The sequence below is a fragment of the Xiphias gladius genome, chromosome 18, assembly GCF_016859285.1.
Source record: "Xiphias gladius isolate SHS-SW01 ecotype Sanya breed wild chromosome 18, ASM1685928v1, whole genome shotgun sequence".
Taxonomy (NCBI): Eukaryota; Metazoa; Chordata; class Actinopteri; order Istiophoriformes; family Xiphiidae; genus Xiphias; species Xiphias gladius.
In genome coordinates this window covers 15,964,276-16,036,364 of record NC_053417.1, presented here as the reverse complement: position 1 = coordinate 16,036,364, position 72,089 = coordinate 15,964,276, and the positions used below count along the sequence as shown (strand labels likewise).

At 40.1% G+C, this 72,089-nt stretch overlaps 2 protein-coding genes and 1 long non-coding RNA gene across 4 annotated transcripts; 1 reads left to right on the top strand and 2 right to left on the bottom strand.

The window, feature by feature from the left end:
- Positions 1-24,199: 24,199 nt before the first annotated feature.
- Positions 24,200-37,132, top strand: LOC120803490 (putative helicase mov-10-B.2). Its single transcript, XM_040151988.1, has 23 exons — positions 24,200-24,569; positions 24,678-24,780; positions 28,745-28,926; positions 29,210-29,306; positions 29,423-29,564; positions 29,699-29,951; positions 30,075-30,188; positions 30,754-30,934; positions 31,566-31,708; positions 31,840-32,016; positions 32,528-32,640; positions 32,786-32,982; positions 33,171-33,268; positions 33,444-33,541; positions 33,627-33,725; positions 33,917-34,019; positions 34,126-34,243; positions 35,088-35,279; positions 35,408-35,479; positions 35,561-35,683; positions 35,763-35,851; positions 35,982-36,095; positions 36,184-37,132. The coding sequence occupies exons 1-22, from the start codon at positions 24,439-24,441 to the stop codon at positions 36,031-36,033; spliced, it is 2,877 nt and encodes a 958-aa protein (XP_040007922.1). The 5' UTR covers positions 24,200-24,438; the 3' UTR covers positions 36,034-36,095; positions 36,184-37,132.
- Positions 32,976-35,199, bottom strand: LOC120803523. The gene is made up of 3 exons (XR_005709348.1): positions 35,086-35,199; positions 33,854-34,013; positions 32,976-33,709 (listed from the first exon to the last, which is right to left on the bottom strand). It is a non-coding gene; the product is annotated as an uncharacterized LOC120803523 (long non-coding RNA).
- Positions 37,133-37,270: 138 nt separating the features above from the next.
- On the bottom strand, positions 37,271-56,411 carry LOC120803515 (rho-related GTP-binding protein RhoA-D). 2 transcript variants are annotated; one of them, XM_040152029.1, is made up of 5 exons: positions 56,279-56,411; positions 43,513-43,668; positions 41,145-41,265; positions 39,492-39,622; positions 37,271-39,374 (listed from the first exon to the last, which is right to left on the bottom strand). In XM_040152029.1, the coding sequence occupies exons 2-5, from the start codon at positions 43,666-43,668 to the stop codon at positions 39,201-39,203; spliced, it is 582 nt and encodes a 193-aa protein (XP_040007963.1). In that variant the 5' UTR covers positions 56,279-56,411; the 3' UTR covers positions 37,271-39,200. The 2 variants fall into 2 exon arrangements, with proteins under 2 accessions (XP_040007963.1, XP_040007964.1); XM_040152030.1 differs by lacking the exon at positions 43,513-43,668 and having other exon boundaries at positions 56,279-56,396.
- Positions 56,412-72,089: the final 15,678 nt, after the last annotated feature.

The following is a 72,089-nucleotide window of genomic DNA, read 5'->3' as shown; positions in this document are numbered from 1 at the left end:
AAATGATATAAGACACCTGGAACATGGGTTTCATCCTGGCTTCTCAGTAGTGATAAATGTTAAAAAAGTACATGACTTAAAGGCGTATTTGTACATGTGTGCTATCACGACAGTTACGTCTTCATTATTGGCTTGGAGCTCCATCTCTATCAAGTGTTTGAACTGGGATAGTTTAGGGGAGAGTAAACAACAGTCTAATGTGTTTATCAGACACTAGAGCACACACCAACAGCTGTTTACCTCACAGAGACCCAAGCCGCATACAACAACAGCACGAGGAACATGTAATCTGATGGAGTTACATGCTGTAAGGGAAGGTGATGTTGACGGGGGTTTGTGTCCTGGAGTGGTTGGGGGGGATCTGAGACTATGGCCACCCTACACGTAAAAGTCCGGCTGCTGCAAAGTACTCTCTAACAATTTAACAGTAAAGACTGAAGAAGTGACAGTGAGGGAAAAAGAAAGATATGAAGAAAGCTAGTTTATGCTTGGAAAGCCTCCTTCTCTTGGTAAACACATCATTAAACACGATTCCACTTCAAAACAATACACCTCACCTGAAAACTACAAACAGATATACATGAGGGAAAAGCCATAGAAACAATCTATTCTCATAAATATGCATCTAAGGATACTTTACACATAAATCACACAGACAAAAATGTCATCAACAGGACTGTCCATCACAGTCACAGCCTCCAACCGTGAAATTTGACTGTCAGTGACCATCAGTTCATTAGGCATGGCAAACCAGTCCTGCAGTCACTTTAAAAATGATAAATGTTGGTACTGTAGCTCTTTCCCGCTAAAAAAGGGAGGTTAAGGTAAGGAAAGAGACTGTTTTGTGAATTATTTTCTAAAACTACTGAAAAATATAAATGAGAGATCAATTAAAGCAGTTATTCTGAAAACAACATAAAAAAATATGTAACTGCAAATAGCTTTGCATGATGTCCTTAATAAACAGATAAATGAAATACTGCAATTTGCCCATTTGTCCTCATACAGAAACAGCGCGAAGTATCACTAATTGTGGTCTGACGCGGTTTGTATGCTACACTGGACGGCTCTAGCATTAAGTATTTAGGTTTGTCAATGTTGTTTGTGTGTCTTGACCAAATGTTTATGTGTATCAAAATTCTCTGGAATAGAACATTAATTCTTACTTCATACATCCTTGTTTCCACGTTCCTTCATTTACCAGCTCAAGATCTGAAAATAATCAAAAATAAAGGATAAAAAATACATGCTTATTTGCTTTCTTCCCAAGAATTTGATGAGAAGATCCATACCACTCTCATGTTTGTGTGGTAAATATGAAGCTACCACCAGCAGCTTGTTACCTTAGCTTAGCATAAACACTGAAAAAGGAGGAAAAACAGCTAGCCTGGGTCTATTAAAAGGTAACAAAATCTGCCTACCTGCAGTTCTAAATCTCACAAATTGATATGTTATATCTTGTTTTTTAAACCCAACAAAAACCAATGTGTAAAAATGACACAATGAGGTTTTACGGTGGGTTATGTGCCGGACTATTTCTTGGTGGGGCACACTACCTTGTTGGAGTCTCCACTGGTTGCCTGGGAAACCTCAAGGTCACAACAAGACCCCCGTTAAACCCGTGTGTCGTTTTTCGCTTCGGTTTTTGTACAGATTAAACAAACAAGATTAAATAGCATGTGATGAGTTATTTAATCTTGTTTGTTTAATCTGATGTACTACTTTTAGTGTCTGTATATAGTATATGTGTGTGTGTGTGTGTGTGTGTGTGTGTGCATAGTGGAGCTGGACAGTTGTAATATTTCAAATATCTATTTTGGTTTGGCCCATGGACAAGGACCTCACGCATTGCTGCTTGCATATATATTTAATGTTTTTTTAACCCACATGTAATTTAAAGTATATTAAACCCCTTTGAGTGATTTCTTATTTGAATTTTACGATGGTATTATTATTTTATTATTATTGGTTTGTAAATAGTATTGTATGTGTGTGCATAGTGGCATTGAGGAGCTGGACAATAGGACATGGATGACACAAACAGTATTTTGTTGGTGATCAGTGTATTCAGTGATTTAAATTAGTTAATCCATTATTTACTGAACAAATATTTTCATATTTACTGTTAATCAGTAAAAAGGCATATGATGGCATAGCAGGAAATATCTTTACTGGATACTACAGATGAACAAACAGCACGAAAAATGGAAGGTATGGACCCAATTTTCGGGGATACTATGAAAGAAAAGAACTGCAGAAAGAATTTCACAGACAAAACAACGCCCATACATCATATTATCGGAGCAACATCAAGGTAAAAGATAAGAAATTTTTTTTTTTTAAATCAGGCAACACATGATAATTAACTGACTCAAAATGACAGCTGACTTAAGCAAGACGTACCCTATTTGGTGAATAACTGTATCTGTTCCTCGTGTCCTATGTGTGACTAGCCAAGCAGCAAGGCACAAATGCCAAGTGAGGGTAAAGAAGAGGCTGCGAATGAGAACCAAGGACGTCTTCATAAAGTGTGATTTGGTATGTTGCACTTGTTCTCAACATTTTTGAACATTTCTGACTGCCAAATGGGAGAAAATTCAGATTTACCAGTCCGTGTGTAGTTACTCTACCATTTTACAACACTAATCTGATAGTGGCATTGTAGAGTAGTGGTTACCAAATGTTTATTTTTGTCTGATGTTTCCCCACAGCCCAATCAGGCGCGCTCAAGTACCTATTAATTGACACTTCCAGATGTGCACATTTCAATTGATTTTAAATAGGAAGTTATTTAACACTGTCAATAATATAAAAGTGGAAATTGTTACAATAACTCTTAATACAAGGCTACAGAAGTAATCCTGGAATTGTCAGTGTTGTAGGCTTTTTTTCAGTAGTTTTGGTCATTTTGACATTAACTCTACCACTTTAAGTGACAAAAGGTGCATGTTTCAACCGTTTATCCATTACTTTTCGATATATGCCTTTACACCCCCTCAGGTTGGTGGGGAGGTGTGTCTTGTGCAGTTGCCCTGTCGTAGCTGGTAGTTTATTGGTTAATGTGAAATTAAATATACTAAATATCAGCACCACACCAATTTCTAATCTTAATTGTGCGTGTGTTTTCCATCTAAACAAAAATATATATAAGGTTTGTTTTTGTTTTTTTTACTAAACCATAATTTATACTTTTTCATATTAACTGAGTAGATCCACCACAGTCTTTCCATGTACCCCCTAGCAACAACAGTAGTGCATCCTGGGATAGAGGTAGCCCTCGCTGGGAGTGACTGATAAAGAACATGTGCAGATGCTCTGATACACTATGCTATCTATTTTAAATGTGTATAGTCTGCAGAGATTGGTTGAAAACGTTCAGGATATATGCCTCATTCTCCTGGGGGTATCTTTACTGTCAACTTACAAGTAGCAGGATCTTTAGCAGTGGGATCAACATTTCTGCGGACATCATCACCATCACCATCAACTGTCCAGTCCTCACACACAAGATCATTACCTTGAGCATCATGCAGCACTCTGCCAACTGTAAGGAGGATTGTGTGCTTGAGGGGCTCTGAGTGTGGGACTGAACCCAGAAGAGAGAGGCCTCTCTGGTGTGAGGAGGGCAGAATGAGTGTGGCGCTCAGCCCTGTCTGGATCCAGGAGAGAGTGAGATGTGAGAAGGGATGGTAGGAGATAAGTCCACTTCAGCAAACTCAATGGGACACTTCAGTACAGGCGAAGCTCTCACCCTGAGCAATGTCTGTCTGCCTGTCATGACAGAGAGGGATGGGGAAACAGAGACTTTAAATAAAAGGAAGTTGGATGAGGATTCTTAATTTGACTACAACTAGAGCCAACTGAAAAACAACTCAGTTAAGTTACTTTTTCAGTCATTTTTGGCCTTTGTAGTACCAAACACACAGTAAGGCGGCTTCTAGAGAAGGTAACGTTGCTGCCAGTACATCAATGTACGTGTGTGTGAGCATGTACGTGTGTGTGTGTGTGTGTGTGTGTGTGCACAGCCTGCAAGCACAGTGACAGAGACAGATTGGGTGTCTGAGAGGGACAGATAGCCTTACAGCCAACCTCCACTCACTCATTGAGTGAGATAAAGAGCAACATTCACACACAGACACATAGACACACACTCCTCCACTGGCATCCAACCAATCGTGTCGAGAAATAACTCAACCCTTAACATGGACAAATAGGTGTGGATAAGCCCTGTGTTGGGTCCTGCTGAAAACTGCCGATTCATCACAAATTTCAAACAAACAGATCAGAAGAAGACTGTTGTGGTATTCAAATGGACTTATAGGATTTGTCCGTGTATACACTCAGCCGTGCTGTGTGAGATTCAGGAGGGTATGTGAGTACGAGAGTGTGTGAGGGTGCCAAAACAGTGACAGGCCATTCTTCTACAAACAGGTTTTCAACAAGCTCTTATCTCTCTTCTGCTCTCTCCCCATCCATTCCCTTGTTTCTTCCTCTCCTGGAAGAAATGCCCTTTGATTACATTTCCATCACAAATATACTTGCCACAGGCAGCCTTCTTGTCAGAAAGGCAGTGTTATAAAAGGTCAAACCCTTTAACCAGACACACAGAAAACTGGACACAGTTCCTGTGAGCTCCTGTGGCAAAGCAGTGTTATGGGTTTGTGTTTGTGTGTGTGTGCGGGAGGGGTGGTCCTGTGTTTCCGGGTGACCTCAGTGGCCCAGGCTGCCTGTCTATTAGAGCAGGGGCTATTAGACCATCAGAAAGTGGGAGCATCCCCTCTCACCATGGTGATAAGATCAAGGCATTCCGACGGCCAGAGCGGTCATTACCCTGCTCTCTAGCCCATAATGTCCTTCCATTAAACACCCTGTTGCTATGGAAATGCAGCTGTGGCCATTTAAGTCATTTCTTGGCCCTGCTGTCTCTCTGGGTCAGTGAAACACACACACACATACACACACACACGCGCGCACACACGCACACACACACACACACACACACACACACACACACACACACACACACACACACACACACACACACACACACACACACACAATGCATCGACATGTTGCCTGATAAAGAGTTACACATGCACACTGCTATCAGGGGCACTCTGTCTCTCTAACACACGCACATGCAGAAACAATCAAACTCTGTTGTCTGGGTACGATTCTGGCTCATGTGGGGTCATGGCCGCCGGAGCAGCGAGATGATCACTGAGTCCCTGTCGGCGCAGAGAGGACAGATGGTACAGTAAGAGAGTCCGGACGGCTGAGTCATCATGCGGTCTGACAGAATTCAGCTTCGAACACAAACATGGACAGGCAGACAGCTAGGAAGCTGACATAAACACACACACGAACAGACACATGCACAGCACTAACACTGATCAGGATAAACAAACACCTCTGGTTGTTCTGAAGTTTTTGCGTCAAACAAACCCGACCCCCTGTCCCTATAATCCTAGATTTGGCCACTTCCAAACTTTCTTCATAGTCATCAGTAGACACCTCCTACGCTCAGATACACACTCACAAACTGACCCTTTCTAATCCCAAAACTCAAAACCAGCATTATGACTTACCAACCCCTCTAGTGCTGCCCCTGAGAAACTACTGCGTATATCGTACAACACAACACAATTTTACTTAATTTAGTTGGTCTTTCTTTTAAATTTACCATTTGCATGTACCCACTTGCAGATATCTACACATTTAGTTTGATTGTACTTGGTGCAATGACAAGAGAAATCTTGAATCCTGAAAAACTGAAATTTGAGCTAAAAATATAAAACGTAGGGCTGCCACAAACAGTTATTGTCATTACCAGTTGATCTGTTGATTATTTTTTTGATTTATCAGTTCATCATTTAGTCTACGAAACATAAAAAATTTTGAAAAAATGCCTTTCACAACTTCGCAGGGCCGAAGATGATGTCCCCAGATGTCTTGTTTTGTTCAACCAACAGTCCAAAACCCCCAAAATATTCTATTTATATTAATATAAGACCAAGAAAAAAAATACAGCAAATTCTCACATCTGACAAGCTGGAATCAGAGAATGTTTTGCATTTTTTCACTAGTTTCACTTGAAAATTGACATAAACAAATGACTGATTGTCATAAAAGTTCCTGATTATATTCTGTCGATCAACTAACTGATTGATCAACTAATCTTTTCAGCTCTAATATAAATACATATCCAATACAAAATCATAATAACTATCATGGCAATAATTCTTCCCTCTTAAGATCCCCCCTCTAGTAAACCGTTTAATGTCACAACATAAAACACATCTAACACATCTGTTCACATGTGTTTGGAGTGATTGATTTTACTACTGACTGTACAATTATATCATCCCCAGATGATCTCTTTATAATATGGCAAAACTTGACAAATATAATAAAATAATCACACCAAAACAAATATAAATACTTACAGAAACATTATAGTGCTTCCATAAAAAATATGATCCAGTGAATCTGACCTCACAGAGAGTTGCAGACACAGTGTAAGTCCTTAAATAGAAACTACTGTGTGAATAGTAAAGAGAAGAGGCCGAATTAAATCAAATCAACCTTAATTCCTGTAGCACCTTTCAGGACTGCAAAGAAATTACCTCACAACAAAATGACGAAACAGATAGAACAGACTGCTACATACTACAATGTAGAGCTTGAAAAAATTGTAGACCAACTAACATTTATCAGAAATATGAGAGGGACGGCCAAGACAGCCATCATCGTCTACTTACACAGAGTGAGCAATAATTAGTCTGTGTTGCCCCCTTGTGGCCACAGTTCAAAGTTTGAAAGAAAAATCAAAAACATGATTCAAACGTCAGCAGTCTTCAAATAGGCTTTCTTGTGGTTTCACAGGAAATTAAGTGTAAAAGCTGCAGTTTCTCCTCCTTCTCATCCTTCTCATTTCTGTGGTCCCTGATGTGCCTGAGCCTCTCCCTGACTTTGAGGGGCAGGGGTCAAAGACCTTCAGCCAAAACTAACAGCTCAAGGACATACATGAACATAAACTTTATCAATTTCTGGCAAGATTTAATGGGCTGATTTGTGCTCAACAAACAATTTCTTTTTTCTTGTATTCCAATTCACTTTGGTGCTCAGAAAATGTAAGTTTCAGCTGTGGCAATGACAGTGCAAGATTTATACAGTATTTCATACAGCCTAAATATTTTTACCCTGTACTTGATACATTTTTAGTTTCCAGAAATTGATATACATGCACATTCAAAAACACACCCAGTAATGTGCTCAAGTGGTGGAAGACGTAGTCAGACCTTTTCTTAAATTAAGTATCAATACCTCAATGCCAAATACCCCATTACAAGTAAAAGTCCTCCATTTGAATTTTACTAAAAATAGAAGTACATACGTATTAGTAGCATTGAGTTACTTCTACTTTGCTTGACTGTTTCCATTTTATGCTACTTTACACTTGTACTGCACTGCATTAAAGAGGGAAATATTGTACTTTTTACACCACTTACATTTATTTGACAGCGTTAGTTAGTCTAGTTACTTTAGAGAATACAATTTTGAATTATAAAACATATGATACAAAAAACAACACATAGTTGTTAGTACTTTTTAGTACTTCCAAAAAAGAGACATTTCCCTTCTAAACCTCTCAGTTGGTGTCATTTGAATAATTGTTTGAGGCTTACAGACATAAAACTATCCAATATTTCAAATAAAAGCCAAGATTAGAAGTCCAAAATATGAAAACAAATTTGTGTATCAGATCTTTGTTTTTTCCTCTTTACTCTCCCATTAAACATCTCCCAACCTCTTAGATTTATCTAGGTTGGAAACCACTGGAAGGTAGTTAAAACTGGCTCCACACAGTCTTACCAATCTAAGAATGTCACATACGTTAATATAAAGGTCATTGGGGATATTTCACTGCAGAATTAATAAGTTTACTATAGAAAAATAATCAGCAACTATTTTGATAATCATATTTTTTAAGCATAAATACATATCTAAAAATTCAAGAGTTCCAGCTTCTCAAATGTGAATATTATCTGGTTTTCTTGGTCTTCTATGATAGTAAAATCACTGAATATCTGGGTTTTGGACTGTTGGTCGAACAAAACATTTGAAGAAATCACCTAGTATTCTTAAATTATATGCTGGAGATGATAATGGGCATTTTTCACTGTTTTCTAATAATTTATAGAACATATGATTAATGGAGAAAATTATTGGCTGATTAATCAATAATGAAAAATTATTAGTTTCAACCCTGAAGCAACATTTTGACTGCAGGACTTTGACTTGCAATAGAGTATTTCTACATTGTTGCACTGGTACTTTTACTTGCGTAAAACATATCTTCCACTACTGTGCCTTTGCATGAATAATAATAATTTTGGCATTGATTTTTGGGCACTGCCGTTAGCCCACTTTCCCACGCATGCGTGGGACAATTTGGCCACAACGTTAATTCATTTGCAAAAAATTCCACTTGTGTTCAAGACCATTTCCCTCACCAAACCAACTCCAACCAAACTCCTAACGACAAGCTAAGACAATTTCTAATCCCAATCAAGAATGGAAAGGCTAAGGGAAAAGCTATCTGCAGAAGAGTAAAGGGAAAAAAACTACTATACGAAATGAAAGCTGGTGAATTTTCAAAAGCTGCGTCCCAGAGAGTATGTTGACCTACTAGGACACACTCAAACCTGCAATCTGTTTATCTTCAAATCAAAACTTAACTTTAAATTCACTTTGTTGAAGTAGTTTCTCATGCTACTAACTCCCTTTTTCCATATATAAAGTAAGTTACTGTAAATGATTGCTGAATAGTACAGCATATTACTGGTATGGTTGAGATTGACGTTAGATAGGGGTGTTTCAGGGTTAGTTAGCAAGGTTAGCATGTTATCTAGCTATTTACAAATATCAACTAAATGTTACACTTATTGCGTTATTCTTACTGTCAGGTATAAGCAACCTAAAACAAATATAAACACAATAATGAGGCAGGACACAGAGTGGTGAGGTTATATACTTGCAAGGAGAACGGACAGAGAGTGCTCAGTTACAATCTCCAACCCGCTCTGAGTTTTTCAGCCGCCTGCCTCGCTCTTTTATTTCCATAGGGTGGTTCTTTGTCACATAATCACACGTCAGCATAGTTGCACAGTCTTGTCTTGAGGCAGAGTGCTTCCTGCTTATCTTGAGCAAAGCATGGGATAACAATTGTACATTTTTCTAACACTTACCACCACACTCAGTTATCTTATGTTTATGCTGTTACTTAAATTAAAGCCAGTTCCACTCTTGCTGCCTCACTTATGCAAATGAACTACAAGTTCAAATGCTGCTCCATGTAAGCTAGTTTACCACCGAAATCAATAAAATAGATATATAAATATAGGCGGTCATTATAAAAACACATCTGTAACACCAGTGAGAGGACACTTTAAATGGCAAAGCGTCAATTATAACTTTTTGCATTATAAAACATTTACGATTAGTATTTGTAAAGCTGTTCCAGAGAAAAGAGAAAAGATGATTTTATGTGCTTGATATCACTCATTGTAATGTGTATGGGACAGGTTGGATCAGGGAAAGAGACATTAAAGAGGCACTTCTTCATCGTATGTGCCGGGCGAGCAACTTTCACTGGATTGAATGGGTGTCATCTTCATCAATACAATACAGTATTGCTAAAATTATAGTTACATACTTAAGAGTTTGATGGTTTTTCAAGCACCGTAATGACCAATGCCCAATGTGGCAAAGGTACTCCCATTCACATCTGTGCTGACAGTTGGAGAAAATCCAGAATGCCCTTCAGATGGACAAAAATCTCAGGAAAGACAACCAGGAAAACGCACTGGTATGGAGATAGAAAGTGATTGTTGTGGAACATGTTTGAGAGAGATTTTGGAACTGAACTTAACAAACCTTTCATTTATGTTTTCATATGTTGGTTCAGTGGATCAGTTTCAGGGTGAAGAGTTCAATGTGATTCTGATGTCTACAGTGCGCAGCAATACAAAACTGACTGCGCTTTGTTAATAACGAGAAGGTGATAAACACTGCATGAGCACAATAACACAATAGCAATATATGATATTTTTGCAGATAGCCACAAAAAATCAGATGCTCCTTATAGAATTTTGAGCACTTGTTGCAAACATTTGCATAATAATGAGGAGAAATTTGATTCTGTGAAACAATAGCAGCATCAGTAAACCAATTCACAGACACACATTAATATATACAAACTAACTGAAACTGTCTCCTTATAGGTTCAATGTGGCAATGATCCAAGCCCGAGCTCTACTGATTGTGGTAGGATTCCCAAGAGCCTTGAAATCTGACCATGTCTGGAACAAGGAAGGCTATAAGTCCTCATCAGTCTAATACTCTTTCAATGGAGAAGAATGGATCAGACAAATACATATCTAACTCTTACATGTCTTGTATGCTGACCTGTCTTTTTAGGTTTATCCATTACTGCTCCAAAGAAGGGGCTTACAGGGGAATTACAATCTCTGATGCAGAGGAAGAGGAAGATGCACTAACTACTTTACACTCACAGGCCCCCTGGTAATAAGCACATTTACTCATACTTGCATACTTGGCACTGCATATCATTCTACTGTCTAGAAATTGTCTTTAAGACTAAGGGGTATTTTGGATGTCTTTCCTCTTCTTCTGTCCACCTTTGTACTACATCCCACAGCAAAGACGAATCAAGGAAAAGTTGGATCCCTGTTGGAGGAACCTACAGGCCCAGCACACTGATCTTGAGCTCCGGTATTTAACATCAAAAAGAGTAAGAATAAAGAACTGGAAGAAAAACTGACAACTAATTGTGCACTCACAAATCTCTTTTTCACACAGAACACAGACACAAGACAGAACTGCCTATCTAAAAGCATATTATGTATTATACCAATTGTATTTCATTTAAGTGCTACAAACATTTTAAGGATACAATTAGAATGGTAAGTGTTCTATTAGATAGACTTTTTAAGTTTCTCATATGTAACAAATCTACTAACATCATCAAATACAGTTTAATGCAGTTTTTAAAAAAAACTGGAATTAAAAATTATCTGAAAACGACGGAAGGCTTGGGGACAATTTACTTATCTAGGGCTTAAAATTAAGAATGCAAAGCACTATACAACATCAACTCTTATCACAGACAGCACAGGTAACATCTAGCCTACTAAGGCTCATTCCATTGAGTAACAAACTGAGACTGGTTTCAGATAAAATCAAAATGCGCACAAAGCTAAGCAAAGAATAAAAAAATATTGCAGGAATACCAATTTAGATGAGGTCCAATAAGACTAGAGAAGAGGCTTGGTTAGCAGTTACAAGAAAATCCTGAAGAGCAAAAGGAAAAACTGAAGAAGAGCGAGGAATAAAGTCAAACAAAGGCAGAAAAAAAGGAGTTAAAGTACCAAAAGTGTTGAAGTGCACAAAGAAAAGAGAAGACAAGGGAAAGGAAAAGGGAGTGAGTGGCAGGGCTCTTTTTATAAACCGTGTATTCTGGGAAGAGAACCACCCCTGAACTGTAACTTTCCTCCAATGGGCGTCCACTCCTTTTTTTCCAAGAGATGAAAAATAAAAAAAATCCCACACGTCGCTTACCACTATGGTCAAACAACAGTGATTCTAAACATAAATTGTATGTAACAGTGTATTAAGTGGATTACATTACATTGATAATACATATGATATTAAGGAAAGCATATGGTTTGAACAAGCAAACAGTGCAGCACATCATCGAATCATTCAGAATGGTGTACAGGTCTAGTTAACTGTCAAGATGATCTTCAATGTTGCTAATAGATGAGCAAGAGGTAAACAACAACTAATTTGATTAACAGTATCATAAAGTTCTACAGTTTAGTTTAATACTACACATTGCAAGTCACCACGGAGACATATATTGAAGATTACACAGAGGCATACCTATCCATGGTCACTGTGTGGCAGTGTGCGCACAAGGTAAACCATGCATTAAATTTTAAATTTCATAACTTGGTCATTTAATATCTATTGAACATGGGACTTGGAATAATTTCCAAAAAAAAAAAAATTTGCTGAAAAATATTTACTTGAACATTAAATGAAATTAAAACATTAACTGGGTTACTGAATAGTTGGACAGCTGTATTCCTGTTATTTGAGACATGTACTTAACCATCCTTCAGGAATGTGTTTATAATTTTATGGCAACTCCTTATCTCAGAGTGAGAGAAAATTTGCTGATGAATTACGTTTAATTCTGATGATTTTCTTTGTGAAATGTATTTTAGTCTGTTGAATGCAGCCTTTGTCTCTGTTCCATAGACATTTTTATTGTCTGTTCCTTTCCTTGGGAGTGAAATGACCCCAAAGGTGATAAATAAATTTCAGGACTGGCCATTAATTCCATTATGAAATCAAAACGTTTGCCTGTGCTGTTTGGAAAGGGATGGTTTCTTCTCCGGCCAATGGTAATTCTGACACTTTTATTGTGAGAGGTGAGAAGGGCAGTTGGAAAGTCTCTCAAAGTTTTATTAAAAACCCAACGTTTATCTCCTAATGAAGGAGGGGAGGGGTGTCCTTACTACAAATATAATATTATTTCCCAAAAATACAGTAACTAATTTGAACCTTAAAATGTTTTTGCCAGCCTACACAGTGTGTTTCAAGATCTCTGAATCACCGCCCACATCTCAGATTTTGTCAGAAATTCCATTTAACAATGAAGTGAAAACGAAATGACAATTTAGTCTGATCAGGTCTGGTTTCCCAAGACCCTCTTAAAGAAAAGAGCTGTGTCTCCATGGTAACAATCAGCGAAGAGAGGAAAACATTGTTTCACTGTATGGTTTGCTAAGAAATGTTGTCGAGCAAGAAATAAGAGGGGAAACAAATACTATTGGAACCTGTTGAGTGGTAACTATTTCCACTCCCCGTGAACGTTGATGCAGCAAGGAACACACAGAGAGAGACGACTGTAGACAGTGCACTCAGTTTTATTACGCAGTTTGCAAAGTGCGGAGATCCCTCCGTTACAGCATAGAGCATATGCATTCAAAGTGGTAACAAGAGAGATCTGACTCGTTATCTTTTAGTGGTGTCTTAAGTACTGTCTTCGCTGGATCCTCCCCCTGCCCACTTCCTGGATCTCATCACAGTCTGTTATCTACCATACTTGAGCTACCTTCTACTTGTCAGCTGTTTTCATCGTCTCTGAGACGAGTGCCCGTAAACCTCTCATGCCCGATGTATATATGTATTACGTCCTAGGATGATTATTATCGCGTGTCCTACAATCCACTATAAGCTTTTGGCACTTTACATTGGGTATCCCCACAATTCCCCCTTTTGATCTCTGCAAAGAGATCACTCAAAAGTCACCCATGACCCTAAGCCTAACTTTGTTGTCGGTTACTTCTATGTGCTCCTCTAAGGGCAGGAGCGGTGGCATCATGGCTTGCGTTCTTCCCTGAATCGCAGTGTCAATCAATCTAACTGACAGGGCTGTCAGCCATGCCAATAGCCGGGGATTGCCGTATAAACGCATCCTAGCCTACCGCCGGGGAAATAGCACGACACTTAATACCTTTATGCGTACGCCGGAATATATGTGCCAAGCAAGCGAAAGCCTTTATTATTTACATTGTTATCTTCCTTGGTTTTCCAGGCGGCCAACCCTTTGTGTCAAAGCCCCAACTCCCAGTACTTAGTATTATTGACAGGCATCTACGGCACACACTGTTAATGTCGTCACCCCTGTTTTGTTTTGTTTTGTTTTATTTTTTATATGTACTTATAATCGGGTATGCCCTGTTAATATCAATCTACTTAAGGCCCAGCCAAACACCATGAGTACAATTATCCAACAGAAAATACAAATGCTAAGCTGAGCCGGCGACATTGAATCAATTTTTCTAGCTTTTAATTCTTGCGTGGGTAGCGCGGTTTTGCTACATGCAGGAAGGGAGCGCTGTTTCCCTTTCCCCCTTTCGACGTCTTCTTGCTTCGGTAACAGGGGTGGACTGCCCTGTTACCTATTTTGTCACCAGGAGATTATTCTGCCCCGTTAGTGGTGATCTTAGGTTCTGAGCTAGCCAGCCCAGTGCTCTCGGCTTGTAGAGACCGATGGACTTCCGCCACCGACCTCTGTGGTTCCTCTACTGCTGCGCACTGATTCCAGTGGAACCAGGTGTCACCTTTGCCCTTTAGCCTCACTGCGTGGGAGGTTCTCTCGACCACCTGATGAGGACCTGTCCACCTTGGCTCCGCCCACTTTCGCTTGAAGACCCTCAGCAGAACCCAAGCCGCATCTGGGGACGTTTGGGTGGCCTTCCCTTCTTTCCCGTTGGTTACCTGCTTCGCGAAAGCTGCAACGAGACCCTGTAGTTCATGGAAATAAGCTTTATGGGTTAATCGCTGATCATTATGTAACGCGCCTGAAAAAGCGGCCTGGGGACCAGGGAATACTCTCCCGGTGTGGAGCTCATGCGGAGTATATCCGGTACCTTGGTTTATTGAACTTCTGATTGACATTAGTGCCAGGGGTAATGCGTCCAGCCAATTCATTTTGGTCTGTGCACAGATTTTAGCCAATTTGTTTTTTAACGTTTGGTTCATCCTCTCTACTTTTCCTTGTGACTGTGGGTGATACACAGTCCCAAATGCATGTCTCACACCCAGCATTGTTTCCACCCGTTGTAGATCCTGGTTTTTGAAATGAGTACCATTATCTGACCTGATCTTTTCAGGAAAACCATGTCTGGGAATATACTGATTAATCAGAAAGTTGACCACTGACTGACTGTCTTCTTTCTTGGTGTGCCAGGCTTCTGGCCACCCCGTGTATGCATCTACACACATCAAAACATACCTATACCCCCTTACCGAAGTGATCATGTCTGTATAATCTATAATGATCTCCTTTCCTACTTTAGCCTCTAGAGGATATTTCCCAGGATGTGGTTTGATGGTGGGTCTGGTGTTGTATTGCATGCATACTTCACACATTTGCACTGCGTGTTTTATCATGTCTTTTAGGAATGGATGCCACCAATTTCCCAAGTTCCTCATCATTTGTGCCACTCCTACATGGCCTACTCCATGCGCCTCCTCTATTGCTTTTTGTCGCAAACCTGGAGGGATGATGGGACGCCCATCTGGCCCCCTCCAGAGGCGATCCGTCTCTGTGGCTCCTCTGGCCCTCCACAACGTTTTTTCCTGTGGAGACGCTTCAGCTTGCAAAAGGATTACTTTTGTCATATCGGGCGTAGACTCTGCCTCTGCACATATCATAAGGACTCTCCCTTCATACCCAGCTGCCTGTTTAGCTGCTTGGTCAGCTGCATTGTTTCCTCTGACCCTGGGTGTGTCACCTTTGTCATGCCCTTTGCATTTAACTACCGCTACCTTTTCTGGGAGCAGGAGTGCTTCAGCTAGTTCCTTCATCTCTGTTTCGTGTTTAATAGGTTTGTTAGTGGCTGTTAGAAATCCGGTCCTCATCCACTGTCCTAATTCCACATGAACTGCTCCAGCTGCATAGGCTGAATCTGTGAAAATGTTAATTTTCTGTCCCTGTCCGAGTTTGAGAGCTTCCACTACTGCTTTCACTTCCGCCTTCTGTGCTGATTGCTGTCCTTCCAGTTTTTCTGCCTTTAGGATCACCATTTCTCCCTGCTTGTCTTCAACCACTGCATAGGCTGCTGTAAGGCCTTCCTGCTCATGTCTGAAGCAGCAGCCATCCGTGTACAGGTTTCTAGCTTCCACTATTGGTTCTGCCTGTAGGTCTGGGCCTTTTCTCTTCCTGGTATATTCTGTCTGCACACTCATGTGGTTCCCCTACGCCCATTTGTTCTGCCATGTTGATCCCTTCATGTGTGAAGGAAATGTTTGGTGCTTCTAAGATTTTGCTTAATCGTCTTTGTCGTAATGTGGTGAGGGTGAATGCTTGTGAATTGACGTATGCTACCACGCTGTGTGTTGTCAATATATGTAGTTGATGTCCCATGACTATGTGTGCAGTTTTTTGTATTAGCTTCGCTACACCTGCCGCATGTTGGGTGCACTGTGGGTGTCGTTTTTCCATGTTATCTAGCATTACACTTACGTACATTAGTATCACCCTTTCACCCCCTTTTCTCTGGAACAGAATGCCATTCGTGCACTGTTCTGTTCCAGTGACATCTAAATGGAATGGCAGTGTATAGTCAGGAATGGCTAGTTTTGCCGCGGTAGCTAATGCCTGTTTGATGGAGATAAATGCCGCCTCCGCGTCTTGTGTCCATACTAGATCAGCATTGAGATTCCTCATGCCTTGATGTTTGACTAAATCCCTCAGAGGTTCAGCCAGACCCGTGTAGTTCGCAATGTAGTTTCTACTGTACCCCGTCAGTCCTAAAAAGGACAACATGTCTTTTACCTTGTTTGGTTTGGGATGGTGTAGTATGGCCGATCGGTGTTGTGGAGACAGGCCCGCCCCTTTTTGTGATATCATGCGCCCCAAAAATGACACCTGTTTTCTGGCCAGTTGGAGTTTGGTTTTGCTTACTTTAAATCCTTAGTCAGCCAGGAGTTGCAGCACCCTGTGTGTGGCGTCCAAACAAGATGAGGCGGTAGGAGCAGCTAACAACAAGTTATCCACGTATTGTACCAATGTAACGTTGTCGGGCAGATGACATTCACGTAGGAGCTGTTTCAGCGTTTGATTAAACAGACCGGGAGAAAGCGCGAACCCTTGTGGTAACCTGGTGTATCTCAGTTGCTGTCCCTGATATGAGAATGAGAAAATGTCTCTACATTCCTCTGCCAATGGAAGGCAGAAAAATGCATTGGCCAAATCGATGCATGTGAACCAGCTATGAGAGGTATCCAGATTAGCCAATGCTACATATGGATTAGGGACCGGAACCGTGGGGGTGATCAAAATTTTGTTAATGGCAGGGAGATCATGTGCCATTCGATATTTCCCTGTGCCTTTCTTTTCTACCGGTAAGATGGGCGTGTTCCAGTACAATGAGGAGGGTTCTAACACACCTCCTTGTAGCAGGCCGTCGATAGTGTCTGATATGCCCGCTTCTGCTTGAGGTTTATGCGGATATTGTCTGATCCACAGTGGCGGTCCTGGTTGTACGCTAAACTTGATGGGCTCACATTCTACGCGACCTACATCAGTAGGGCTCTGAGCCCATAATCGCTGAGGGAGTGAATCAATCATGTGTGCCGCCAGGTGATGATCTGTTTTCTCCCTACCATGTTGACGGGTGATATGTGTGTTCCATGGTTGCTGTGTCGGTGGCATTGATAGTTATGCGATACGTACGTGAAGCGGGAGAGTAGTGTACCTGTGGGATGGTTGTTTGTACCCAATCAGCCTGTTCCTGTGCCCTTTTTACTATACCCCCTAGTTCTTTGGCCTGATGTGCGGGGTGTAGAGCTAATGAGACATGTGGGGACGCTTCATCCCCCATCCTGTACCATGCAGCCTGTTCGGGAGTCAATTTGACCGCTGCCGCCACGCCCTGGGGTGCCACATAAATATTTTGTGATTCAATCGTCCATTCATGACCATCCAGTTGTTCCTGGAATTGGTCCTGATACCAATCTGTCTGCAGCCTGTCGTAAAAGAGGGTGACGTGAGGGGGATCAGGAGGGGAGATATAGGGCTCCAGGAGGGCGATCCAGGGTTTCCACAGCATGTATGCCGAGAGGATACCTCGTCGCTCAACCGTGTCTGGCTGTAACAGGCCCCAGTAGATGTCAGCGTACTGTTTGTGTACGGGCTGTAGGAGGTACTGCCCTGAGGTGGCTTGCCCCAAACATGGCAGTTTCGTTCCATCCGGTAGAGTGACCACCAAACCGTCCGCACTGCACATTATCGACGCCCCTAATTTCACCAACAGATCTCTTCCCAATAAATTCAGGGGGACGGCGGGTGAGTGCACAAAAGGATGTGTCAGAGATTGTTTCCCCAACTGCGTTCGTAGTGGCTTGGTTATCGGCAGAGTCTGCTTTTCCCCAGAGAACCCCATTAGTGTGATGGATTAATCCGACAAGGAAGCAGGAGGCACCGCCTTCATGGTAGAGACGGTGGCTCCCGTGTCAACCAAAAATGGCAGAGTCTGCTCTTCGACTTGTACTGACAGCATTGGATCTGCCGTGGTAGTGCTGCCAGAGTCTCTCTGTGGGGCGTGTCACTGGTACTGAGGATCCCACTCTTAAGGTGGCTCCCAGTGGACGGCCGGCATGTTGGTTCTACATGGCTCTGCCTCAAGATGTTTCGTGCTTTGCCACCAGACCGCCACTTCAGACCACTCCCGACGCTCTTCCTCCCTCTCCTTGCTCTCCTTCTTCCATCGTCCTTTCTGCAAAACATTCGCTTTTTTTCCCTGCTCTATAGCCTCTCCTCTCCTTACCTCACACTCTTTTTCTTTCTCCCAGAACCAGGGTCCTAACGGCCCTCTATCTGAGCTTTTCTTACCTTTTCGTTTAATTAGCTTTTCTACTTTTTCTCTTATAGTTAATTTAGTTTAGTTATAAAATTTATATAATTTAGTATAGTTAATTTTTTATCTTTCCCTTTCTCCTCTATCACTATGGCCGCAGCCAGTGTGGGGATACCCAATGTAAAGTGCCAAAAGCTTATAGTGGATTGTAGGACACGCGATAATAATCATCCTATGACGTAATACATATATACATCGGGCATGAGAGGTTTACGGGCACTCGTCTTAGAGACGATGAAAACAGGTGACAAGTAGAAGGTAGCTCAAGTATGGTAGATAACAGACTGAGATGAGATCCAGGAAGTAGGCAGGGGGAGGATCCAGCGAAGACAGTACTTAAGACACCACTAAAAGATAACGAGTCAGATCTCTCTTGTTGCCACTTTTAATGCGTATGCTCTATGCTGTAACGGAGGGATCTCCGCACTTTGCAAACTGCGTAATAAAACTGAGTGCACTGTCTACAGTCGTCTCTCTCTGTGTGTTCCTTGCTGCATCAACTTGCTCGGAGGAGTGGAAAAGTTATCACTCAACACCAGTAATATATTATCTAGTTGCTCTCCTAGGGGTTTCCACGTTCCTGTCACGTGCCCCCATCCTCCATTATCGTTGCCCTATCACATAAAAATAACAATTTTGAAACACAAACAAAAGTACTTAACACAATGTTCACTTATTTTCTACAAGAGACTCCATTCTTTCTGGGAAAAATATTCCCAAGGGACCCTGTCCCTACGCCGCAGCGTATACTACTTTAGGGGACTCTAACCCCAGGGACTCAAACCCAGTAGAATTCGGGGGTCCTCAATTCCTCGGGACTCAAACCCAGCTGCCCCCCGGGCACGGCGCCTCGTCAGACTACCGGTGGGATTGCCACATCCAAGGACAGTCTCTTATTTCTCTTTTCCTTTTTTTCTTCTACGTATTTCTTAATAAGTACTTTAATTACCCCGATATTCGTTCTCAAAATGTCGTCTTTTGGCAACTTAAACGCAGCTACCGCAGCAGGACACGATTTTTAGTCTAAAATTCAATTTTGCAGAATTTTAGTTTAACAGGCTTCTGCTTACCTTTGTTTTGTGGCCAGCCCGAGCAAGTCTTTTAGATCGAATTACTCTAGTGTTTTGCTGCATCCCGGACGAGCCCCCAATTTGTTGAGTGGTAACTATTTCCACTCCCCGTGAACGTTGATGCAGCAAGGAAGACACAGAGAGAGACGACTGTAGACAGTGCACTCAGTTTTATTACGCAGTTTGCAAAGTGCGGAGATCCCTCCGTTACAGCATAGAGCATATGCATTCAAAGTGGTAACAAGAGAGATCTGACTCGTTATCTTTTAGTGGTGTCTTAAGTACTGTCTTCGCTGGATCCTCCCCCTGCCCACTTCCTGGATCTCATCACAGTCTGTTATCTACCATACTTGAGCTACCTTCTGCTTGTCACCTGTTTTCATCGTCTCTGAGACGAGTGCCTGTAAACCTCTCATGCCCGATGTATGTATGTATTACGTCATAGGATGATTATTATCGCGTGTCCTACAATCCACTATAAGCTTTTGGCACTTTACATTGGGTATCCCCACAAACCCTTTGGAAATGCAGCAGGGTATAGCTTATAACATCACTACAGTCCAGTGGATAGTTTTATTCTGAGTCTGGAACAATGAGATGACTCTATATACTGAAGTTTAGTTAATAGATATTTATCTAACAAACTCTCCTCTTTTTATCAGCTCCCTTCAGGGCTGTAGTATGTCTAAATAATTGTGTGTAATCACAAAAATAGTAACGTGAACAAGTTTTAATGTCAACAAGTCTTTCTTTAAAGAGATTTTCACTTTAAAGTTACTTTAACATTTTAATCAAGTCAGATATAACATCCTTTATAAACAGTTGGTTCATGTACTTTTGGTAATCTTACATTTAGTAACAAAAACCTAGTTGGGAAATGTATGAAATTGGGGCATAAAACCATTTGTCAGTAATCAATTATAACAAAAAATACACTTGTAACAGAGGAGATGTATTATACAGGCTAAAATATGTATATTCTACTGTTGCCAAACTAGTCGCATAAGGAAAACTTGAAGTTAATATTGCTGACCTGTTCAATGACTGACTCATCCGAATCAAACATACAGCTCTTTTTTTTCCTTTTTATTTTTAACAATATTTCAAATTTATTTTACAAATATATGGGGCATGGAACATAGGGTCTTTCTTTCTCCCACGTCTTTCTGTAGAAGAAGGGTGTAAGTCATCTTTTCTGTGGAGCGTATATTATTGAAAATTCCTGTGAAAAGGTCCAAAGTAGGGGGATTATAGCTGAGTCATTCTACAAAAACAGTGGAAGTGCTGTCACTTACTTTTGCAGACACCAAAATACTTTAAGTTGGCCTAATAATAGCATTAATTATATATGTTCAATAAATGAAGACTGTTTTTGTAACGATGAAATGAAGTTTATTCATCTAATGTTCAATGTTTAATTTTAACCAGTTTAATTAAAATGCCAATTTCAAGGAATTGTCTTGTCACTGAAGAAAACACGGAGGTGACACTGAGAAAGAGCTGCCCCCTTATGAGAGCAGAAGTATCTATAAGCTTTTGGCTGAGACTCTTGCTAATCGGGCCACAGGGCTCTTTAGAGAGAGGGCATCTAGAGTTATTTCATCTAGACCTAATTGGGATTAACCTCTGTTAGGGAATTTTCTATTGGGTTACACAGGTCAAGCATGGGCCTTGGGGTTTCAGGCGAAACAGCAGCAAATCTTTCTGAAAGGGACACTGTCTACCCTCCTTGAGATGTTGGGCAGCTGCCTGATGTTATTTGGGGGAAACAGCCATTCTGATAAAAGTGAAGCAGCACTGCTGTAGTAGCCAAGGTCAAAGAAAAGAGATGGCTGTTTTTGCCTGCCTAGACCCCATAGATTGGGGTCTGCTAAAATCCATGGACATAGCCAGATAACAGTGGCTCCAGAACAGGATGACGTTATACTGAAGGCTACATGCAACGTGAACTGAACACTGAGCACTGAAGATGGATAAAAAACATTTCCCTGTTTACAGAATAGCAAATCATATGGACTAACTCCAGATACTGTAGAGGATTTGAGTTTGACCATTTCTGGGCATAAAGTATTTGCAGCATAATATGTGAAGGTTAAAAGACTGAGCACAGGGACTGTGCTTCAGAATGGAGATGGCATCATGCACATAAACTTGTAATAATAATTTCTCCATTCTCCTTGGCGAAGCGTCAATAAATATTTTCAGCAAAAGACATCTTGGGCTCCTGACCACTTCCTTCCTTGACGAATAGACCAGTAATCCGCAGAATCTCCACAACAACCTCTAGCCACCATATGGAGGGGGCTTATCTTAAATTGGTGAGGAGGAAAAATTATCAAAGGTTGAAGAACTATCAAAAATTTAAAGAATCAAACTAAAAGATTAAATTCAACAAAAGTTATCAAATCATCAAAAGTTATCAAAAATTCAAGAAGTAAGCTACAATAATTAAACAAACTTAAAAGAGCCTCAAAACCTAACCAAAAATCAAACACGGGAAACTCTAAAAATGTGGCCCACACCCAAACACTGAAAAAGGATTCAAAAATAAAAAAGGAGTTGTTGGGCAAAAAAGAAATAAAATAAGAAGTGCCACTCTCCGAGTCTGCCTGGCCTTTTTATACACATTCAGAGGTTCAGCCCTCCCAGATTATGCTACACCCACAGTTAAGAGGTGCAGCCCTCACTGTGTCCGCTGTATTCTGTATGATCACCATTTATGGCGATTAGAGAAGAGACACTTTTTGTAAGACAGCTTTTTTCTCGTGACACGGCTTTTTGTGTGACCCACCTCCCCTCTGCCAACGTTGAGGTACATTCGGCAGGGTTGCCACTCATTATGAAGAGGAAGTGCACTCCCTGTGTGTGTGTGTGTCTTTTTGCAGTTCTTATTCTTCCTTCGAAAAGTGCCTTGACCTTTCAGCTCTGACTCAGAGCATAAAGAGCCACCACACGAACATGATTATCTTTCTATATACTTCACAACGAGCCGATCATCTTATATTCTCAACTCAGTGTGAAACATACAGAAAGTCAACCAACAGAAGGTAAATACAAAAACGATAATCAACACATTGTAAATACAAAAAGGTGAATTATTAAAAAGAACCTGAGTACATGTGAATACTAAATGAATAGAAGAGTACAGGTGATTAACAATGAATAGGAGATCAATAAATGATTATGAGAATACATGTAATTAATAAACGATCAGGATAGTACAGCGGTTACTAAATGAATATTAGCGTACATAATAAATGATTATGATAGTACATGTGAATAATAATGAAAGAATATGAGAGTACATGAGCATATAACTTACTATTAATGCATAAAAGGTTCAAAGTAAAGTTAAAAGTAAGAAAGTCAACCTCAGGGTTCAGTCAGGAAATGGTGAGGGAGGCTGCGAGCTGAAAGTTCACATTTTCATCTTTTTGCCACTTTCATCATCACTGTGATGATGCCATATACTTTTCATTTATAAATAGTTTTTTTCATGAATTAAATCTCATGCACATGTACTTTAGCATTACATACATTGAATAGAACATTGAAATGGTTAAAAAAAAATTATAAATTATAATATCAAATAAATATCAGCCACTCAAAATTATGTAATTGGTATTACGGTCACGGGTGTTGCTCCTCTTCCTGGTAACACTGGTGACAATCCTGAATAAATGAGCAAAATAAACGGGTGTTACTGAATGTTTTTTCGGTGTAGTGTTATCATAGATGTAAATTTTTTTTTTTCAACTTTCTAGTTATATTTTGTTTGTTGATTGGTGATGTAATCATTGGTAGATATTTTAGAGGTACTAACAAACAATCTCTGTTTGAGTATTCTTCAACTGTTGGTTTGACAGCAAAAAAAATGAGGGTGCAAGTCAGATAAATTCATACAATATGTAAATGAGCAGTTTATTTAAAAAAAAGTAAATGGTCAAATATTTTTCTTGGTCTTATCATTTTTGTAGTTTATTAGAGGGTGTTGATGATGTGAAGAGGATGAAGGAGACTCCGCTGACACCGTCTTGATTGCATATAAAGGTCTATTAAAAAGAAGTTCAGCGTCAAGTCAAGCACCTGCAGGTCTGCTTGTGAGAGGGTATGAAGCCAATGAACCACTCTGAAAATCAGCCTTGACCACCGAGTCTTAAATAAGGCAGCTGTTTTTTCCCGAACAACCTCACTAACCTATGGCTTTACGTCGAAAGCATTTCTTCTAATTCAAACTGCAAGGTACCCTCTGAAGACCTTTGACCTAGGGCCTCTTATGTAAACACATAAAAGCAGTTCTACATATGTAGACATACACCTCAATTCCACTCCTCTGCCTTTAACTAAATATTCAGGTTGTAATGAGAAAAAAAAAAGATATTTATGTAAACATAACACCAATGAAAAAGAAACTACACATGAATTCTTTAATATAACGGGTAAAAATAATTTTAAAAATACTCTAAACTCTAGTAGTTGTAGAAGTGTAGCGATTAAAGAAGTTTTAGGTGCTTTTCAGCAGACTCGTATGTCCCCACATTGCCCTGTGTCTGCAGCTGTGACTCAGCTCTCTTCTGACCCACTTTGTTCACAGCCTCTCTCTGCTCATTTGGCCCTGACGGCTTCAACACGCTTACTTTCGTTTCTCCCTGTCGACCGGCGCGCATCTGGACTGCCTGGAAGCATAAAAGCGATCGGCTGTCTGCGGCATTTCCTCTGTGATGCAAATGTTACCAATGCGGTCTATGATATTACCCAAGTGTTGAAGGGTGATATATCCGTCTTCGGGCGAATAGACCGGACGTTTTCGTGTTTGAATAACTCTGGTCTGGTATTGATTTTTGATCATGGTTAATATGAAGTTCAGTTTATGGAGCCAAATTGGACTCCAATTCTTTGAGTTTCTGAAGGAGAATAATCAAGCATCCATCGAAGACAGACTTCAACTAAAACGCATTTACACTGACTTCAGGGGAAGGTGAGTTCTTCCTGATCATGTTCATGACCTGTATGTATGTATGTATGAAAGTTTTATAAATGTTTCCAAAATTACTTTTTTTTGTGTGTGTGTATGTGTCTATTTCAGGAATGCAGACACCAAATGCCCAAACTTTGGTTCAGTTCTCTATGCCCTGAAAGTGTCCGGCAAAATAACAAGACGAGGAGACACCATTCGGTTTAACTCCGAGGTTTGCACTTCTACAATGTATTCTAGGCATTTAAGCCCTACATCTGATCTTTTCATTTTAATACAATGTTAACCTCGTTTAAAGAGTTTAAAAAGTGGTGATGTAGAGTTAGTGTGAAATTTTTTGGCTTTCAGTGTTGGCTATATATTATAGTTATACTTTTTAATTTAGACAAAATGACATGTTCTCCCATATTTTTAGACACTTCACACCAGCAATAGCAGGTTTTTTTTTAAAGCTTGGTAAACCCCCTGTTGATGAAGTGGAAATACAAACACATCTTGGTTATTTTCTGACTCATTCTCTGGTTTGACCCAGCTTGGATTAAGTTTTTTGCTGTAGTGGCAAAATTGTCAGATACAACATACAATATTTCAATTGAATGAATTGAAATCACTTAATTATACGTAAAACTACCTGTTGTGAATCAGATGAAACAAAAAATTGCTGTAGGGTGAATACATTTGCAACTTAATATGAGTTTAATTTCTCAAAGTTACAGGTCAAAATCTGTTGAAGGTGTGAACTATGAATAACTGGTGGGTGTAGTCAGGAGACTTTTGGACTGGCAGTGATGCCACTCTATACCCTACGGTGGTGCAACAATGTAAAGCACAAATACAAATCTAACTTTCTTTTAATCTTGGTTCCAAAACAACATTATTCTGGTGGATTGGTTTTTTAACAGGGATGGCACATTGTTAATTTATATGGAGTTTTTATCACAATACAACATATCTGTAACACCTGGGGATTATGCAAAAGGTTTTTGGTGCAGTTCCTTTGGGCATATGTACGCTATTTCGGCAACAACCAAGGGTTTATCATCAGTTGTTACCTTCTCCCACTCCAGTGAACGCTCCTTTAGGGAAAGCCTTTTTTTTTATTCCCCACATCCCTGTAGGAGCAATAAATCTATAAGAACTCTCTTTCAAAAAGATACCATCACACCAGCATATCGTACGTAAACTCCTACTAGAATTGTTTTATGGCTAATTTGGCACAGAAGAAGACTCTTCCCAGTGATGAAAAGTAACTATTTAAGAAGTATTAGGTACAAGGTGGTTGTACTTTACTTCAGAATATCTATTTTGTTACTTTATACTTCACTACATTTCAGCAGGGAATATTTAACTTTTACTTGACTACATTTATTAACCAGCTATAGTTACTAGTTACTTTTTAGCTTAAGATTTTACATACAAGAAAACGTATGATTAAAAAAGAAAGAAAAATACAGTGCATTGTTAAGTGGTTCAGAGGTTTTTTTTTCCTAACCCCTTAGAAAAAATCAGTGTCTAGGTGGGACCCTTTGTCAAGTTTCAGATGTCTATGAGTTGTTTTCAGTTTCACCAAAGAGACATTTCCTCTTTAAACTTCTCAGTTGTTTTCATTTAAATTAATGTTTAAGGCCCAAAGAGGGAAATTATCCAATATTTCCACAAAAAAGCATAGATTAGAGAAAAGTCAGAAAAAGGAATATAAATTTATGAAGCTTTTCTCTCCCATTAATAATCTCACAACCCCTCCGATTGATCATATGATCCGCAGGAGAGGCTTGACCCCTTGGCTAGAAACCAGTAGACTATACTACCTAACTGTATATAAAGTAAAAACCAGATACACCTCAACCAGCCATAACAGTAAAGTTCTGCTTACACATTGTAGCATCAGTATTAACAATCGAATAATATATATTATAATAATATGTCAATCACAGGGATCATTTTAATGCATACCGAGTACTTTTACTTTTAATACTTCAAGTACATTTAGCTGGTAACACTTCTGTACTCTTACTTAAGTAGGATTTTGACTGTAGGACATTTACTTGCAATAGCGAATTTTTACATTTGTTGTATTGTTACTTTTACTTTAATAAAAGTCTGAATACTTCTCCCACTAATCAGTGTGATGGAGATCTTGTGTGCTGGTTAACCTGTGATGGCAGAAGGTTCGTGAGACCCAGATGTTTTAAGCAGAAGCATTTATTGAAGCTTGGCCAAGGAGAATAGAGAGAAGCAACAAAAGTTAACACTGTGTAATGCCATCCAATTCTGAAGGTCATCTTCCCTGCAGGACGTATTTAAACCCATACAAACGCATACAAAACTTACCACATGTCCAAATAAGGATATTATTCAGTGGACCACATCATTTGGGTGCCAAATCCTAAACGATAAACCACATTCACCTGAGTGACATTGTATATTTTCATGCCATACTTTACCAAGCGAAGACAGTCCTATCGCGGGGCTGGGGGGGCCCTGTGTTATGACTGTTCACTCTCTCGACTGGAGGCAGGCTCCGTTCATGATATCTTTATGGCCTTGGTTGTTACGGCCATTGGGGACTGGGCCAGTTTGACGCTAACTGTGTCTTCACGGCTGTCCTTGAGAGAGACAAAAAACTATTGCTTTTAGGGCCTGCTTGTAAGTGACCCGCCAAAACACTGCCTAATACTACCTAAAGAAGGAAAAAACCCTTCACAATCACTATCGGATAACTAACAAAATTAAGGAAGATTCTTTCAAGCTTATTCAAAGATTTTACCCAGCTAAAATATACAGTCCTGGTCAAAATTAATCGCACAAATACATAATGTAGAATATCTTCAGAAATAAATGCAGATTTATTTTGATTTTTTTTTTTTTGTATAATCAGAATATTTTAATAAAATGTTCAAGGTTACGGAACAAAAGAAAAAAACAAAACTTGCCTAATAGTGAAATAATACAAACACAAAATGTGCCCAGACACAATTATTGGCACCCTTCACATATATTTGGTTGCAGAACTTTTGGAAACAATGTCAGCATCTAAACGTTTCTTGTAGCCATCTGGTAGCTTCTCGAACTTCCTGAGGATAACACAAAATGGAATGCTCATCTGTACACTACTAATCTTTTAATTTTATTGGCTAAATTTCATATTCATAAATGCAGATTTACAGGTAAAAACCTAAACGTCATCCCAAATGAGGTCGAACAGTACACTGTTTTTCTGTAAATCAAAATTTTGTAAAAACTAAATTTTTTTGCTTAAAATCTTTATATGAATTGCAACTCCTACTCTCTTAGAATAGCTGATTTGTCCTTTGTAAACCGTTTTGTGTGCACTTATCTGTGGTCATTTTGTGATACAAAGAATTGGTAATTCTTCCCTTATGCCGATAAGAAAAAAAAAGAAAAGTTTTCAGTTACTAAATGGCAACATTGGCAGGATTTCCACACCCTGGTAAGTGTATCATCACTCTTAAAACAAATGATCTGCTGTGTTTAGTAAATTTCATCTATGTTTATACATATGCTGAAGATAGTGTTCAACATAAAGGAGATTTCAAGTTGTTACTGTTTTAAACCTCGTTACGTTATTCATAGGAGAATATAAAATATTTACTGAAGGGTTTGTTTGTGTGTGTTTTGAAAGGAAATGTGTGATATTATTCAACTCAGTCAGAGTAACATGCCAGACGTGTTCTGAAAGACGTGTGTAGATATTGTAAGTTAAAAAAAAAAAACGTTTTCACTTTTGGTTTTGCGTATTAAATTCACAGTTGGTTTGAAAAGTTCTGCGTTACCAGTTAGGCCAAAACACAGCAGCTTTCAGTTGTTTTCTGAGATTTAATGTTTTAAACCAACAACAGCAATGTGTTATTTTGAAAGCAAGGGTTTTGACTCAAGCTCTGATGAGTGTTTGTGTAAGGACCTGGGCGGTGTCATTTTCTCAGAAATGAAAACTCAGGTCTGAAAAAATACAGTTTTACATGTCTTAAGACAAACATTGCTATTGTATTTATATGCATTTAAAAGATTAATAGACAAATAGTTGGGTGCAGATTAAGAACTTTTAAAAACAGGTGAGGATACCATCATGTTCGCTACTGCCAATAAAAAAAATCATAGCAAAGGGATGGAATTTTCCATCCCAAGATAAAACTGACATGAAGTGATCCTCTGCACAGGTCAGAGGTCTTTATGAGGACCAGTGGCACACACCCAGGGGCCGTCAGCCACAGGCTGTGCGGAACGGGGTGGCCAGTCCACTGCCAGTACAGACCTTCACCTCCCCAGATGCAGCAGAGACGGGAGTTCGAGACCGAAGGAACTTGGCCAGATGTCTGCTGGACAAACTGGAGACAGATAGGTAAAAGGACCAAATAATGAGATTCCTCGGTTGATTATCAGGCTCCCCAAAACTCTTTTTTGTGAGTTTCTTTTCTACCTCTGCCTGTCACTACCAGAGTGCTATCTGTTCTGTTTTTTAATTTCTAATTTTTTTTGATTTTTGACACAAAAAATGTTTTTAGACTATCTCTTTCTACACACTTGACTCGTGGCTCTGATTTAATAGCGATCTTAAAATTCACACACCAACCCGTTGCCTGTAATACAGTGTATCATAACCTTCGCTCTTTTTGCACCCACAGAGCTCAGTTAATCTCTGACAAACATGGTATCTGTATCACCTCCGAGCACCAGTTTGAGAACGGGAAACTTTGCTTGTGCGTGGAAGACACATATGAGGTATTTATGTTACGAAATTGCAGTGTTGTCTGCTGAATCATATAAAACCACTGTTGGTCGTTTCGTACAAATGTGCCACTCCACTCCATCGATCTGTTTTTTCCTCTTTTTAACAGTACATGGTAACTCTGAATGTACAAAACACTGGAACAAAACCTGTGTATTTCATGTACTACACCCCACTGTACTGGCCCGAATTCTTAAATCTGGTGGATGAGCACAAAGTGACCAAAGCAAACCCTCTGCTACTTCAACCAGGTAACACAAAAATCACAAATGTGTCTACTTGTTATTTGAATTCATGATGCCTCTGCTGAGGGAGGGAGATGTGGGCACAATAATCCACAATGAATACACAATGTATTATTGCCTGTTATATGTTCCGTTCTCAGGTGACGGCTATGAAATCAAGGTTTACTTCTGCTGCAGATGGGTTGGTTTCTATTCAGCTACACTGGCATTTGAATTCAGACCAGACCTGCAGCCCTCCTCCACTGCATTCCACATTGTGCGCTTTATCGAGGCTCAGTGTATAACTTCCTTAGGACTGGAGCTGGCACCTACAGCACCCTACAAACCTCGGTCCCTCCCTGAATGGATCCCTAAAGTTAACTTCAAAACCATGCATGGGCAGCGACCTGATGGGTATCACTGTTCACTCAATAGACTATTAAAAATACAGCAAATGTAAAAATTGAAAAGCGCTATGTCTCTTATGTTGTCTCATAATGATGTGTCCAAATTTTTGCATTTGTCTCATCTTTCAAGGCTGTCAAAGATGTGTCGTCAAAATGCATTTAAGCTAAAAATGTATCCAATACCACCATATATGAAAAAGCTCATCAAGGCACTGAAGAAGTCTACTCCCCTCACTGATAAAAGGTAAATTCAGTTAAGTTTTCGATGTGATTTCCAGCTATAGGCTAGTAGTTAAAGGATAAAACTTGTGTAATGAACACGAAAAGCCTAACCACAGCCTAAATGATTTGTTTTTTTATGTGATGTTAATATGTTTTTTTACATCAAATTTTAGCCACTATAAATTACTTTTATGTACAACAAATCTGTAATAGCAAATATGTTTTGAGGGAAGCGTAATACTGCCTGCCATCATATGCCCACCATCCTCCCAGACCACTTGCCTGCGATTCTGGTGAGGTAGCTAAATGTAGCATTCACAAAAAAAGAAAACCAAAAAAAACCCAAAAAAAACCCCTTGCCTCTGAACATAATCCAAGCAGTGATTACATTTGAAAGCACGACATAACTGGGAAAAACATTTTAGTAAAACATATAAACAAAATTTCTCTGAGACAGGGTTGTTGTGAGGTTGAACGCATGCCAAAAATATACACTAATGTACACTAATGATATAATTCAAACCGGCTTGTGTTCTACAGTATATACACTGCCATACAATGTGTTTCTTTTCATTTACTCTGTTTAGAATGGTGTTGCTGGAAAGTCCCTTGAGCTGGGGGCACTACAGGGACAAGTTGCAGCTGCTGCTGTATCTGGAGGAGCTTCAGAAGGAGGTGGACATCAGGAGATACAACATCCCCAACAATGAACAAAAACACGCTGTCATGTCCAGAGACAAGGTCAACAAGACACTTCTTGTTCTGGAGGTAAATATGTGTGAAGCTCATCCACTCATTGACATCCTCAAATAATCAGTCTGGCCCTAACTTTTTCACTTGACATTCTCGCTTTGAGAGTCACTAGCTCAAATTTAACTTTTCTAGTTCATTTTTGCATTTTATCAGTTTCGTCAGCTTGCTCCTTTAACTACCTAATTAGCATCTGTGGTGCCTGGACAGGAGAAATAAATAAACCAGACAATCAGTAGTGCATAGTAAAGAAGACTACAGGACTCTGGATTTAAACCAGAATTATAGGTTTTATTTAAAAGCCATGCTGATATCCGTTACTGGCTCTGCTCTCCTTTAAACTAGTTTCAGCCATCATTATAAAGGAGGTTGCAAAGTGTGTCATACATTGATCTGAAAAAAACTGACAACTGTTGAAGTTAATAGATTATTATTTTTCTATTAAATTACATCGTTCTCTTGTAATTTAATACATATTTTTACGTAGCCAGTACAAAGCCGGTATGGAGTGTAACCATACATTCCTGAGACTAGACTATGATAGAGTATGATGAGAATTAAGACCAACACAACAGGGCAACATATTCACCTGCATATTCACCGGAGTAAAAGTAATTCACGCCTTTCCTCTTTCTTATTCACCTGCCAGGTACCTGGTTTGTCTGAGAAACGCCCCTCTCTGCTACAAGGAGATGAGCTACTGGTTTGTCCCATAGGAGAAACAGGGGTGAAGTACCGTGGCTACATCCACAGTGTGGAGCTGGAAAGCGTCAAACTGAGCTTCAGCCCAGAGTAAGATCAAGACAATACAGTACCATACAGTAATTAAAAATATATAGATTTCTTTGACTGGTGTTTAACAAAGAAAATAGTCAATTTTGGTGTCTGAGATTCAAACTGTTTGTCTGTGACTTTCTTTGCAGATTGTTGGATCACTTTGTAGACAGCATGAAGTTCAGCGTTGAGTTCTGTTTACACCGCCTGACTCTGCGTATTCAGCACAGAGCAGCAGAACTGGCAACTAAACACAGACTGGGAAAGGTGTTGTTCCCTGCTGCACCCTCCTACTCCCCTCAGCAAACTGAGCTTCCCAACCTCAGGTTAGGCAGGCTACTACATAGACTGTATAATGTATATCTCTATATATATGGTGCATGTGTTAGCTTGCTATTTTAGAGCATCAATGTCTGTAGTATCCCTCCTTCTACGTGAATGAATGAATAATGTGAGACAAAGATTGAGCTGCACATGTTATCATACTTGTTAATGAGGGCTGGAATTATGTTTTCTCTGAAGATACATGTAAAGGTCTCTAGAGGACTACACAGAGAATAGTGTTATGGGTAACTGTAGGTTTCAGAGCCAAAGCCCAGAAATCTCAAATGTCAAGAACACCTCATGTGAACCTGAGCTCCAAGCAAGTTGATCGATTGATCCAGTTTATGTAGGGGATGGATTTAAAATGAAAAGGGAAACGTTTTATCATAATCTTGTTAAAACATAAACCGTGTTATTCTAACAATGTTGGCCCAACCAGGTACTCGATTCACCTGTTGAGAGTATGTGATTCCTTCTGTTCATACCTCTGTCCCTCTGTCTTCTTGTTGATAGGCTGTTTGACTCGCAGCTGGAGAAAAACCCAGAGCAGTATCAAGCAGTACAACACATCGTAGCTGGCTCGTCCAAACCTGCCCCTTACCTGGTGTTTGGCCCACCTGGAACAGGTACAGCAAGTCCTGGCATCCTGTTCCTTTTTAGAGTAGTTCTGCTTAAACATTAAGGTTTTACCTGTTAATCTACCAACTGCTCACAAACCCAGGAAAATTCTTGCACTTGACTTTATTCTGGTGGTTCTTTTTTTCTGTTCAGGCAAAACTGTGACTCTGGTGGAGGCCATTAAGCAGATAGAGAAGACCCAGGCCTCCTGCCACATCCTGGCCTGCGCTCCCTGCAACAGTGCTGCTGATCTGCTCTGCGAGATGATTCTGGTCCACGTGGATCGGCATAAAGTGTACCGCATGTACGCCAATAGCTGTGACCCAAAAGGTGTCCCTGAACGGTTAAAGGTCAGTGCCGGGTGCTCTTGAATCCCAAGTGATTGTGAGAGTGTCAATAGATGACACAATGAATCAGGGCCATTTTCTCGCTTTCTTGCTGCAGTACTGCTGCATTTCCTGGTGCTTTGCATGTTTGATGCTGTTGTATTCTGGTCCCATTGAGGTTTGTGTACATGGACATTGGCGTACTTTCACAGGAATGCTCAAACCTGGAAGGGCAGAGTTACGATCATCCTCTTAAAAAGAAGCTGATGGAGTATAGGATCATGGTCACCACCCTATTCACTGCTGGAAGGTAGTGAATGGCTCACACTGCAGTTTGCTCACCTGCATGACACTAAAAAAACAGCACACTACAGCATTTAGATCCTGCTTATACTCTCTGTCATACACAATACACAGTCAAATCTGAACGTGAACTGGTGTGGGGGTGAGTTTACTAACATGTACCATGTGTCTGATCTCTGCAGGCTGGTCGTAAGAGGTGTTCCTCCAGGACATTTCAGTCACGTGTTTGTGGACGAGGCAGGTCACGCTGCGGAGACTCAATGTTTAATACCACTAGCAGGTAAAGAGAACAAACAGTGTGTTTTCTGTAATTGTACCGAATTGGCTTTATGTGTTGTTTGATTTTTGTTATCCGTTGTACAAAGGGCTGCTCCATGCAGAGACTGGTCAGGTTGTTCTGGCTGGAGATCCCAAACAGCTCGGACCCATTCTCCAATCCCCTTTTGCACTGAAATACGGCATGGGTAAGTACAGTCACTCACACATACAATGTTTAGTTTGGATAAATGAGGATACATAGTTCTGCAATTCAATTTTCGTTTACACACAGGCTTCCAAAGTCTGTGAACTTAAAAACGTACTCTTGTCTTACTTGTGTTTGTTATATGCTGCCATTTGACATGTTTCTGGAGTTAAAAGGTTCTGCTGTCTGCAGGTGTTTCCCTCTTGGAGCGCATGATGAATGATTTCTCTCTGTACCAGAAGGACGAGGGCGTGTTCAACAATCGCTTTGTCACCAAACTGCTGCGCAACTACAGGTGTGATAGAAGAGATGGTTATAGGTCACTGCTTGACAGAAATTATGCAGTAGATTTTCCAGAATGCATCTTCTAATCTATTTTCATTTCCCTTTGTCCTTTTCAGGTCCCATCCTGCCATTCTGGAAATTCCCAACGAGCTCTTCTATGAAAGAGAGCTGCTGTATCACGCGGACAAAAAAATGCGCAACTCCTGCTGCAATTGGGAACACCTCCCGGAGAGGGTAATGGTTCAAACGTGAAGTGATGAATAATATGCTTGCACCTGAAGGCTTTATTATCTCTTTATTATTCAAAATACAGTGTTGCCATTATTAATTCTGGAGATGAAACAATTGGTCGATTAATCGATTAGTTGATCGACAGAAAATTAATCTCAAACTCTTTTGGTAATCTATTAATCATTTCTGTCTTTTTAAAGCAAAATTGCCAAATCATTGGCTAGGAAACATTTGTTCCTAGAAATTATCTTGGGAATTTCCTCCACTATTTTTGACATGCCAAAGACTAAATAATTGATGTTGGAAATAATTGGCAGTCTAATTGATAATGATAATAATTGTCAGTAGCAGCCCTAAATCATTCAGATGTTTGGATTAACATTTTGATGCAGTTTTCTTCTTTTTGATAGAGGATTTTAATTGAAGGACAATACATTTAACATCTTGATTTATTTAATGATTTTTTCTGGTGAATAACTTTAAAAAGATAACATTTAACATTATAATTTTCTGACAATGAAATACTGTGTTCGCTGTTAATGAGACAGAAAAGTCTGATCTATTTCCATTTCTTCACTGAGGCTGGCAATTGACAGTAAAGAAGAAAACTGATTTGTTAGATTAGTCAATTCTGCAGAACAAAGAACATGAAGCCCTGTAAAACACTAATTAGTTTGGTTGAACAACAGTGAACTGTGGAAATTTTTTTTTCTTAATTCCAACCCTAAGTTTACTCCACCTTATAGCAGCAAGTAGAAGAAGAAGTATTAAAAATAATTTCTCTAAAGAATACAGCATGAGAAGGCAAAAACATTATTCTTTAAAATATTTCTTGCGCATCTTACAGGACTTCCCATTGATCTTCCATGGGGTCTCCGGTGTTGACGAGCGCGAGGCCAGCAGTCCTTCATTCTTCAACAAAGCAGAGGTAGAGGTGCTGATGGACTATGTGAAGAAACTGCTGCAAACGCAGCCCAAGAAGGGCCAGAGTACCATATCAGCCGCAGACATAGGCATCATCGCCCCCTACAGGAAACAGGTCAAAGTTAATTCAATTCAACACACACCTAAGTCCGAATTCTAATGAACACACACTGAAGCAGAAAAATGTAATTATATGTAGATTAAAAGCTGGAGCCGTTTTTTTGTTTTTGTTTTTTTATATAGGTGCAGAAAATCCGTATGGCCCTGGAAAAAGTTGGAAACGACCTCAAAATTAAGGACATCCATGAGCTTAAGGTAACATAATAATTCACACAAAAACAATGTGAAACACCCAGTCAAAACTGTGTCTTAACTTTATATACATATGTGTGTCAGGTTGGTTCGGTGGAGGAGTTCCAAGGTCAAGAGAAGAGAGTCATCATGGTGTCTACAGTTCGGAGCAGCCGCAATTATGATTTTGACAAACAGTTCAACCTGGGCTTTGTTAGGAATGAAAAGGTATCTGCTGCCAACACATGCACATACTTTGTGTTCATACATTCAGAACACTATTCTGACACACTCTTTGCTTCTCCAGAGATTCAATGTGGCTGTGACTCGAGCCAAAGCCCTGCTGATTGTGGTGGGAAACCCCAGAGTGCTGAACACAGATCCTATCTGGAACCGGTATGTGTCACATGGTTGCTTCTGCTTTCTGCTGTCACGGCATACATATAGCATACTTATTAACATAAAGTTCACGAGAGCAGTCCCTGTTAACGTTGACATTGTTCTCTTACTCCCTGCTCGTCTGCAGCTTCATCCAGTACTGTAGCGACAGACGAGGCTGCACTGGCATTTTTTTATGAAGAAGAAGTAGAGGACGTGGTGGCGAGACTTGCCGCTCTCTACATCGCGATTGTGCCTCAAGGTGACACGCATATCTCTATTTTCATCAGTATCCCCCTCAAAACGAGGATTTTGAATTGATGCTAAAATTGTGAATCTTTTTTTGTCAGTGGAGACTGCAGAGAGTGTCGTTCAGCAGCAACATGACCCCGAGTGGAGGAACGAACTGTGAACAAAAGGAGAGCCCAAACTTCCGTCTTTATCAATTAAAGGGATTCATTTTGTTTCTAGTTGGGTATATTTCTTCACCAGACACCTGAAACAAAAGGTGCATAAAAACCTTTCCACATTTGTACTGAAATTTTCCTGAAAGGGCTCAATGGTACCTTTCCATATTAAAAGATGTGTGACACAACCAGTAATCACATGGAAAAAATAACAAAATAATCTTTAATGTCAGGTTATTGCATTATTGCATTACTTATAGAAATTTTACCAGTGACCATGATGGAAAAGTTTGTCTTTGGCTAATTCAGTGGGCTGCACTAACACCACTTTCAAACAGTTTTACGTGAAAGATACAAATGCTGTCATTACCAAACAAAGATTTCTAAAGTGTCCATCTATGGCTTGTTATTCGACAGGTTTTAACGTTTCTCAATCATCACTGCTCTTTTACAGTCATGATGTTTTATGATGATTTGTTGCTTTACTGAAACAACTGTACAGCAGGTTAAATCCATATATCGAGAATATCTATTTTTGAATGACAATTACCTAGCACAGGTATTTTTTTATATTTTAACCAAATGAAAAATGTGTATAGCGTATATGTATTTTGAACAGTTTGGTATTTTCTGAATTTAAAAAAAAAAAAAAAAAAAAAAAAAAAAAAAATCGAAACTAAAAGCGCATTCATTCAAACCAGAGTTACAAATAGTTTTGATGATTTGGAATTTGTTGGTTTTAGTTTTCAGTGGAAGTGGGGTTTTGGTTTCCTGTTAAATGGCAAAAATTACACTCAGATTCTAATACCAAATGGAAATGAATGTTAACTAATTCCTGTCTGGAGATAGAAAAACACAAATGTAACATGCTGTGATTTACTTTAGAAATAGTCATGTTAAGTATATGTGATTTACAATAAATTGTAAATTTTAGAAAAAGTATCAGAATATGAATTCAAATGTGTTAAAAGCATTTTTAAGACTCTGAATTTCAGGACTGCAAAACAAAACTAAACCAGTTAAGATTACGTAGTATTTCAAAAATACTTTATTAACATGTTTGTCTCATCCAGACATTCAACACATCCCACTCCTGTTAGTAAAGCGCCATCACAATCAACATTTTCTCTTGAACTATGGTGTTTTACATTACAGACATAGAGGCACTGTCCAGGAATTAGCCCGAGCTCGCAACATTCTGATCTCTATGGAACTGAACGTACTGGATAAAAGAAAGATCACCATACTTGTAGCTTATGATGGTGGTGAGATCAATGTAGGGACCGTCTCATACACTTGTGTGTACAGTGTGTTCAAGGGCTTTTTCTGTGCGGGACTAGATATGGAATATACAGTACAAACAACAAAGTCCCGTCATACTGCCTCAAATAGGTTCACTGTAATTGCATCAGAGGGGTGCCTGGAAGGAGATGAGGTGGTTTAATGATTCTGTCACTTAGTGGAGAAAACTACTGTAGTTTAAATTGTGCTTTTGGTCACTGACAAAGTTGGCGCTCAGGCTTTTCTTTTGCAATATCTTGTTCAAATCTCTTATTCACAGGATTGTTGTAAAAATGTCAAACTTTAACCTTAACGTTTCAGCTACAGACATCGTGGTTGTTCCCAGACACATACACACCCTTTGTTTATATGGTTGGCCACGACCACTTCAGTGATCTTTAAGGGTTACACGAGTGAAAAACTTTGACCACACACTTGCTATGTACTTAGATATCCTTGTTTGTTCAAACACATTTAAAGGAATATCCCTGTGGTGTCAAAGAAAGGGCTATTACACACAAGCAAAGCCCCAATTTCAAAGTGTCAGAGTCACTGATCTGGTGAACCAAACTGAGGAGATAGCACATTGGTAATGACACTGTCTGAGCTCTGAATCAAGTTGTCAGTTGGGTATTTTAATAAAACCTTTATACACAGAATAGGCCTATAACCTGTTTTAATATTAATATGGCTGCATACAGTGTGCACTCATCCTCAGTTAATCCCGCACACAGCGATACATCATGACTGTATACTTGATCTGACAGTACAGAGTTCAGACAGGAGGCAGAGCTTGTTTGGGGGAAGGCGTTTGTGACGTTTGTCATAACCAGTGTGAGTGTGACTGCAAGTATTGTGTCCATGACAATAGACCACTGTCTCCAGTGCCAGCTTAAGCTATCACCATGGAAAAGAGACAGACCAAGGTGCAGTCCAACACCTCTCCACACAAATAGTCTCTGCTGCTTCAGTTTATGTAGGTTTCAGTGGATTAATGCAGTGTGAACAGGCTCTAAATTTAGTCCTTTATGTCAGAAGCTGGGGGAAACAGAGCTCTGCTGACACAGCACTTGGTGAAATAGGACTTCCAGGGTGTAAAATTAATAGTGGTATGACAAATAGATTAAGGAATCCTGACTGAAGCTAATGTATAAAAGGAGACGGAGTGGTACATGCAGGTTCAAGAGAAGCATGGTTCCATACTATTAAAGCAAATCTAAAACTGTCTGCAACTTGCGGCTGTGAGCTAAGAGAAAGAGTCAGTGAGCATTTGAGCTACAAGACCTTTCTCTGTAAACAATCATTACACAGAGTCAGACTCATGATATATTTGTGAAGTATATGCACATATAAATACAAACACACATTCATACATACAGGAGGAGGGGGCAGGTCGTTCACGCAAACAGGCTGGTGTGCTGGTGGAGGAAAACAAAACAGCAAACAGAAACAAAAACTAACAGTGTGTGAGTAGCAGAGGAAATAGAGTTTTAAAAAAAGGCTGATTTGTTTTGCTTTTAAACAGGTGTGTCAGTCTTTCATATTTGCCTGCGGCATATCTGCATCTGTGAAGAAAGTATAGTCCACGGAAGCCATTGATTTAAGGTTTCTTTAACTTTGCTCTGTGTGGGGCGGGGAGTCCTCCCTCAGGTGCTGATTGGGCAATAAACTCCACCTCTTCACAGTAGCTGGCAGCCGCCCCTCTTCTTACGCTTGCGGACCTGCAGCGCTGCTCTGGTGGCCATCTCAAACACCTCCCGCACGCCGTCCTTGGTCTTGGCGGAGCACTCCAGGTAGCCAAAGGCACTGATGCGGTTGGCCATGTCTCTGCCCTCCTCAGACTTTACTGGCTCCTGGAAGTTTAATGTACACACAGTAGGTTAAATTTGACTGAGTGTATAGACATTTAGCAGGGAGATTAGTTTTGGGATAATTTGTTGCCTGTAACAAGTGGATACAGAAACACACACCTGTTTCATCTTGGCCAGCTCCCTGCGTGTGTGTTCATCATTCCTAAGATCCTTCTTGTTGCCCACGAGGATGATTGGGACGTTGGGACAAAAGTGTTTCACTTCAGGTGTCCATTTCTCGGGAATGTTCTCTACAAAGATGAGAAAAAAAAAGAAAGGAGAAAAAAAAAGAAAATTTAAAAAAAGGAAGAGTCTGCACAGTAAATTCCAGACTTCCTTCCTTACAAGGACACAGTTGGCAGAGCTGTGTCATTTCCCTTGTGACTGTACAGACATAAACATCAAGAGGTCACCGACCCCTGGCTGATACATGGTCCGAGTATTCTAGCCAAAATAAGCACTGTTTGCTCTGGAAGGAGATGTCATGTTGTGATTGCGTAGGAATACCATCTGTGGCATTGCCTACAACAAAACACTGTGGGAGAAAACCCTGGGGCTGATGTTTTATCCAACAAGACATATTTATTAGACTGTTTGATTTGGTTTTTGAAAGCCAAGAACACTCAGATCCAAGCCTGAAATACATGCGAGATATTCTGCGTAAACCTCCAGAGAATTCCAGCGTAATCTCAAGCCCCATACGACAACAGCAGCTACGTTATACTCTGGAAATCTGCTTGTTCATCTTGTTCCACTTTAGCTTGGAAACACCTCAATTGAAACACTTAAGACTCTATTAAGGACGCATTGATCAGAAAGTCAATCTACACTAGGCAAATCTTCGATGACTGTGCTATCTATAGGTTGTTCAATCAGCTTTGGATTGTTTTGAAAATGTACTTTTTACTGTATTTAAGTTAATTTATTCAAAGTTCTGTAGCTGGGTAACAGTCATGTTTGACTGCTTACAACTTAATTTACTGACTTGAATTACAAAGCCAGAACAGGAAAGCATAAAAGCAGGTAACTGTAATGTTTGTATGGATGGCAGCAACTGGGTTAATTACAATACCAATAATTAAATCATACACATGAAGAAACATTTCAATTTTTTTCCATAGTGTGGATCTTTGCTTTGATGAAGTCCCTGAAAAATGGAATTGTAATGAAAAAAAAAAAAAACAAGCAAACAAACAAAAAACAAAAAACCCCAACGGAAATTACCAGAGGGGAAAAGCCTATAGCGAGGCTCATTACGTATTATAATGCACTGACAGATCAACTCTCCTTGGGGTGGAAAATGTGGGCATTTAATGGAGCATGTGGTGAATCCTGCTTCTGTATAAAAATAAATGATCAAGACTTTCCATGCAAAAAAAGGTTTCTACACTCAGAGGAAATTCCCAACCATGCATCCTTTGATTTCTGATATTCTGCAGCAGTGCTGTGTGTACGATGTGCATTTCATGGATTGAATCCATACATGGGCCTTGTTGTCATGTCTCACTAAGGTACCGCTACAAAGCTCAAAAACAAAGATTTTTTTTTGGAAATTTCTATCAACATTTTAATCAGGTTTACACACCTATGTTGTCTCATGATCCCAGGTTCACTAAAACACTGCTATGTGCTGTCAGTAATGCATCAACATCTCATGAAGTTTACGATTTTTGCTTCTTCACTCCAGAATAAATATTTAACTGGGGCACCATAATAAGCTACAATGTTACTTAAAGTCTCACTAAGTTGGTAAGCAAGTGTATCCAGCCTTACCTAAACTGTCTGGGCTATCTATGGAGAAGCACATGAGGATAACATCTGTGTCGGGGTAGGAGAGAGGCCTCAGTCTATCATAGTCTTCCTGACCTGCTGTATCCCACAACGCTAACTCCACCTGAGAGAGGGGAAAGAACAAAACAAGTGATGCAAGCAGTAGGTAGCACAGAGCGCAATTTCAGTTACATGAATAAAGTAAGTAATAAGGATTTGTGTTCACACTTCATTGAGGGAGAAAGAAAACAGAAACACAGAAAGAGAATATGGACAACAAGAGTAGAGCGGTAGAGAATAACCGGAAAGAGAAAAGAAAAAGAGGATTTAAAACAACTAAATCCTCTGTTATCAGGCCTAAAAAGCAACTCCCTAGAGGTGGAGATGGCTCCCACAGGCTTCTCTCAGGCTGTTAATCAAACTGTGAGCAGCCCCACAGTGTCTGACCTGCTCCAGATAAAACAAAATGCCCAGCAAAAAAACAATATTTGCTAGAGCTCAGCAAGAGCTGTACCACATGCTACAAGGCAAAAACAAAGCACCATATAGGAACGTCTCACATACAGTAGCCTACAAGTCTCAATTTATGCATATATTATGTGGCTTTTTTTTTTAAACTGTAAAAGTCTCTACGAATTGACTGTGGTCTCTTAGCTTTACCTGTTGTCTTGAACTGTCTTATCAGCCTGAATACTGCTGTTTTAATTCTACAGTAGCCTTACCACCATTACAGTCACAGCTGGATATCTGCACCTGCTACTGCTGGGAATTGGGTTAAAAAAAAAAAAAAGACTTCATAGCCCCCCAGAGAGCTACATTACAGCACATTATATTAGCAGTTCATCTGGCCTTTTCTGACGTCTCACTACTCTCATGGTCTTTCGAAGTCCTGCTTTTTGGCTGACAAGCTACTTAACTTGGCAAGACTGGCTAGCCACAGCACCTTCTGACTTAAAGTCTAACAAAGGGTGGATATTTTCCATAGTATATGATGATTCTGCTGCTTTTGAATTATTTTACCACTAGGTGTCTCTCAGGAGTCAGCATTGTCTGTAGTTTATTTTACAACCATTCCTGTGTGAACTTTTCAGTGCTCTTTTCTTAGACTTTGTAGTTACAACTGAGTATAATCAGAGACTGATAAGTAGGGTCAGCTTTAAGTTGAACAGTGACACGGACTTGTTATGAAATATTTCACTACACCAGATGCAGTTTTTTTTTTTTTTTAAAGATCAGTATAACACAGTTGAGAAGCTTGGAATACAGTCAACTTTGTATTATACAGCCAAAACGCCAGCCAGCTGATACCAGATTTTGCAGGAAACAGGAACAGGAAATGGGACATTAGTCATGATGTATGAGGAGGAGGTGTTCCAATCCTGCACAGGATCCTTTTCCTGTTGTTGGCTGGAGGGCTGCTGCTTTATAACAATGACAAGACCCGCGGATTTGCTAACAATACACACTTATCCCCATTAGCCTTGATGGCACGTGGTTCTCAAAGACCAGAGCCAAAAAGGTCGCATTTTTAACGCAGCAGTTTTAGTGTGTCACATAAACCTGCCTGTTCTGAGGAATATTTCTAATTATCAGTCGTTTAAGAAGTACTCAAATCCTTTATTTAAAAGTACAGATACAACAACGTATTAATTAATTTTGCTCAGGTAAAAGTATTATGAGCACAATATACTTAAAATATCAAAAGTAAATTACTCGTTCTGCAATAAAATATCCTCTGTGACTGATATATTAGATTGTTAATAATGATGCAACAATGTGTAAGTAGCATTTTACTGTTGTAGCTGGTCAAGGTGGAGGTAGTTTTAACTGTTTTATATATCATTAGGGTAATTTTCTCCAATGGTTTCCAACCTAGGGGTCACAAGAGAAATCTGAGGGGTCAGGAGACGATTAATCAGAGAGTAACGAAGACTTTTCCTTGCTTTTTTGTGAAATATTTGAGACTTACTACTATGGCTCAAACAGTTACTTAAATGAAACCATCTGAGTAGTTTAGTAGGTGGAACCGCTATAAACTCAGACATCTGAAATGTGAGAAGCAGCACCAACCAGACACTGCTTTTTTGTTAGATGGTCACAATGTGTTGTATTTTATAACCATATTATATGTTTTTTTATGTTAAATATTAATCTGTAAAGTAACCAGGAACTACAGCTGTCATTTCCCTCTGAAATGCAGTGGAGTAGCAGTGTAAAGTTATATAAAATTAATATACTCGATTAACAGTATACTCAAAATTCTAGTTAAGTGCTATACTAGAGTAAATGTACTTAGTTACTTTCTACCACTAGTAATTATTCACAGTCATTTCACCAAGCCAAATAAGCAGAAATTTAAAATATAAAGTACCTGTTTGCCATCAACTTCAATGTCTGCGATGTAATTCTCAAACACAGTGGGGACGTAGACCTCTGGGAACTGGTCCTTACTGAACACAATGAGTAGACAGGTCTTCCCGCACGCACCATCCCCAACTATCACCAACTTCTTCCTGATGGCTGCCATCTACAAAACAGAATACACTTTCAGTCTATATGTTAAAGTTTGAGACGCATGAGAAGAACAGTGAGTCAGTAAACTTGTGAGAATCTAGTCTTTTCAAACAGAGGAGGGAGGTAAAAAAAAAAGCAAAACCAGAAAGAGTGAAAACGAGAGGAAAAATGAGACAATCAAACTCTGTTTTGGAGCCGCACCCTCTTCCCTTTCCTGGGCTGCGTCCTGTGTGTGAAAAACAGAGTCTGGCTGAGGGTTCCGCACTGGTCTGGAAAAGCAGTGAGAGGGAAGGGAACAGGGGGAGAGCTCAGTGCTCAACATGCTGCTGCACATGCACAGCAAAACAATCTTTAATGTGTCACCTCTACACTCCTGTGCTGATGTGATTTACAGCTCTTACTAGGTCTGCCTGACACCTCCGTATTGTGCACATTTGTCTCCCATTCTCTTTGCTTGTAATTCTGAAAGGTGTGTATACAGTATGTGAGTGAAACAAGGCTTGCCAGAGAGATACGGCCCCACACACAAACACACACAGATCAATAGCTATCTCCCACAAGCTGACAATAATGGAGAGAAGGCAGTAGGTGATGAGACAATGTCCTGGCTGCCTGCCATCAGCATCAGCCTTCACAGATCTCAGACTCCCTGGACCAACACAGGCCTTTTATCCCCAAAGTTCTAAACGTCTTCCATCACACACATACATTGTCTAAATCACTGCTGATGAATGATGCAGAAAAAAACCCTTATTATTTAAAGAAGTTAAAAATCTATATTTTTATAGTGAGAATGGATCATATGACTACTTGCATGTAAAAGGTGTCGCTTGTAGTGATGAAGCAAAAAAGAATTATCACCAGATTCTGGGGCTCCCCACAGCTTTAGGCGCTTTATAGCATCTTTCAGCTCATTGTTTTCATTTTTGGGCCCACAGCTTTACTGTTTCAGTTAACAGAATTTTGCTGTATTCATGTGTACAAACAGTTTTTTTTCCTTTGAAATGGTCTGGGTGGGCTGGAAAGGCCCTGTTGATACAAAATCTTCATAGAAACTAAATCCAATTAAATCTTTACAGGCTGCATGGTGGCTTGTCTATGCAGAGCGACCAAAAAAAGCATTCTTTTATTTAGGAGAGCCCGAAGGATACATTATACAGTACTTTCTCCAGCTTTGTTTTAAAAAAAAAAAAAACAAACACAAAAAACACAAAAACAATGAGCCCTACAGATAACTCAGAAGACCCAGGTGTTTTTGTTAAAGAATGAAATATGCACCTCTACGTGATCCTGAATTAGATTATCTCAGCTTGTGTGGGCCTCAGTGAAAAGCTACCATTTTCACAAGAGTAAAAAGACAATTGTTCAGTTTGCTTTTTTCTCCCACACATTAAATCAGACCAGTGTGTTGTCAGTTTGTCTCTGGAGAGAGCCACCTGTTCTCTGTGATAGCAGGCTGCTGCTACTCCATACATCATACTGTCAATGCCAGGGGGAAGACACACACTCACAAACATACACGTGACAGGTAGCTACAGTGCAGACCCAGAAAGCTTCAGAAAATGGAGCTACTCCTGCAGATCTTGTACTGTGATGAAATAATGCAGCTTATTGACGACAATCGCTCTCACAGCATGCAGCCCACTGTGACAGTGGCAGCTCGTGGTGCTTAGCGGGGATAATGGCCCCTTTCCTTTGCTTTGCTTTGCTTTAACGTGCTTGTGTTTTTGTGTGTGTGTGTGTGTGTGTGTGTGTGTGTGTGTGCGCGCACGCTCGTGCCAGTACAAGGACGAGAACACGCACGTGCCAGTACAAGGACGAGAACAGGGACTCCAAGGTCTTCTTCCAAAGTAAAAAAGTGTATGATGTGTTCTGCTCCCCTTAAAATGTGGCACGAAACAATTCACTTGATACGGTTATATAATATTAATTCAAAGTATAACTCATAATACCATCAGCATTTCTAGTAAATTTACAAAGTAATATCGAAATCTAACCACTGCATTATTTATATATTAACCCTATTCCATTTTTCTGTTACAGTGACCATGCTCTATTTATGCCTTGAACAAGGGGGTTCCCTACATCTTTATGAGCAAAGATGTTGTTATGTGAAGATCTGAAGGCGCTTGATGGGTTTTGGGGATTTTCCCATGTCATTTCAGTCCTCATCATCCTTTCTTCCTTCCATTCTTTGCTTCCTTTCAGTGACTTCCTGGTAGGACATAAATGGTAGTGACTGAGGGAGGAGAGAAAATGAGCAACAGGAAAGACAACTGGAATTCACCCATTTTGTCATTTTCCCCTGATTTTCCCTCCATGAGTTTCTCTCCACAGGTCAGTTCGAATAAGTTTTATTAACACAAGGAGGAGCTGAACACAAACAGCCCCTCCTCTTCTTTCTCCTCAAGTTAGATGGCTCGGGAATGTTTGTTCTAACAAGAACGTCTGCTAAAGGACAGTTACAGTGTGCGTGAGGATTCATGAGAGCAGATGCGCACTTAACAGGGCTGATGTTATACTATTTATGTGAATATTATGGATATCAAGCCAGTAATACCTAAGTCACTTTCATCCTTGGCAGTCAAGTGAGTTTAACGACATCCGAAGATCATACTTAAATGTTATTAATTATATTAAAAAAACCACAGTAAGTTCATTAAAAGCAAATCAAATGCACCTAAGAATATCAACTTACAGTGCCTGCATTCATTGTTTTGCCATTTACTGTGTTATTATGCCACTGTACTTTGTGTTATATTCAACAATCAATAATTAAATGTGCCTTGGATTTTATGTTGTGGTAACTACGCTTCTGTTGACGATGGGAAAAAATAACTTTAAGAGAAATAAAAGGTTGGCATACACACAAATGAAGATAGCTAACTGTGTGTGGTTTTGATCACTCATAGTACCAGCAATGTCGCCACACCATTCAAAAGACAATACCGCTCCGTAGATCTGTGTTACAAAGAACAATGGGAAACCAAAAATGTATTCAACTCATATCTTGAGTGATGAGCCATAGTATACATGTAGAGACATACAGTACCTGCACACGCACACAGACACACGGTTACCTCGAACTAACAGGTCATATAGCTGTGCAGGACACTGCATGTTCACACGTGTCTCTGAATGAATGATCCTGTCTTGCATAATGTTTGCCCCCGTGTGTGGTCGCAAAGGACAAAGTTCTAATTCCTTGCACATGCATCACAAACACATTTCTCCCACATTTCACCCTGGCAGGGTTTGAGTCACACATTCAGTAGTAACACATTAGCCAGTCTTGTTCGTAAGAGGAGGTAGGGGGTAACAATAGCACAAAACCATTCAGTGAGCTCCAGGAGGTAAGATAGAGACAGAAACTTCTTTCTCTTCTAAAGTATCAACCAGATCCTAACCATAAGGATCAACAAACACCAACCCTGAACTTAGTGACCCATTTGATTACAAGTATGTACAAGCCATGAAACTCCTATTATTAAATGTCACGCAGGCATGCCCAAGTCCACTTCAAGCAGAATCAAAGTACATTGCTGGGCACTTACGTATTTTTACCTCAGTAACAAGACTAGAATGAGAAAATGCTCTCAACATAAGATCCAACTTGACAGAAAGGGCTCAAAGTGAGATTATTACTTTATGATATTACTTATCTAAATGTGCTCAAGGATTCAAAAGATCAGCACCAACAGAAATCAACACAGTTACTGCACATGTTTCACTCATTACATTGTGAGGATATCAAGAATGCTGACAACCACAACTAAAGATGCCATGAGCTCTTTCAAGCTTTGGTTATTTTAGGCCCAATGCATTGCCAATCTTATCTTGGTTTGTTTTAAGTGTGCTGGCTTTCAAAAACACCCAGTGTGTTCTGTTAAAACAGTGGAACTGCACAGTGTTTTGAGTGGGTGTAGCACATGGGGAGCTCTCTGTTTATTTTGTATAAACAGACAGCTTATTCAATTAATGACGTGCAGGAGGAAGCAATGCTTCTTTGTTGAAACATTTTTTTAAAAGGCACATTGCTTCTGTTTCAGTGACAGTTTGCAGGTGAACCTCACCTCTTAAATGCTGCTGATTGTTGACAACTGAATTTGTGCTTACGTATTTTGTTCATGCGTGGGAAGCTGTCCAACCTACCTGCCACCAACAATGACAGAATGACACTCCTCTCTTTACAGGCAGCCCTAAAACACTATGGGACAATAATAAAAAATAAAAATAAATTAAAAAAAAAAACAGCTCCCTCATTCATTTGCATGAAGCCAGTCTAGCAATAAAACAGGGGTGCCAACACAGGGGGGCTCCAATAAACAATGCAGGGTTGTCCAGCAAAAAATTTTGACCTGTCTGAAATTTTGCCAGACCACAACATGTCGTCATCTGACAGGTCCCCCAAATTAAATAATTACTGTTGTGATAACTTTCATGAGCTGTAAAATCCAGTCCAAGTGTATTACAGATCAGAAGTGATTAGTCAAAATTAATCTGCAGTTATTCAGATAATCAATTAATTATTATAATTATTTGGTAATTTATCAAGAAAACACTGTCCATTCTTTGGCTCCGGCTTCATTTACCTTAATATCTTCGGGGTTTGATCTGTTTGCTGGACAAATCAAGCTATAAAACAATGTCACATTGGGCTCTGGGAATTTATGACTGGCATTCTTTCATAATTTTCTGATGCTTTATAGTTTGAACAAATAATTGCTTAATTGTAAAAATAATAGTTTAATTGATCATGAGAATAATCATTAGTTGCAGCCGTATAGTATTGAAAACCACTGTGCAGTGTGTTAGGCTCTGATAAGACTTAAATATTGTGGATATTTGGATTTCCTGGATTGTATTTCATGTCTCATGTCATATAGAATTGGGAAGCAGGAGACAGCAATGGTCAGCTTCTCAGTTACACCACCTGTGTTGACACGGTGTAAGACTGGGGTGAGGACCTCGGACTACAAACAACCTAAAAGATCACCAGGATTCCAATACTGGAGTGCCTTCAGCAAAAGTCTGAATTTCCTGGGGCGGCCAGGTCTTGAACATCAATGAATATTTTCAGAGGGACCTTAAGGTGTCATTTCAATCAAAGATGCATTCCCATCAAGTCTGACAGAGAAGCAAGGAAGATGGGGAGAAACTGCCCCAATATGGGTGTGAAAAAAAAAAAAAAGTCAAATCTGATCAGTGCAAGTGATGCTTCCGTACTGTCCTGAATAAAGGGTCTGGATACATACATGGGTAAAGGGAGTTTCAGTTTCCTGAAACCTGCTAATCAAAGTCTAACATATGAGAAAAAAAAATGAAAGGAACATTTTTTCTCTCTATTAGGTCAAATGTTATGGGAAGAACAGACAACATTTCTGACCTTGGAGGCTACTGAATAAATACAGAAAAAGTTAAATATATAATTAAAAGAAGATAAACTAACAGGATTCGAGCTGCTCAACACATGAATAAATACAACTTCCCTGTCTTCCTTTGAAAATGACAATCAGCTCTGCTGGGATACCTCCTGTTATGTATGAACTAACTGTACACTTACAGGTGACATATGAACAAAAAGTTGTCAAAGAGAGTGTTAGCAGTACAGGTATCGACACACTGATTGGTCAAAGCAGCAAAATGCATTCCATATGGTGATTAATAATGGTTCATTGAATGCTCACACACAACTCTCTCTGTCTGCGTAAAAATGTGGGAGGACATAATCTATGAGGAATGTCTCAACCACTTTCAACCCCCCTCACCCTTTTCCTTTAAACACACAACATCCCAACCCACACCAGAGTTCGTTTCACTCTCTCTCTCTCTGTTGAGGATGGGATTATACATGAAGCCTCTTCTACCATAAAGATAGATCACATGTATGTAAACATATTTGTTCTAAGCTTATAAACACGTTTAGCTGACTGTTCCCAAATGCCCAAAAGTTGTTGCTGTTCTGCTGATGTGCTACAGCACATACAAGCATAATGGTTACTTTAGTTGCACACCTCTGATTCCAATGTTAGCAGGTAACATGTTTTGGAAAGGTGAGTCCAAATTCAGAAACAGCATTGGTAACAGATAGGAGGCAAAACCGCAGCCAACAGTTTCAACTAACACTGTAATGGGTGGAGCAGCTTAGGGTTACAAAAAGGTTGCTTTCCATCTATTTCAGCTACATGTCTCTGGCGCTCCACCCATTTTAAGTGCTGCTATTGGTTGAAAACGGTTAGCTTCAGTGATTTCTTCATGTCGGGGAAGGAGAAGCTGTCTAAATCCTTCCTGCCACAACAGTTCCACACAGTCAATAGAAAAATATTCAAAACATTATAGCTCAAACAACTAATGGATCAACAGAAAATTACTTGTACGCAATTTTAACAATTGATCAATCACAATCTAATTTTTAAAGCAGTACCACCCCCCCCCTCCAAAAATAAAAATCACTTGAACTTCTGAGAATTTAATATTTGCTGGTTTTCATAGTTTTCTATGATATTAAACTGAATATAACATTGTCAGATTCACAATGGACAGTTTAGAAAAACTATAAAAATCGATACAGCAGAACTAGAGATTTCGTCTTTTTTAATTCCTCACATTCTTCTTCCTTGTCAAAAACCTGGCACCTACATTACCCGAAACACAACTTCCCTATCAACATACCAGTCGGACATTCGGGTGTTTTATGCTAATAGCAGCTATCTTAGTCTTGAGTAGCTACCCTCAATCAGAGATGATTAGAGGACTACAGAGATCTGGTAAGCTCACTACTTTCTAACTCAACATCCCCAGATTTTTTTCATTTTCAAACTTGTAGTCTTCCACCCTGACTAATTCTGCCTGAAGTGATATGGCTTGAGGCAATTTATCAGATTTCACTCAGCTCCCACTGGAGCCACAAAAGACTTCATCAAATCTTATTCACGTATGCAGTGGTGCTCCCAAAGATTTGTAAACAGACTTTGATGTGTGAAATTGGTTGAGTTCCCCTTTAAAGGAAACCATTTAGGGAGGTGCAGACTGTACACTCAGATTGCTTTATTAATTTTAATGTACAGCTACCTGAGGCTTAGTGTGCAGTATGGAGCTATACAGGGTAGGGAAAAACAAATTAAATATATATTTCAAATATAAACATACTGGATCAAACACTTGTTTGAACTGGAGGCACAAAAAAAGAAAAAAAAACTTCATTGGGATGTACCTGCAAAACTCTGTGGTTTTCTGTTATATTTTTTCTTCCTCTCCTTACTAAACATAACTTTTTGTCTGAGGTCTGAACAGAGAAAATCTTCAGAGAAGTTGAAGCCAAGCTCAAATTTTCAAGGTGGAATCATACTTGAGACCACAAGTAGCTGCTCAGGAACCAGGCCAGGGAAGCAGCTCCAGTCAGAGAGGCTAGCTGGAGCCCAAAATAGGACAGAGCCATTGAGACTCCCTCAGCCCAATTTATCACAGTGCACACAGCCCAGCTTGGAGAGAGAGGACTAAAGAGAGAAATATCACACAGAATTATCCCTTCATCCGCCCCTGAGCCTCCACTTGCAGTGCAAACAGACAGAAAAGTCGGACAGATGGAGGGCAGGAAGGAAAGAGAGGCGTGGTGGTCAAAGCTAGGACACAAGCGTGCCGTAGCACAAGCAACAGATATGGGGAAACTTGTGCAGTAAGTAAGTCTTTGATTAATATTCCATGAGTATCAAATAAATAAATGGATGAATTAGTCATGGGGTGACTTGGAAAAGAGCTAATCAGGATTTGGTTAGAAATCATGAGTGTATTTCTGCTCTCCAAGTCTGCACAGTCTGTCTGCTGTTTCAGCATTATAAATTTCGCAAATACAAGGACACACACCACCTTAGTTTGACATGGTGAAGCAGCTGACTTGTTTTTACCCTTTTTCTTACTCTATTTGGTCCTTTGGCTCCCTCTCTACCACCTTTCCTCCTCGAGGGTCTTGTTCTCACTCTGCCCTCGCCTCATCCCCTTCTTCTCTCTCTCTCTCTCTCTCTCTCTCTCTCTGTTGCAGTGTGATGTCACCATCAGAGATAACGATGCGTATCCTTAGGGTGCTGCATTCCGACTCACGTACACAGCACAAATGAAAGCCAAAACTGACACACACACGCAGCCCGGATGGAGTCACCAACCCCAACACCAACGCTGTTCCTCTCACCCATCCAGTCCATCTGTGCCTCACAGATATGGGAAGATCAACAGACACTAGGATCAGTATCGAATCTGAATCATTTCGAATCCATTATCGAATTTTATTAGGTTTACCTATCGTTTTAACCTTTACTTTAAAGCTGAAATGAACAGACAATTAATCGATTAGTCTATTGACAGAAAAATAATCGGAGACTGATAATCGATTAATCATGTCAGTCACTTTTCAAGCAAAAGTAGTGAGACAATGCCATATGCTCTCTGATTCCAGCCTCTCAAATGAGAGCATTTCCTGCTTTTCTTGGTTACATATCTAGGGCTGCAACTAACAATTATTTTCATTATCAATTCATCCGCTGATTATTTTTTGGTTAAAAATCGATTCATTGTTTTGTCTATCAAATGCCAGAAAATAGTAAAAAATACTCGTTCTAGATTCCAACAGACCGGGGTAATTAACAGTCTACAATCTGAAGATATTCAGTTTATTATCATGTGTGACAAAAAAAGCATGAAATCCTTGTATATGATAGGTTAGAAATAGCCATATATTTGACTTTTTTGCTGAAACAAAAAAAGACTAAAAACAATCAATCATTCGGTTTACAAAATAGTTGCTGATAAAGTTTTTGCCGATATTCTAATCAATGAATCATCTAATACAGCTCTCTCTTTATATACTGTATTTATACAGTATACTATTGTAAACTAAAAGTTTTTTGGTATTTTGACTTGTAGCCGAACAAAATGAGACATTTTAAGATGTGATGTTCAGCTCTGTGAAGTTGTGATTAGCATTTTTTTTACAATTTGTTTGTGTGTCACAAACTACCTCGGTAATTGTAAAAAATATTGGCAGATCAATCATAAATGAAAATAACTGTTACATTTCTAAGTAGCTTAAAGGTAAAACAAATACATCTCAAGAATGTCTAATCACCTTTTGTTGTTAATCTTTGAACATGAATTAATCTTTGAACATGAATTAAAGTTTAACTGTGAGATTCTTAATGGGATTTTGAGTGATCGGCGATTTTTCCAGAGAAGAGTCGACACTTTTTCAGTCCCTGTTGAACTTCAAAAAACACACACAGTCCACTTGCAGCTGTACAGTGGTGTTACAGGGTAATGTATAATAATAATAATAATAATAAAAAAAGAGTGAGGTGAGAAAAATAGGGTTTGACAAGAGATATGTAAGCATCTGAGCTTACCAAAGTAAGCGAGTACGTTACCAACCAGGACCTGGATCCATAATGGAACCAGCTAACAGATCCCATCCCTAAAGGTTCTGCTGCTAATGTAACTCAGAAGAAATGTTTAGCTTTCTAAATTCTCCTTTTAGGGACTTCCTGAAACTGCAAGCACCAAGATCCAAACAGGAAATTCTCCCAAAGATTTTCTCTCTCTCTCTTTTTTTTTTTTTTTTTTAACATGCTGGCTGTGCGTGATACACTCACCGCCTACAGACGCAGTTTTTCATGAAGACATATTTGTCAGTCAAATGACTAAAGAAACAAAACAAAAACTTAGCATATTCCTGTGTTCTCTGTGTAAAAGAAACTGCAGTGATATTAGTTTTAAGTATGACACTGGCCTCCATAGAAATAACCGCGGATGGAAAGACTAATCTGAGACAGGATACTGTGGAGCATTGTGTTTGAACACCGTGGCCGAAAAGCACCTTTGGCTTAAAAATGCAAAAACCAGTAGCTCACCATAAAACATGATTATGAGCTGAAGGATGAAGAACTTCTGAACAATCCCCCTTGTGTCCATGCAGGACCTCCTAAACATTTGCTTGTAGGTTTGTTTAAGCATACTTCCTATGTTCGCCATCTCTGAATCTCAGACAGGCACGTACAACAGGCAAATAGTAAAACACTCATAGTAGGTCAGTGGTAGAAAGCATGTCAAGAGGAATGAAATGAGGCACAACGTCAGGGTGAAATGGCCTCTGGCGATCCTGGCAAAAATAGGGCTTCTGATCCTTAATAGTTTTCCATGAAAGCTTTCGTACTGAGCTGAGCTATCTAGCTGTCTTCTGAGGATGACCTCAATACAGCAAGAAGAAAAGAATAACAGCTCACATGCTAGTTGTGGAAGATACACTGTCATAATATCAATACTGTAAATATGAGACCATGTCTTCTGATCTTAATTTAATAAGGTTTTTGTTATTTAGGTTACTTTTTTCAAGTCTATCTTAATAGAAAACTCACATACCCATATAAACATTGGTATAGGTATTGGTTGCTGTAATTATTCCTCGCGTCCATACTGGCTGCAAAGAGTTCCCTTCTTCAAGCAACTTTCAAAGTTACTCTTTAGAGCCCTGTAGTTTCTGCTTTGTGTTAAAATCCCTCCATTGCAGCTCAGCAAGCAAACACTGTCTGTGGAACCATAGACTGCTGAAGCCTCACATTAACATCAACTGAAATTAAGGATTAGTTTTTACACAGTAACCGTTGTAGATTCAATAGCTTTGTCATTGTACAAGTTACAGGTAGAAACGTAATTAAGATTTTGTCTCCCATTACTTACACTGAAATTGTTTGATGAAGCGATCTCTAGTGTGAGAGTTAAAGCCCTACTACGGATGCTTTGACCTAGTGGCGGGTGATCTTACCAAAAAAATGATATCACGATCTTTTTAGCAAACAATTACGATCCACGGACTCTAAATCCCATGTTGTCCGAAGCTTTGACAAGCTAGATAGAATGTGACCTCCTCAGTCACCGCTTTCCATCGTTTGCTGCTTTTATCGTATTTTTTCGACTGTTCTAATGTGTCGTTTAAGGATAACTGTTTATGTTTTGGGACCTGGTGATGAGTGGATGAGTGGGGTTGTACCGACCTGAGGGAAACACTCCGAAGGCATGTTCCTTCGGATCTTTCCTTTAGAGGTGGTTGAACAGATTTGTCGTATTACCGCCAGAAAAGCCAACCGTCAGATGGCCCACCCCTACTCTGACCTGGCTGGTCATCACATTTACGTTACATATTTTTTTGGGCATATTTTGTTGTGTTTAACCACTCCTACAATATTGTTCCATTACTGACAGAGGTATGTGTTAGAAATATATGTAATTTGGGCTTTCTCGTTTAGGCACTACATGCACGGGAAACCTTGAAAAACAATTTAATTCATCAACGTTTTGATCAGAGATATTCAACTTAATCGTTTTGCTAATCAATTTTTTGCAAGGATTCCTCTGTGTGTGGGCTCATTTTCTTTTCTCCATACCAATGTATCTAACCAACCAAATACAGTATGTATGTATGTGCAAATGATACCGCTACTTTTACAACCCCTAATGCACTGGCACTGATTTGTGTGTGTACCACTGGGTAACACTTTCACTTCTGTCCACTACCAGCAAACAGCTTGGTCAGCACTCAGCTGTTCAGCCACAATGACATCATAGTTTCTCCTGTAGTAGCCACACAAACACAAACCTATTTTCCTGCAAGCATGCAGACAGACGGACAGGCCAGGAGGATGTAGGATAATATCTTGTGCATTCTTCTCCTCTATGCGTGTCTGCCTTGCAACATGCAACATTCCCGTGTGTTGCGTGTGTGCGTACGCAAATGGGAGCGATCCAGTCGATGCACGACATGGTTTTTTTGCGGGTTTCACTCTGGTTCACGCCGAATACCGGCTGTGTATTGTCCTTATGGAGGAACATGCCAGGGCAAGGCAACGCGCCGCTCTGACATATGAGGGTCTGCGCTCCAGCAGCCGAAGAGCACAACAAGGGTGTGGTGGCTCGGAGAGAGGAATTTCCTCGGGACAAACAACTGTTTTACCAGTTACTTCGGACAGACAAGGAGGACAGACGTCCTGACCACATAAGCAAATGACGAAGGTCGCTCGCTAGTTAACCTAGAATGTTTCTTTATTTTTGCTTTCCAGCAATTCCTGTTTCAGAGGGAAAACACCCGATACTGCCGATTCCCGTTTACTCGCCAAACACGTTTCCAAAGAGAAAGAGAGGATCGACTTTTTAGAGCAAGTAAAGATCGCCTCTGCCTGCCTCCAAGTCCATGTAATTAAATTACGCGACGAAGTCTATCAGGGTTAGATACGGGGGCTGGGTCTGTGTGGTAAGGAATGCCGATACGATCCGTATCTTCAACAGGACAGGGCTGGAGAGAACAAACAGGTGTGTCCCCAGTTTCTGGCACTTTTCCCTCGCGTTTCTATCATTACAAACCTCGAAACACTCGGGCCATTCCGCTGGAAAACTTCTAAACAAGTAACAGGTTTCAACTCGCCGAGCTGCTGGCGGTACCTCGGCTCATTAACCTTATCTTCTGACAGCGGGGCTCGTTCAGCTACTTTTCTCCCGAACCTCGAACTCGCCGTATCAACTCAAGAAGATTTTTGGGGCGCTTTCGGTTTGACAGAAGTAAGAAAAGCGAAATTTGTTCCGCTTACCGTTCGCAGGCTGCGCTTTCAAATACCGAAGACCTTCGTGTTTCTTCCTCCCTTGAAGGAGCTGTAAGCAGAGTGAGCGGCCGAGAAGCCAAACCGAAGCTCACAAGACCCTCCCAGAATGCTGCATTCACGGTCCCTCAGAAACTCAACATCCCTATTTCCCAACTCCTTCTGCTCGGGAGCTCAATAGTAATGGGGCCGCAACTATCATTTTCACTAAAGATTGGTCGATCGCTTAATCATTTTGTCTATAATATGTCAGACATGACTTGTTTAAATTGATTGTTTCATGCGACCAACAGTTGGCTGACCCTGGTTGTTATCCTCCTGTGTTGGCTGACAGCCGCTGGTTATCTGTGTGTGAGCCAGAACTGGTCCAGATGTGGAAGTAGCACAGTCATTCTGGACCTGGGCCAAGGAGCCAGGCGTATACTGAGCAAGAAGAAACACAAATATGGGGCCCAGGTACTTCGTCAGAATAATTTTGCTATGTGGGGTGGGGACTAATGGTACTACCAGCCCTGAGCCCCAACACGGGAATTGCTGTAAAAAGTTAAAAAGTTAAAAGTTAGTTTTTATCTGCATTTTTGGAAATTTATTTCTTGTCTCTAAAACAATATGAGCCTCTCCTCCTCTATAAGTATAATATATTATACAATTTTAAGATGCTTCTAATGAACATTTCTCAAGAAATAACTTTTAAAATATGATCAGTTTACTGTAGTGTTTTGATCAGTTTTACCATTGTGTTCACAAACATTACCTTTAGCAGCATCAGAAAAGTTAAATGAGTTACACTGAGGTATTATTTAGCACTACTCCTTTCCTGCATTTAGACCAGTCATCAGTTTGAGCATGATAGCAGCTTCTAATCCTGTGTTTTCAGTTACTGGGGCTACCTACCCTTTTTTGTAGAAATTTTGATTGTACCTTGTAAGTTTCCAATGGTTATTATGCTACTTCTATGTTGCAGCAGAGTGGGTTAGTACTTGTTGGAAACTAATTCAACTTAATTCTACAAATAAAACATTATTCCACGGAGGTCTTGTTTGATTTTACTTTATAATGAGTACAGCAATAAAGTAATAATTTCTCAGTGTAATGGTCACATTAATATAGTGTTCCACCTTTGTCTTACACTCAAGGTATTATGAAGACCTAAAAAATATGATGAAAATAATGGTCTGCAATGTTCTATAACATCAAAGTGAAAGCGTCACACTTCATTTACAGTATGTTCTGAAAAGAGCCTGAAACAATTCAAGATTTCAGACTGTGCAGGCTTTCTCAAATGCATTATGAATACTTCATTATGGATTACCCTTTAGACAATTTCCCATAAAAATCACATTAAGGAGTACAGCCTACAACCATGGACGTTGCATTTATATTAATCATTCGGCCACTAGATGTCCCATGAAGTAAGATTATTTACATACTTGTTACACTCTTTTTGCAGGGTATCTGCGGGTCTTGAAAATTCTTAAATCTGAATTAAAACTGTTTCCTCAAAAACTGGCATTAATATTTAATATGTATTAAAAAGTCAAAGACCTACTAACCATGCACATGTCTGTGAGTTATAAAAGGAGACGTTACAAACCTATAAACTAAATATGGGATTGCTGTGATACTGGACTGTTGGAAGGAGGCAGCTCAGTCATTTTGCAGTCAGCACCATCAGACCAGTTACAACCACTATCACTACTGGTTATTGCAGTGGCTAGGAAGCTCATCCACTCATTATGGGGTCTATATGGGTCCGTGTTGCGCTAATTTAATAATGAATGATATCTTTAGGAACGATTTTTATAGACTGCGGGGAAGTACTTACAACATATGATATAATACTGAATAATTCTAGGCCATATCGTTCCTACCACTTTTCCACCGTACTTAATACTTTGGCCAGTATGATCATGAAAGAGGTATTAAATTGCATTCTAATTATATTCTATTCTAAGTCTTGAATATAATTTGAACATCGCAGAAACCCTGTACTTGGGACAGGGCCTCAGTTGCCCACTACACGCTTCCCTCAAAGCGCTCCGTTTGTGATGTGGACATTTCCGACTGCAACTGAACGCAGAACGGTCACTTGCCCGTTTGAGATCTCAGCGCCTCCACGGTATTGGCTGAAAAGGATTCAACTGCTACAGCGTCCCCGCCCCTTTACGGTTAGAGAATAATGACATCATTTATATACAGAGAGGGTTTGTCGTTTAAATGGTCGGCGTTTGCTGGGTGTTTCTCTTGTTTCAGTTTTATACAGAGTTTTGTCAATGCTGAGCTGAGCAGTTACTGTTTTCATCATGATGATGATGAGGATGATGATGATGATGATTGTTGTTGTTGTTTGCTTACAGAGATGGACTTTGACCCAAGTGCCTTTCTCCCACAGTGCAACAGGAAATCACACATCAGGGATATGAGCTTTTTTAACATGGCATTCCCTCAGTGAGGTCGAAAGTTCATTCACCCTAGAGAGCAGTGCAATGTGCAAAAAAAAAAAAACAACAAAAAAACGCAGTAGCTCCAGGGTAAAGAAGAATTTCTCCTAATCTACAGTAGGCGTATTATTAACCCAGCGTAGCCTATTATAAGCACTCACAATCATATCAAGACACAGTTCTTTTAAAGTCAAGCCAGGAGCTTTTTGTTGTACCCAAAGAAAAAAGCACCTAGCGGGCAAATTTCTAGTGCACCGGTCCTGTTTCTCATGGGGAAAAAAATTGTCAAAACAAAGACTTTGTTGTTGAAAGGTTGGAGCCACAAGCTTCCACAACAAACTGAATTTGACTTCCCTGCACCCTGACTCCTTGACAGTAATTTGGACACTTCTCTGCAGTTTCCATGGTAATACCCACACTCTGTAGTTTCAGATAAAACAGTGTGCAGTGACACCCCCCAGTCCCATACAAATGCGATGCTATTTCTGCAAGCTGTCTGGGAGGTGGAGCTGCTAGCTGATGTGGGTTGACTGGAGAAAGACGAGTGTTTGAAGTGGAGCCACACTTCAGAGAGAACATAAACCTGCATATGGATTTACATCATCCCTATACTCGCTATAATTTTCTCTCCCTGTATAAACTGCTGCTTTGACGCTAAGCTATGTGGTGCATCGGCCAATTCTGTAAACTGAAATGGTTCTTCCAAGGCAAGGAGAGTGTGTGTTTGGAGACATGAATACTGCTGGGAACGTTAAATATTTACTTGAATCAGTACACATAGAGTGAGTTTTGAGCCTAAATACAACAAACTTTTCAGTTTCTCAGGTATTTAAGTCTTAGAGTCCAGTCACACCAACATTTACGACAGTGGCATTTCAAACTGAAATCAGCTCATTTCAATTGAACTGCAGCAATCAGTGGATTTGCTTGTGGTGGTGAGGTAAGTTTGTGTGGTGCTTTTGCATGGGGGTGAACTTTGACATGTAACTTTATACCGTTTCCAATGGTAATTCATCTTTACAGAGTGGACCTCTGAGGGAATGGAAGAGTCCAATATACAGAAAAAGCTATCCTATTTGGGGCTATAACTAATAATTATTTCCATTATTGATTCATCTGGTAGTCCAGGCTATGAAATGTAAAAAAAAAAAAAAAAAAACTGAAAAAAAAGGGATTCACAATTTTTCGGAGGCCACGCTAATTGAGAAGCTGGAACCAGAGAATGTTAGCCACTTTTGCCTCCAAAATGAAAATGAAACAATTAATTGATTATCAGTATAGCTGGTGATTCATTTTCTGTCGATCTAATCGATTGATCAACTAATCGCTGCAGATCTAATTATATTCAATTTAAAATACCCTGCTCTGCTGGTGCATAAACTGCACAACACGCTCAAAAATAATATCAACCACGGGCAAAAAGAAATACGGAAAATGCAGTTAAAGAAACAGGCTGAATTAACTAGACCATGAACAACCCCCCCCCCCCAATCATCTTTCAAGGGCACAGGTGTTGAAAAGTTTAAGAAAATTTGAGAGGAATCAATCAAAATTTGTAATTTTAATTGAACATTTAAATGTCAAGTAATAAAACTCTAAATGAACTCCTTGCATGGATTGCTGAAGGGGAATATTAAACTGTACAGATTACTTATAAAACTCTACACACAAGTTTAGCAATTTGTTAACCAGCCAGCAGCATTGTGACATGTCATTTTTGCATGAACAACAACCACTACAGACCATGCTGCCATTTCCTCACAGTGCCCAGTGTGGCAAATAAAACTTTAAAAAAGAATGAGCTGCAGCTCAACAAAGATGCAAAGCCACCAAGAAAACTCAGCACATTGAACCTGTTTCTAAGTCTTTCATAAAGATTGGATATAAACATCTGTGTGCTTTCCCGGGCAAATTAGGTTTTAGTTTCTATACCTGAAAATGTTGGGACAACTTCCCACATGAACTGAGAGATTCCCGAAACCCTAAATATCACAAAGGTAATTTCAAGAACTTACCTTTTGCATTTTTAAATGTTCATTTTAAACACAATATCTATGTATAACTTTATGAAGACTGGAAGTGCAAAAAAAAGCTGCACATAGAATGAACTAAGCCTTTTATTGATTATTCAAATCTTATGTAACCCAGTATTGTGTTACATACAGAGCCTTCACCACCAGGACACGATGTCAAAATATCAATAAAATCTCTGTGAAGCCCAGACTTGGCATTTTCTCATGTTTTTCCCATGCCGGTCATTATGGATCAGTGAACACAAAAAAAAACGAGTGAACCACTAATTCACCCATCACGTCCCCGGGGAAGTTTACTCATGAGAGCGGAGGTGCACTAGATGTCCTCACGTCACCCTACAGCTGAAATGTTAGGACACAGGGACATCTAGTGGTGTTACACACTCAGTACAACCTACACACATGTCGCTGTCTGTACAAGGCAATCTTCAGGAACACAACGAAATCCACCTTAGTTTCATTCTGCTCTCACTGTTTTGTTTGGCTGTTGATTAAGTCATAACACAACCATCTGACATGGTCCGGTTAATAGAATAGAGGCAACATCTGGACTCTTTTTCATAACAAGTATTTTTTTTTTTAAAAGAAGGTCCTGCACATTGTCAGCACTTAGTTCATCAGAGATACAACATTTTGGCCATGGACAATCATCTTGCATCAAATTCACAATGTGACCCAAAACATTTTTTTACTTAAGCCACGGGCTGTAACAGCAATGACGTGAGGCTATCAATAAATCAATAATTGATAAAAACAACCTTAAAATGAGACAAAAAAATAAATGTCAAAATCTGTAGAATACCAATGAAAATAGAAAAAAAAGGGGAGAAAAAGAGATCTTTTTAACAATACAAGATTAGTTGGGCAAAATAAACAATAATCAATCTACAGAAAATAAACTGGCAACTATTTTGATAACTGATTAATCGTTTGAGCAAGTTTTAGGTAAAAATGTCAAAATTTCACTGTTTGCAGCTTCGTTTTTCTTAGTCTTTTAGTGGTAAACTGATACTGAATACGTTTGGGTTTTGTACTGATGATCAGACAGAACAAAGCTTGGGATGGGCATCTTTCACAATTTGCTGACATTTGACAGAACAATTAATTAATCATTTAATCAACAAAATAACCCATGAATTAATCTATGATGAAATCAATACATGAAATGGAAAATAATTAGTTTCAGCCCTGTTCAAAAAGAGAAGTTCAAAAAGGGGATAGGGCAGACAGATAAGACAAAACCCATGCTGGAAGAAAAAACTTCATAACCTTGAGTTAAAACAAAAAATACATGTGGTAATGAAGACAGTGACATTAGAATCAATTTCTGTTTAATAAATATTAAATAAATAGTCTAATATTTCACAAGGCAAAGGTCCATGACTGAAACGTAGTGTCTCTAATAAAACTCGGTGCAGGAATTCAACCTTTTCTTTCATATAAATGTGTGTTCTTACTTCCCGGTCTACCAGGTGTGTTTTAAAGAGCGCCTAGCATAACAAATACTTTAAAATTACTGTAATAATCATCTGTGGGAATGTAAAATAAACAGATTTTTATGAGATAAGTTTTTCATCCTTGTGAAATAAACATACAACCTCTGAGAAAATTCAAAGGGCAGGCAATTCTGACCACTGGAGGGCCCTAAAATCACCCCAACGCTGACATTTAACGTCACTCCTCTGCATGTTTTTCTTTCCTTGTGATTGCGTAATAATTGGTTTTCTGTATGGTGTTTTATGAGGACTAATTCTACCAGCATTGGCATCCCATGCACCATCCCTGCCTACTGTTCATTCTCATTCACCCCTTTAGAGGATAAGTTTAGGCCAAAACTGAATCAAAAGAATCATATTTCTCCACAAGATGACATTTATAACCACCGACCTCGTCTGCCTCCTCCTTCTCATGCTTGGAGCTGATTTTTCTTCAAAATAGTGCTATTAGTAGAAGGGAATGTGGGCTCACTGGTTCTCTCCTCTCCAAAGTGTCTTTTATCTTGGCTCCCTCTGGTGTCTTTTTTTCTCAGTAAGCTGGAGTCAGTTGAGGAAAAGACACCACTGGGAACAGAGAAAGAGTGAGTGAAAATTCCCACTGCTGCCTCGCATATAACATGCTCCCAAATCAAAGCCAATGGCCAGCATGGATTATCATTAATCATGCGTAGGTGTTCTCATCAGGGGAAAATGAGGAGGTCGGAGGAAAGGGGAAAAGGGGAAGCAGGTGGGAAGGGAGGAGTGAGGGGGGGGTGAGACGGGTGAATGAATGCACTGTAGTTGCACTGGCAGTGTATACAAACGGACTGAATTGCTTTCAGTGTCCGTGCTTTGCACAGTGATGCCTCTATGGGGTTATAGACATCCATCTGTATGGGTGGGATGTTGTCACACTCTTGGGCAATTTAAACCTGTATGAATGTGAATCCAGGCGGGGAAGACTTTTTGTTTAGCAGACCATGTTAACAAGGAGTTTAAAAACAACTGCCTTCTTCTTCTTGTAAGGCTTTACAAGGTTGATGCAAACATAAAATCCAGGAAATGAGGAGACAGTAATAGTTTTATCCCATTCCACTTGGGCCAGATATCCAGCTGTGCTGCTCAAATATGCAAAGCTACAGGCATGCATCCGTGCTTGTGTTTGTGTCAGGTCCTCTAATCCAGCTTATGTACACTGAGCCACAGTGTAGCAGGATGCTGGATACAGGGATGGGTTAAGGCCACAGTATCTGCTAAGACTTTTAAATGCAAGTGGAAGAACAGTCTCTAAACCCAAAGAAAATGTATTCCCTCTCTCTCTCTCTCTGGGTGTCTGCTTTTTTTCTCCTAACTGCACTATAGCACAGTATAAACCTGACAAATACATTTGCAGAAAACTTTTCTCTCCAGCCTCTAAATAGAACCTTTTCTGTCTGATCCCATCCTGATAAGAACGAAAGCTGTTTACGAGATTTAGAAAAAGGAAAGAGAGAGACTAATGCTGTGAGAGAGAAAGACAGAAAAACCGGGAGTGAGAGAGGATTAAAAAAAGAAAGACAGAAGAAGCGAGAGATATTCCTGTCCCTGAACCGGTAGCATGGAACAACATAATCCCAGATTTTTATGGGCGTTGTTTTTCTTGAAAAGCTTTTGGATTATGAGTGGCTGTTGCATTATAACGCCTGTATCTCATTGTGCGGCAGAGATTATAAACGTGACCCCTATAGCCCTGCTGCTCAGATGAGTTGATGGAGCTGAGAGGTCGAGAAACAAGGCGAGAGAGGAAGTATGAGAGAAGAGGAGAGCAGGAGTTTTGAGTTTTCCTAAGGATTCGGTTTTAAAATTATGGTAAGATGACATCAGTGACAGAAAAAAACAGAAAAGACAATTCTCTCTCTCTTTTACGTTTTATTTAATCCACAGTAAATGTAAAAGCCATTGGATGCCATATTTCAATACAAAGAAACAGCTTTTATTATATATTAGCTTTATTTGCACTGTTCAGGTCAGAAGGCCTCGCAAACCTGTTCCATTATCTTCACCTCCGCCACTGAATATTTTAAAAAGCCATGGAAACAAGTCTCGCTGCACCCTCTCTCGTTGCACTGAGGGAGCCTTCCAGCTGGTGTGCATATCTGCTCCATGTACAGGATAACTGACTCTCATCCACACATGGATATCTCATAATTTCAAGGATCATCACTCTGGATCCTCTTCTTGTTCCATAGCGGCCCATGTGTGACAAAACAGATGTGTAAACAAACACATATAAGTGTTTTCTGATCTGCTACCTCTGTGGTTAATGTACGGTTAAATTTGGTCAAATAAATCACCTAGTTAAGGCTAAAGAAAGACGTTGCCATCATGGTTAAAGGACCATGAATACTGACTAAGGTTTGGAGATGGGACACAAACCCTGGCCTCAAAGTCAAAGCATCGCCCTAGTTCCAGGTTTAGGACTGAATGTAAAAATTGGTCCAACAGCATATAAGGACCTAAAAACCAGAGCTGTTTTACTTCTGTAGAGGACAGACTGCTCATGCAGAGCTGTCCCCTTTGCTGTCCTGTTGTGTCGACGTTAGTGAACAGCCTGACAAGTAGGAAGGTGCCGTAAGGAAGTGACATTTTGAGGAGAGAGGAGGACAGAACACCAAGTAGCGACACAGTTCTCTTCATTCCCTCCCCAGAGTTACAATGCGCGGCACATTTGCTGTGTTTATCAAAGTCAGCCTGACGTGAGGAAGCTGCTGTCCTGAATGTCTTCATTCCTACAGTGGGCATTGAAGCACTGAGTTTATATTTGATAAGAGGATTTGTAGTGTGGATTATGGTTACTTATTCCTTTGACATCACTATAGATAATAGGGGAAGATAATGAGGCTAATTACGTCATCACAAATATCATCAAATGCATTGCATTTTTAAGTATAATTTATTTTTCACTCTAAAGCACTTTGTAACTTCTAATGGACTAACTCCAGGGCAGCAACAGAGACACAGAGATCCAAGGTGTCATTAAAGCGGCACTAAATCAATATTTTAATCGGAACAATGGATCAAATGATAATGTGTAATGTGAGAGTGCTTGCTCATGGTGACAAACTCAGGGAGAATTCTCCTCAGCTCTTTTAGTGTCTCTCAGCTCAGTGCTTTGTTTTTACAGCCCGCAACTTTGCTGTTTTGATTCACATTCCCCACTATCATCAGCCTTTTTCCACGCAACATCAGCCAGCTGTTTTGAGTAAAAAAGGTCCAAAATCCCACTCTGTACTACCTGTCCAGCACCAAACAGCAGACAGACAATGGTAGCTACTAGCTGGTGAACATAGTGGGGCATTAAGCGACTAAAAAGCCAGACATTTACCTCAGGAGACCGTCGAGGTCAAAGCAAAATTGAAAGAAAGTGAAATTCAGACTTAAATTCACTGGGCGGCCAGCTACCATGTTCAAAGATGGCATAAGACTTCGTCTGGCAGGGGTGGCTGACTTCGTGGTAGATTCCCACAAACATGAAGTACAGAAAATATATTTAATCATACAGCTTTTCTTGATTTTCTAACTTCTATTGGACCAAATGGATCTAATTCTGATTTAAAAAAAAAAAAGTAATTTCTGGGGGTTTGTGATGCTCAGTAAAATTTATTCACGTTATATGCTGCCCCTTTTCCAATGATTGTTTATGGGAAAAATGCTTTTTTGGTCCGATGTGTGCATCACACGATGAAGGTGGAAGCGGCAATAACCCGTTCAGCCACTACGCCAAAATTGTTTCATAGCCAAGTGCCGTTCCTGGGGGCTTGACAGAAACGTGGCGTCAGATTAATGCTAATGTTGCTATGTGGCCGCTGAATGTGTACATAAGCAGCTAACACTTTGCTATAACAACTTTATACAGTCAGCACTGACAACATTTCACACTAGTGACCATTTTTTCATTTCAACCCCACTTCAAGATCAGAGGTGATTTCTCTGATATAATCAACTTTCCATCTGTAACGACAAAAAGTACGAATTTTGTTTTTATTAACACTGTTCCCTTACTGTAAGTATTGTGTAAATACAAAATTAGTCTGTCCATGTGAAAACCAGTGGGGATATCCTTCCACTTTTAGTGCAATATTACCATTCGGCTGACTCTGATGTACTGTAAATGACACTTAAAATGAAGGAATTACACTGAAAGGAGATCAGTACAAGGTGTGTCTAGGATTTCTGTTATGTAATTTTAATGGAGCCAATCTAGGGTAGTTACCGATAATGAGAGTCTCAAGCAAGGCTCATTTCATGCTGCAATGCAAGGCCATCAATTAGCAATGAGGGCAGAGACTGGTCTTTGATGCTCACTGTGGCTTTGAAGGAATTAGTCCGTTTGAACATTTACATCTTTGAGTGAAAGGGTTGAGCGAGAGCGTTGAGTTGGTAGGCTGTATCCTGCTGCTATCGGAGCTAAAGTGTTCTTTGCCGAGAGCAGCTCTCACTTTCAACTCAACTTACAGCCTGTGATAAGTGATCTACTGGAACTTTATTTTACACTGTAACACACATTATTCAGAGATCTAAGAAGCACCGCTTGAGTTAAAAAAAAAAAAAAAAAAAGGTCTCTTCAGCAGTTTCAATTTTATAAAAGAAAACAGAGATTCCTAGATGAGGGAACTTTTAAGAAATAACTTTTATGATTTCATGAAAGGCAGAATATGTTTGAAAGACATAAACTGCATGTTTACATCATATTTGTCAGGGCCGTCTGTACTCAGTGTCCACTCTTCATACACACATGTACTGTATGTCCCATACATTCCCTGAAGGAAGCGATTAGTTACACATGGAGTGACTGGGAAAAAAAGAAACTCAGCATGTCTGACAGACAGGAGACCCGTGGAAAGACAGGAGGGAGTGCAAGAGTGAAAATTAGTAGAGCAAGGGATAGAAAGAACAGAGGACCTGCCATCCAAATGGATAACACAACAAGGAACAACAACAGTGACAGCTACACCTTCCAGCTGCTGTCTTTCATATGCTAATGCTGGTATTACTGCCTACCAGTGCAACACAGAAGATAATATGCGTGTCTGTGTGTGTTTACGTGTTTTTTTTCCTGTATGTTTATTCCAAATTAAATGATACGCTCAGCACGCTGTGCCACGTGGTATTGGTAAGAAGAGTCATCTGGCAGGGCTTCGAAACATGTGCACATGTGCACACATGATATTGTGTAAAAAGCTTTCATCTTCACTTTGATGTTTTTACATGAAATTAAATGCTATACAGTAGTGTACTGGACAGGTTTTGTGATGCCACTTAGAATATATAACAGGTGGTGGCCGAGGGAAATTGTTGGGGTTTTTTTTCTGAAAGGATACATCTGGTGTTTTTCTATATTTTTCTTACTGGCAACAAATCCTATGAAAAGACTGAACCCAATAATGAAATGATCCTATTAACGAGCATTGCCTTTGGAGTTAAAGCCTGATATACTGTAGCTTATTCATTTGTATTTTATACCTCCGCTGTTGTCCAAAAAAAAAAACGCAAAAAGAAAAACTTAATGAGTGATGTTTACTGCAAACTAGTACCCAGCTGTTTTATGAAATTACTTAGCCTTTTTTTAAAAATGAAAGTATATATCTGTGACTTGTTTTTAAAGATTCACCTCTTCAGTAGGAGCCAGTGGGCTCAGGCTGAGAGCCACAGACAGGCCGAGGAAGCTGTGAAGTATTGAGAGACAGAGTAACACATGGTTGGTTGTGATCTTTTCATAGGTTTTGTTGACAGTAACAAAAATACGTAATATTAACAGCCTTATGCTTTAACCCGTCAGAAAGCTCCCCCTTTTTTATGTACAAGCCTGAAAGGCAAACCTAAAATAAACTATTTCCTGTTTTTTGCACCCGTTTTGATTCTAGTCTTGATCCTGGCCCTTCTTTCAAAGGGATCTCTTGGGAGTTTAATGTGAAAACCAAGGCATTAGTTTAAATGGGTGGTTCCCAACCAAGAGAGTGAGACAAACCTGGGGGGGTTGCCTGATGTACAACAGGATAGGAAAGCAGAAAAATAACATTTACTGTACACAAGATTATGTATATATTTTTAGACTTTTTTGCTTTTTGACTTGTTAATAACTGGGTAATTTGACCTCTTCTAGCTTTAAGAAATCATTTGCATATAAAAAGTCACTCTTTGGTTGAACATGTCATAACCCATGGGCATACTGAACCAGTGATGAAGTTTCACAAGTAGACATTGCTTCATTTCAGCAGGTCACAAGCCAAAACGTTTTGGAACCACTGGTCTCAGCGTTACAGAGTCATATTTACACAGGCACAACATGGTTAAAATGTATTTGTATTATTATTTATTCATTTCATTGATATACCTTCTTACTGTTGTGTTTTGGATGCAATCCTGCACTACTGTTACAATAAGTTTCTGGGAACTTAAATACAGATCACAGTTTCGAGGCTTTGTGCTTTCAAACGGTGAACAGTTTGTTAAGGCTGAGTGAGGATTCAACTGTTCCCAAATCAGGTAAGTGCTTGTAAAAGGGTTTGAACAACAAAAAAAAACAAAAAAAATCCAATATGAGGTCTGCATGTTCCAGCTGCCACATGGTACATTGTCTACAATCATTAATTTTTTCTGATTAGACAGAGCCATGTGGCATTCTCCTCATGTGCGTAAGGATTATCTCATGGTCCAACAGCCTTTGTCTCCATTCCAGCTGCATTACTGAGCTGATTTACCATTCACTTCAGCGACTGAAGGAAGTGTATGACAATAAATGTGATTAGACTATTTTGAGCTGCTCTATTAATATGTCCACGTGGCTGTGTATGCGTGTGTGCGCACAGGCATGTGCTTGTATATGCCAGGATGTGCTACTCCGTGTACACACAGCATCCAAGGCGGTCATGTGGTCTGTAAAGCTTCTCTCTCTGGGAATTGACTATTTTTTGACAGAAATGCACCAAGGTCTCTGATTGGCACATGTTAAATCCCTTTTGTTTTTTCATCTCGAGGCCACCAACTGGAGAGTGTGTGTGTGTGTGTGTGTGTGTGTGTGTGTGTGTGTGTGTGTGTGTGTGTGTGTATGTGTGTGGGAGGGAGAGGGGCTCCCAGTTTTCTTGGGGTCTGAAACTACTATACTTGTGGGGACAACTTTGTGGGGACCAAAATGCTGAATCCCACAAGTTTAAATGGCTGTTTGATGGTTGGGACTTGGTATTAGGGTTCAGGTTAGAATTACCCTATTAGCATAAGGAGCTAGGGAATGCATTATGTCAATGACAGGTCCCCACACATGTAGTAAAACAAGTGTGTGTGTGTGTGTGTGTGTGTGTGTGTGTGTGTGTGTGTGTGTGTGTGTGTGTGTGTGTGTGTGTGTGTGTGTGTGTGTGTGTGTGTGTGTGTGTGTGTGTTTGTTTGAGAGAGAGAAAATGTGTACCTGTGTGGGTGAGGATGTGTGTCTGTGTAAATGCCACAGATCCCAGAGGAATTAGGTTGATTTTTGATGGCTTCCAAGCAGCCCTGGGACCTTGCATGCATGTGTGTCTCTGTTTGTTATCTTGCAGTCCACATGCTGAGTTTAACTGTGCTGCCAGAGAACGGCACAGAAGACAAATCCCATGGCTGGGTTATCCATGATTCACTCGTGTTATTTGAGAGAGAGAGGAATGAAAAGACAGAGAGGGCGAAGGAGAATGCTTTGGTATATTAAGAAGATAATATGAAGGGATAAGAGAATGAAAAATAAAAACACAGAGGCTGGCATAAGGTAAAAGAAAGCGGTGCAAAGAGGAGAGCAGAGGAGAGGAGGGTGTTGAAGGCTGAGAAGGAGGATGGAAAGGAGAGGAGAGATAAGTAATCTGAACTCTTTGTCAGAATAACAGATTAGCTCACTGGGTGAAATGATATATGACTGGCACCGGGCCTCCTCACATGCACATGCGTACAATCACACCCCCACTATGGATCAATTACCCTGTCATCCACGTGTGCAACCATACATCATCCCCTCGATTATATCTCACTCACGCACGCACGCACAAACTCCGTTGTACTTCTATCTTTGTGAGGACACTCGTGGACGTGCCTCCCCTAGCCCCTTACCCTAAACTTAACTCTCACAACTAAATGCCTAATCCAAACGCTAACACAAACCTAATTCTAACTTCAACCCTAAAACCAAGTCTTACCCTCAAACAGCTGAAGGTGTGAGGATTGGCCAAAATGTTCTAACTTTCCCAAAATGTCCTTGCTCCTTCAAAACTCAAACTGGTCGTCACAAAGATGGAAGTAAAAGTAGGCACACAAACACACAGTGGCACTCGTATGCTGACTCCTATATATACTACACACACACCACTAGAACTCCAGCTGTACTTTGTTTCCTTGACTGTGCTTGTGGGTGTGCATCTAGTTTCTCTACTGCCTTAATACCCATTACTGTCGATATGTCTCTCTTGCTGCCAGGAGAAAAACTACACACCACACACACGTGCACACACACACACACACACACACACACACACACACACACACACACATTCATGCACAGTCACACACACACAGTTACACCCAGAGCCAGTAGGGCGTCTTCCTCAAATGAACTGCACTAGTCAAAGTGACTGAGTCTGGACAAAGTTATTTGTGAGTAAACTTCTTTGGGCCGTTCAGATCATTTCAGGAAGCGGAAGAGACCGAGACCACACAAACACACACACACACAAACAGGTCAGTTTGATCGGGCATGGTGTGCCCCTTTTGCTGTAGTCTACTGGGAAATGCCCTTAACTCAGCTAAAGTGAGTTCAATTTAATTTTAACTTCACAAAGCCTGGGGGGGGCAAAAATGTTTTGTCCTTCATGAAGTGACACAAACATTTCTGTGTTTCCGCATCCGTATGTCCGGCATCTAGACCCCTGAGAGGCATTGATGACGCATCTGGCCTTGTATATGTGTGTGTGTGTGTGTGTGTTGTGTGTGTGAGTGTACTTGTGTATTTTGTGCTGAGGCATTAGACCATGCCTCTTTATCTTTGTTTGCCAGTCTACGCTGACTGCAGACGACTAATATCGCTTATCCAACAGGTCTTGGCGCAGCCCATATGGTCTTCCTCACATTACTGTACAGGATCGTTTACGTTTATTGCGTGCACCTCTCTAGGCAGTTGTTTTCTCATCGGGCCGCTGGGGAGCGCTGCTCCACTTCAGAGCTGACAGTCAAAGCAGCGCTCTCTGTCTTCCAGACGGACCAGGAGCGCTACATCAGTCTGCCTGACTCCCCGACAGCATCGCATCTCTGCCCTGCCACACTGGGCCACTTTCTCGTCATTTCCCTTAAAGAGGATAAAGAGGAGATTATCGGTGCAAAACAAAAGCCTGACTGAGGGGTTTTCAAGTCGGATGTTTCCCTCTGTGTTGGTATGGCTCAATAAGTAAGTTTCCTGCTTCACCCGCCGTGCAAAAGAGGCGGAGAGCAGCGCAACTTTCAGAGGACCTTTCCTTGCACCGGAGTAGCCGCAGGGGCAGAGCACTGGCTTTAACCCAGGAGGCCATATCTGCCACCGGCTCCCTTTCTCTCTAGACCGGCTGCGGAGGTGGGTGGTATGGTGTAACTTTCCCGCTCCAGTCGAACCTGAGCGGCCGGTGAGAGAGAGGAGCCGTTTTATGGTACAGGAGAGGGGGATGCAAGCCTCTCCGTCTCGGATAGCGGAGCGGCTATGAGGAGAGAGGTCTACCTGCTGGGCTAAGAGAACAAAACCACACCGCACCAACAGGTATGGATCACTGGATAGACTCTAAAACCGGGCAGAACACCCGGGTGCATGCCATGGTTTTAATGCGCCTTTTGTTAA

Coding starts and splice junctions, on each gene's coding strand:
- LOC120803515 (XM_040152029.1), bottom strand. CDS start 43,668: ATGGCAGCCATCAGGAAGAAGTTGGTGATAGTTGGGGATGGTGCGTGC. Junction 41,266..43,512: donor TTGAAGTTGATGGCAAACAG/GTACTTTATATT, acceptor CCCCTCTCTCAG/GTGGAGTTAGCGTTGTGGGA. Junction 39,375..39,491: donor AGCTGGCCAAGATGAAACAG/GTGTGTGTTTCT, acceptor TTAAACTTCCAG/GAGCCAGTAAAGTCTGAGGA.
- LOC120803490 (XM_040151988.1), top strand. CDS start 24,439: ATGGTTAATATGAAGTTCAGTTTATGGAGCCAAATTGGACTCCAATTC. Junction 34,244..35,087: donor GGGAACACCTCCCGGAGAGG/GTAATGGTTCAA, acceptor CGCATCTTACAG/GACTTCCCATTGATCTTCCA. Junction 35,852..35,981: donor ACAGATCCTATCTGGAACCG/GTATGTGTCACA, acceptor GCTCGTCTGCAG/CTTCATCCAGTACTGTAGCG.